The sequence below is a fragment of the Pinus tabuliformis genome, chromosome 8 (genome assembly GCF_031772625.1).
Source record: "Pinus tabuliformis cultivar Carrire ecotype Pingquan chromosome 8, CPIR1, whole genome shotgun sequence".
NCBI classification, from domain to species: domain Eukaryota; kingdom Viridiplantae; phylum Streptophyta; class Pinopsida; order Pinales; family Pinaceae; genus Pinus; species Pinus tabuliformis.
In genome coordinates this window covers 838,291,128-838,363,216 of record NC_142294.1, presented here as the reverse complement: position 1 = coordinate 838,363,216, position 72,089 = coordinate 838,291,128, and the positions used below count along the sequence as shown (strand labels likewise).

Here is a 72,089-nt window from a genome sequence, read left to right as displayed (position 1 = left end):
GTTAGTTCCCCTTGTTGGTATAGTGACAATTCGCCATGTCAACAATACATTAATTGCAAATATAGCAACATGACAATATCTCACAGTGACTTCATAAAGAACCTTACCATATATTGCCCTTTGAATTGTATTGTGTATCATGAAAAATCCCACGTGGGTAGAAGATGAAAATGATGATAATGGGAGTGTTCAACAACTACTTACATTAGAGAAAGTACTTTTCTCTTAAGATGAAATAGAGGATGATGTGATTAATAATTTTATTAGCGACCCTCCTTGTGCCTTCTTAGCCAATCTTTCAATTTTTGGACTCCATAATGATCACATCTACTTAAGAAAATTTTATGAAGACCAATCTGTTAACCTCGTGCTCATGGATATTGGCAATAATTCTAAGCCTATTAACATTTCTATAGAAATTGATATAGGAAAAAACTTTAATATTAATCCATCTTTGTCCCCTTTACAAATAGAATAGTTGGTTCATCCCCTTACAGGGATAAAACATGCAATCACATGAGAGTACTCATACATAAGGGAAATTCACCCTTATCTATGCACATGCCATATCTATATAAAGGATGATATTTTGTCTATCCAAAAATCTCAATGCTACATGAACGCAACTATGAGGGACATAGTCAAGGAGGAGCTACAAAAATTGCTAAATGAAAATTTTATCTACCCTATTTTCAACATCCAATGGGTTTTCATTCTCATAATAGTACCTAAGAAAAATGAAAAATGGAGGATTTTTATTGACTAAAAGGAGATAAACAAATCTACACACAAGGGCCATTTTCCCTTTCCCTTCATTAACTAAGTTCTTGACACCGAAGTAGGGTAGGATTTTTTCTCCTTTCTTGAAGAACTTAGTGGGTACAACCAAATCTAGATTACCTTTGAGGATCAAGACAAGAATACCTTCACCTACCCCCAAGGTATATATTCTTACCAAGTCTTACCTTTTGGGATCTGTAATACACCAACCACCTTCCAACAAGTTATACTCAACATATTTTGTAATGTAATCCATGATTATAATGAAATACATATGGATGATCTTATAGTGTAGAGTAACACACTCAATGAAACTTCAACAAATCAAGAAAAGGTGCCTACATGATTTAAAGCAACTAATCTTTCTCTTACTAATGAAAAATTCCAAATGTTTCTTGTTCAAGGTCTAGTTCTTGGTTATCAAATTTCTTCTACAGGAATCAAAGTGGATCCAACCAAAAAAGAGGTCATCTTAAATTATCCTAGTCTAAAAAAAAATGCATACATGGTTTTCTATGGCATGTAGGTTATTATCATCATTTTATTTTTCTAAGCTAACATCTCCTTTATTTTCTTTGATTTCTAAAAATTTGAAGTTCGTTTGGACTAATAAGTGTAAATATTCTTTTTAAATCCTAAAACAATGTATCTTTAAAACTCTTATTTTGTGTGGACCTAATTGCTCCATACCTTTTGTTGTTTTCCTTATACAATAGAAAAAACATCTAAAGTATGGGTTGTAAATATCCCAACAAACAAGTGTGAGAATTTATTGTTTAAACCCTAGAGTGATGACACATTCATATTTTTTACATATATATTTCTGAAATGGTAGTGAGACAAAAAATAAATACAATACCATATAGCATGTGATAAACTCCAAATGAAACCAAAGAATAGCTTTTTATTAAAATTATCATATGTGAGAAGATCTTGCTAAACAATGAATCTTAGGGCCTCCTCCTTACGAAGGTATGTTAGCAATAATTTCTACATGCAATGGTATCCCTCTCTCCAAAGTTGATCTAGGTTGTATCATTATATTATTGATAATCCATCTCATTTCTTTCAAAGTGGAAAAAGTGGACAGTCTTTTCCCAGTGGGACCTAGTTTGGAAAATTTGGGTTTAAAACCTCTTGGAAGAAGTTTGAGGCATTAAATAAAAAAAATTGGGGTAAAAATTTTCCTCGTAAGTGCCACAAATTCTATGTTATTCTACACATAGATACCTTTCCAACAGTGCAAGAATCACCTTAATTGGATTTCATCTACAAAATTTATGCCACTTGAAATTTGACCTTCTTGTTTTGACCACCATGATTCGAGAGAATGCCAAATTAGCCCCATTTATATAGGGAAAAGGGGATAGCAACATGACCATGAAAAATAATATTCTAGAAGAGTCCATATTTTAACTCTATTTAAGACTTGAGAGAGTCAGACGTAACCACTAGTCGGTTATTGAGTTGTGTTATAAACGAGCCACTAGGAAGAAAAAGGGTTCCATTCTATTCGAGTGCATTTTTTCCATAGATGAGAAAAGTAGCCAAGAGTGGATAGCATAGAGATATATCAAAGATGGTTTGTGCTTTGTAATATCCCATATGCCACATGCCTCACTTCTTTATACCTGCATCCTTTTTCCATTTAAAGAGAGAGATACTCATGTTGTAGCTCCTCATTGCTACACCTCTCCTCAGCATGGTTGCTGAAAATAATACTAGAAGTAGTTGCTGCAACTCTTAGTGATGTAACCATTTCTACAACTTTGGATGGATGTTAAAAACACATAATTTCAACTACATAGATGTCTCCAACAAAGTTCCCAATTGAATCAACCAACCAATCTCCTAATGCAAGAAACTGACAAGGGAAATTGGTTGCTCCATAAGGATAGTGTGACCTAGCTGCCACTTGTCACACAACTGATCAAGTCATCATGTTCCTAATTTTTTATCTTCTAAAGGAAATTCATTTTAACTAGTTGGAATAGACATATTTTCAGGACTACTTATCAAAACCTTAACACAATTAAAACACTTGTATAAGTAGGACAACCAAAGATGAAGAGAGTAGTGAATCGATAACTCTGAATCTGAAATCTAGTTTGTACTTGTAATTTTTGCAATATAAGTTCATGTTCCTTTCCAAAAAGTGTGTTTACTACCTAGCACATTATTTTTTCTTTAACCAGGGCCTTATCTAAGGAGGTTGGGTCCCCTCCCTAGCCAAGTATCATTTGTACATTGTAGTGTAGATGTAGTTTTATTTACATTCATTTATTTCCAATAATTCCTTTATTTCTCATATTGTTGTAATTCTAATTCTATTATTCACATAATGCTACATATATGACATTTAGTCTCGTTATTTACACATTGTTGTAACTCTTGAATGTGTACATAGTTGCAACTCTTATAGATCTAACATGTTGGTTTTCTATTTAGAAAAAGTTTTTTTTTAGAGACCAAAAACACTTTATGTTTTATGCTTTTGAGGAAAACTATTTGGAAAAACATTATTTTTCCTCCTTCCAGTTTTGAGATCGATCCTTTGTTGGATCGAATGTGCATTGAATTTAGACATGATGTTATCCTATGTATGAACTATACAAGATGATGAATACATATGGAAAGGGTTGATGATGGTTTCATTATTGTTAGGGAAACTATTGCAGTTTGTTGTTGTGATCTATGTTAATGCATGTGCTTGAATGTTGAAGAGATCCCAGTGGATTTATAGAGATACTTATGGTATGGATGTTTCAAATTTTGTTTCTTCTTAGTTATATATTATCCTTGTTGTGTTATCTTGTTAAACTGATTTGAAGGTGGATGGAACAGTTACACTTGAATTCATTTCATATGCTCATGTCTAGCTGTGCCAAATATTTCAATTTGAAAATGGAATATGTATGCCTTTGACAATTTTGTGTTTTCTTCTTGATAGTCATTTATCTAAGTTGCAGTAATGAACTGTTAATTATTCTATTATTTCTGATGAATGCCTTGATATCCCCATCTTCACTATACTACAATTTGTCTTTTAATCCGAAAGCCATATTAATTGAACCTCTGTACATGAAATTGGCTGGAGATACATCAACATGTCGGACCATGAAGGTTATGATCACCTTACACCAGTTTTCCTAGAATCCTCTACTACCCCCATACTAAAAATTTAAACATTTTCAGAACTGGTCTCTGTCAAAAATCATATTCAAAGTTTTATCTCTGATTCTGCTCAGTGAGGGAGCCCCCTCGAGGTGAAGAAGACCAATCATTCAACCAAAAGAGGTTTGTGGTTACCTGTGAGTTTTCTGTTTTCATCCTGGAGAAAAATATGAAGTGCTAACACCCCCAAACTTGTATTTCCCACCCTTGCAACTCTCTCAAGGGTGCTAAGGCAAGCCTTGCCTTCTAGTTCATAGAAGGATAAACACTTTACTCAAACTTGAGGAAGAAAGGCTCAAATCCAAAGAGAGGTTCATCGTTCAGCAAAATCGTGTTAAGCGTTAGTTTGAAAAAAAATTGTAGTGGCAAAGAGTTTCGATGTGGGTGACCTAGTACTAAAGTGGGATAAATACCATGAAGAGAAAGGCAAACACACGAAGTTCCAACCTCTATGGATTGGCCCTTTCACCATTGAAGATAAGCTCAATCATAACACCTTCAAGCTGAAATATTTATACGGGAGGATTGACCCCCTTCTCATAAATGGCCAACATTTGAAGCATTATTTTCAATAACAGCTATGAGTTGTGCTTCCTATATAGTTTTTCCTTCTTTTTTTTTATTTTCTTTTCGTTAGTGTGAGTCATATGCATGTCATGTTAGTCATGTCCTATCTTGTTTTGTGTCTTGGTCATTGTGCATAAATAAGACCTCGTGTAAAAAGTGCATGGCTCAAAAGGACTTTGTGGTGGAATGAAAGAGAAATGTGACAACCACAACACTTGGATTTTTGTTTGTTCTTCTTATTTGTTTGGGAAGATGTTATAGGTTGAGATAAGTCTAAATGGAAAATATTATACATTCAAGAGGAAAACCTTGAGGGAACTTATTAGACATGTACCTATGCTAGTATCCAAACTACTCAACTTGGTGTAAGTCTACTTGTGTGTTAATGCTTGTCCAATCTAGTAGAGAAAGGATAATGGGGAAATCTAAAGTGAGAAAACCAATATTAGAGGTTCTAAAAATACTTCTTTGAAGGGAAACCTCCTTTGCCCTCAATAATTCGGGATCCCTCTTTGACCCATTGAAAATAATAAGTGTCTAAGCACAGTCTTATTAAATAAATAAATAAAGGGTGAAAGAAGAGAAAAACTTCTTGCGCATGTAGGTGAAGCAAGCGACATCAATGGGGTACTGTCCAGGCTTGTTGGTAGCAAAGCAACATTTGTGCTCCTGGAGTGACTCCATTAGGGTACTCTCCAGCCCTGCTAGCAACGGAGCAACACCAAAGATGAAAACTCATACTTTGAATATCATAAAATCGCCACACTTATTAACCTTTCTTGGATTGAAACAATTGTGATATGGCATATCCTTGTGTGTTGAACCAAGTGAAATAAGGTGAGCAACTATGTATATAACCAGGTCAAAAGGGGGAAATCAAGGCAACCCGATTGGTGAATCAATACTTCCTAAAGGGTCAACCCTTCTAACTGAAAAGTTATTCCTAGACAAAGAAGTTGAAGCTCGCCCAGTGTGTCTCCAAGTGGTGTCACTATTACAACACCCTCTAAAATTTTCACTACATTCAAATTTTGGAGCCTACTTCACCATCGTATCTAGTGTCATCATGGTAGTCAAGTGTCGTTTCATGTCATTCTATATGTTTCAAGTGTTCTTGAGTATCCTTATGTGTCTTCGCATTGATTGGAACATCTTTAGTGCATATCATGGGCAAAACACCTTTGGTGGTTATAAAACGACACTTTTGGGTTGCAATCACACACACTTCATATGTCATACTTGGGGAATGTATGTAAAGTGGAATTCTAATGTATAATTATCCTTTTTCAAGCTTGTCTAAGTTTTCTCGATGAGTTGGTATGTGTTTCTCAAGGTTTTATGTCTGAACTCATCATGTTCACCCCTTACTCTATATTCCATACTTAAACAAATTTTGGTTGGAAAATGAACCCATTAAAGAAAGGAGCACATGAGCACACCCTTAAGCCTTGATCGGGAATCCTTCGTTGTATGGAAGTGCGCCTTGCACCCTCCAAGAGCGCATAACGCACTCCTTAACCATCTTTCCACTTCCTTGTTCTAAATTACGCCCTTGAAAAAGTCTAAGTCTTCCTTTGAGTGCACTCCTTCAACTTGAAGAAGTGCACCCTCCTTGAGCTCAAGAGTGCATATCGAATACCTGAAGCTCAACCCTTCGTCCTTCAGAAATGTGCCTTGTTCCCTCCTTGACCTTTGAGTGCATGACCACACTCTGAAGCCCTAAAGCTTCACCCTTCGTCCTTCGACATTACACCCTCTTTTTCCTTATTGAGTGCATGGACACACCCTGAAGCCCTAAAACCTATCCCTTCAGCCTTCAGCTATGCACCATGTGCCCTCCTTGTCTCCCTTGAGCGCATAACCCACTTGGGAATCCTGAAGCCTTCTCCTTCATCCTTCGGACTTGCACTAAGCGCCCAACCCTGATTTCCACTCTCTCTTAAGCACATGAGTGCATCCTGAAGCCTTGAAGCTTCTTCCCTTCAACCCTCCAACCTTTCGAAGTGCGCCCTTGTGCCCATAAGATCTCCTTGATCCTTCCCAACACACTGTAAAGGCACGACCAAAAAATATGCATGAAACATATTAGAATCGGATATTTTTAAGCTGATGGTTTCTTGTCATGAGTGATTGTACTTACAGGTATACCAAGAACATCTTGGCGAGCATGCATGAAGAAGATCATGAAAAGAAGGCAGACAAAGGAAGCATTAAGAAAACAAAGAACACATTGAAGTCTTGATGATCGAATCACCTTGAAGACTCCACAAGATCAAAGACCCTTTGGAGGGTAAAGACATTAACAATTAGAAGTTGCATTCAGAACAAATACATGAGTGGCAGCCATGTCACCCATTGAAGAAGATCCATGTCATCAATCACTATGAGTCCTAGTCATCAAGGATAATGACTTTTCATGTCTCATCATATGATGATGTGGAATTTATGATGTAACGATGTAATCATTGTAAAGACAAATAAGTGGAAGTCCAAGAGTCATGTATGGACAAAAGAGCCATGGAATTCCAAAAGACATGTAATACCAAGAGTCATATGTAATTCCAAAAGTCATTTGGAAGTCCAAAGGTTGTATAAGTCCAAAGGTCATTAGGAGTTGGAAAGTCAAGAGTCATGAGGATGTGAAAGGTCATGCCTCAAGTTATAAAAGGATCCTCATTACTCATGCAAAGGACTTTTAACCTTGGATTCTCCCACAAGGCATTAAAGAGATAAAGTTAGTACTTTTGGGGAGCAAATAGTGGCTCTAACGCTCCACTATTGGAGCTAGTGATCTTCATTTTACTCTGTATCTTGGAACTTTTGCTTAATACTTGAAGCCTTTCGGCCACCACATTTTCATACATGGATTGTGGATGTTTTAAGACTATTCTTTGAATGTTTATGATTCATGTTCACTTTCACATGTATTGAAGTAATTGAACTATTTTGGTGACTTTGGTGCTTAACTTATTGGGAATGTTTGTAACGACTGTCGCATCTATGTGAACTATTTCGCTTAATGTTAGGCGAGCATTTTTCATGTATGTGTCTGTCTCCATTAGAGTAGTTATATTACTTCTCTCTTAGAGGCTCACTTTATTTTTCTCTCTGCAATGAAATAACCTTGGTACATTTGCAATCGAACATTCACAAGTCACACTCTCTTGCTCATTCAAAAGCAGATGTGTGCTTCTCTCTTGTGCTAATTTCTAAACCTAGGGCATATCTTTAAGTAAACGGTAGTGGGGTCGTATTATGGATGGGTCTCATACACCAAACAGTGTGAAGTCTAATTGGGACCTCATATCAGGGAGATTCTAACATTTTAATATGAGTTATTGTACATTTTCATAATATTGTTCTTTCATTTATTTCTAATATCTTTTTTAATATTCTTTTAACAATATTTTTTATAATAAAAATTATAAATTTTGTTTAATATTTAGCAAGTATATTCAAATTTTTAATTGCAAATTAGATTTAATAAAAAAGGGTAAGAACTATTATTTTTCAATGTAAAAAATTTGCTAAGGAAAATCGCGCGCACGCTCGTGCTCCTGCCGCCGCCTGAAACCTGCTCTGGTTCGTTCCTCGGCTGCTCGGATGGCCCCTATGGAGGCTCCACCGAAGGAGGCAGCACTTCAGCATGCCTTCTCGGCGTTGATCAACTCATTACCTCCTCAGCGTGCTCGCCCTTCGGTTTCTAAGTTCGTAAAAAAAAATTGAGGGGTTACATGAAGTCTCTCTCCCTCCTACTTTGCCCAGAATGGCTGCTCTTACTTTGGCGGAAAAAGGTCTTATAGGGCAATTTACAGGTCTATGGCCATCCCCAAAAACTGTTCAGAGGTGGGTGGAAAGGAATTGGACAGACAAAATTCAAGGAAAAATTTCTATCAGATTCTGTGGGAAGGGTTACTTCACCTTTCATTTTGAGACAAAGGAAGACAAAGATTTGATCTTCCGCAATGGACCTTACTTCATGGATTCCAGAGGTTTTTACTTAAACAAATGGACACTGGACTTCGACCCGGAGCTTGATATTCCTAATGCAGTCCCTGTTTGGGTTCGTCTTCCTCACCTTCCATTGCATTGCTGGGGAGATGAATCAGTTCATGCTATTGGAAATGCGGTCGGGAAATACATTGACTGGAGTGAGCCAAGAGACAACATGCAAGCTTGTGCCCGTATTTGCGTTGAATTGGATTTGGGTAAAGGTCTTCCAGAAGCCATTAAACTTAAAGTCAACAACTGGTCACACATTCAGCAACTCGACTATGAGCAGATCCCCTTCAAGTGTAAGGTATGTCACGAGTATGGTCATTTTGCTAATCGTTGCACTAAACTCTCTAATGTTGATCGTACTCCGCAAGAGGAACAATGGGAATCTGTTAAAAAGAAAAAAATGGCCCCTAGCCACAAACTTTCCAATGAAGCTGGTCCTTCCTCACAACCCAAACCCATCTCTCCTATCTCTTCTCCCCTATCCTCATTCCCTCTTCCTTCTTCCCCCCATCCGCCTCAATCTTCTACCCGCCAGCTGAATCCCCTGCCATCCTCTCCCTCCTCCAATCCTTTCCATGTTCTCTCCCTTCCTGAGGAATCCCCTGCCTCCTTGATTCAATCTGAGCCCCCCTCTTCTCCCCATCTCCTAATCATTCCCTCTTCCCTCCCATCTGATCCCCCCCACTCAGAATCACCCGAAGCAATTCCAAGGAACATGGGTCCTCTCTAGACAGTAAAAAAAAGCCGGGAAGAAAGTCTTCCAAACAACACAGGGACGAGAATGCGCAAAAAGACATAGCTATAGGACTCCAGAATCCTATAGAGTCATACATTCAAGGATCAGTAGATAAAGAAACAGCGAGCAAAGATAAGGGAGGGAGAGCAACTCCTTGAATCACACTTTTGAAATGATTAAAATTCTTTCATGGAATAGCAGGGGACTAGGGCACCCCTCCAAAACCAACGCCTTAAAGGATCTTATAAATCAAGAGCAGCCATCCATTGTTTTATTGCAGGAAACAAAACAGAGAAAGTCAGAAATTAGTAAGATCATAGAATGCCATAAGCGTTAAAAAGGTTGTACATGTGAATCCAGAGGGGCCTCAGGTGGTATTGCTACTCTTTGGTGTCAGGAGGAGTGTAATAGTGAAGCTGAGGTTATCGAACAGCATTGGGTAAAGACAATTTTGAGGAACACTATGAGCAAACAACAGATTGTAATTTTCAATGTCTACGCCCCTAATCATTATAGGGACAAAGAAGTTTGCTGGGAGTCCCTCAACAAGAATATAACAGAAGAGGATAGCAGCAACATCATCTTAGGGGGCGATTTAAATCGAATATTACATGCCAATGGAAAACGTGGCGCAGTTTCACTCCTGACCCATTTAGAAACCAGCTGGAAAACATAATGCAACAGGGGGATCTGATCGACATCATCCCAAAAAATCGTAAATACACATGGAGTAATCGCAGATTGGGTAGCAACAATATTATGGAAAGACTTGACCGATTTCTGGTAAATATCTCCCTTCTTACCTCTTTTTCAACTGTCAACGCCACCATTCTTCCCTTTGCTATCTCAGATCACTATCCCATTGCTTTAGCTATTGATTTGCACTACCCTCTAGGGCCTCTTCCTTTCAAATATAATCATATTTGGAGTGACTACCAAGAAGTTAAAAGCCTAGTCCAGTAAATCTGGTGTCAACATGTTGAAGGATCTTCGAGCTTGATATGGGAAAGTAAACTCAAAAATGTGAAAAATGCGCTCAAGAATTGGGCAAAAACGTAGTATAAAGAGCCAAAAAAAAAAAAAAAACCAGAGGTGAAAGCCAAAATTGAAGATTTTCACTGTGCAATAGAAAAACAAGAGTATCATCAGGCTGAGAAGATTTAAGAGGAAAATCTTTATAATCAGTGATGTAATATCAGAAGGGAAGAGGAAGAAAAATGGCGTATAAAATCTAGGCAGACTTGGCTGAAAAGCGGAGATAAGAACACTGCATTCTTCCATAAGAAAGCCACCGTCCGGCAAATTAAAAACAACATAACATCCATCATAGACAGCGCAGGGACTCAACACAGTGATCAGATAACCATCAAAAGTGTTGCCTCAGACCACTTCAAGGAGCTCTTAACTAAATCAGGGGAGGAAGAAAATTACGCTGACCTCCTGCAACATTTGCCAACAAAGATTACAGCAGATATAAATGAAAGGTTGACAGAAGAGATAAAAGAGGAAGAAATTAAGGAAGCAATTTGGTGCCTCCAACCAGACAAGGCACCTGGACCAGATGGTTTCTCAATATGTTTTTATAGAGAATATTGGGAATTGATAAAAAAGGATCTCATAAAATATTTCAAATGGATCCAGAGAAAAAGCAAAATAGGAGGCTACACAAATTCCACACATTTGGCCCTCATTCCAAAGGAGAACCACCCTTCTAATTTCTCCCGCTTCAGGCCAATATCATTATGTAACTCTTCCTACAAAATCTTCACAAAAAATCTTGCTTCCCATCTCAAACCTCTCCTGCCGACGCTAATTTCTGAAAACCAAGGAGGCTTTATGGCTAACAGGCAAATCTCAAACTCCATTCTCTTAGTTCAGGAAGCCATTCATTCAAGTTATTCCAGGAATGAAAAGGGCTTCATCCTGAAATTGGACTTGGCTAATGCCTTCGACAGGGTAAGGCATACTTTTCTATTTGTTGTTCTCCAGAAAATGGGCTTTTCCCCCGCCTTTCTTGATACTATAATAGCTTGTATTACTGGGACTTGGATTGCTCCTCTCATCAATGGCAAACCTGGACCCTCCTTTCGCTCCTCAAGAGGTTTAAGGCAAGGCTGCCCCTTATCTCCTTACCTTTTCATCTTAATGGCAGAGTCCTTCAGCTGTGCGCTCGACCATAAGAGGCAGGTTGACCTCATCACTAGTATTAAATTCGAAGATGGAGTGAAAAACATTAATCATTCTTAATTTTCTGATGATACCCTGCTACTTGGAGGGGCGACCACAATCATAGCTCACGGATTCAAATCCTTGCTCGATCAATTCATGAGATACTCAGGGGGACAGATTAACCATCTCAAAAGCTGTATTTACGGATGGAATGCCTCAGCTCAAACGCTCCAAAGCATTGCCAGCATATTTGGTGTTCCTTGCAAGTTAAATTGGGATCACTTCAGCTACCTGGGAATGCCTGTAAGCATAGGGAATGCAAGATTTGGTGTTTGGGAACTAACCTTAGACAAAATGAAAAGAAAAGTTCAGAAGTGGGGAACCTCATGGCTCAATCCAGCTGGACGGTTGGTGCTCCTCAAATCGGGCCTTTCCTCCCTTCCCCTTTACCAATTTTCCCTTGCTCAAGCTCCAGCTTCCTTTCTCCGCAAAATGGATAGTGTTCTCAGATTCTTCCTTTGGCAGGGAGGGAAAAATGAGAGGAAAAAATTCAATTTGGTTGGATGGAAACAAGTCATCCAAAACCAGGAAAAAGGAGGCCTTGGCATTAGATCTCCAACTCTCACGAATTTAGCCTTTGGCGGAAAGTTAGTTTGGAGACTCATTGAAAACCAAACAGCCTGGTGGAAAAAAGTCTTGGAGGCCAAATACCTTAGCCAACCAAGACAGCATCTGCTTGTAGCCGAGATACCCAACAGAAATTGCACAAAAATTTGGAAGCTTTGTAAAAAAACCATTACCTTCATGGCGCAAAACGTTTCCAAGGTCCCTAAAGGAGGCGGGAAAGTCAACATCGGCAAGGACAAAATCATGGGGAACCTGCCAATTAGTAGTCTCTCAGGTATGGATTCAATAATACTCTTCCTTCAAATTAAAGGGATATATAATCTAGACCAAATTTCCCATTGGGATGCATTATCCCATGCTTGGATGCGATGGAGTTTTCCTCCCATCCCTCAACATCTCAAAGGGAATTTTGACAACTTCCGTAAACACCTGCACAACATTTCTCCCACTCTTAAAAACGACAAGGACTCCTTCAGATGGGATCCTACAGGCACCAGCTATTCAATACAAGCAGGCTATGATTATTTATGCAGGAAGGAACACCCAGCGCCAACATGGATACATTGGAAAACGTTGTGGAAAGTAGAAGCAATTCCTAAGGTGAAATTTTTTATGTGGACCCTTTTGAAAGAAAAAATTCTCACTGCAGATAATCTCAAAAAAAGAGGCATTACTGGACCGTCTAGATGTCCCAATTGCCAAGAAGCAGAGGAGTCTATTCAGCATCTTTTCATCTCATGCCCCTTCGCAATTTCTTGTTGGAACAGCATCAATCCTTCAGCGCCTCCCATCTGGAATCCTCAGCAATCCATTGGAGAAGCTCTTAACAATTGGAAAAAAAATTACCCCTGGAAATCCATGAAAAATAATCCTGCTAAGAGAGTGTGGGATGCCCTCCCTTTTGCTCTTTTTTGGAGGATCTGGATAGCCCGGAACAACAATATTTTTAAAGATAAAGAGACCTCAATCAAGCACCTTTGTATCAAGGCAAAAAGTCTGGCGATCGAAACTATCGCTTCTAAGATCACAAAAACAATTGACATAGCCAGTCTTTGGGTTAAGGAAAAAGATTTCATAAGAAACTTAATAGACAAAATTAGCATCCCCCAAGCAGTGAAATCCTACAGCAATCTGGGCAGTGTTAACAGTCATAGATGGAAAATTCGATTGAAGCAGGACGACTTCAACATTTGGCTCCGCTCAAACAACATCCATTCCTTGTTCTTTGATGGTGCCTCCAAATCAAACCTAGGAGCGGCAGGAGTAGGGGGCATCATCTACAATCCTAATGGTGAGCCCTTAGTCACCTTTGAATGGGGATTGGGGATCCTCTCAAACAACAAAGCTGAGGCGTTGGCCCTCTATCAAGGTATACTTCAGCTACAGGCTCAGGGAATCAAAAAAGCTTTCATCTTTGGCGACTCTGCTATCATTATTAATTTAATGACTAGCAAGCGGGAAGCCTCCAATATCTTCTTGCAGTAAACCATTAGAAGATGCAAAGTTTTGCTAAATTATGAACAGGAATTTCAATTCTACCACATTCTTCGTTCCATCAACCGAGAAGCTGACAAAAGGGCCAGCCAAGCTTGCTCTCAGTTCAAAGGAAGTATCCTCTGTAACAACGAGGACCTGCATCAATTTCTTCCTTGATTTCCATGATTTATTCAAATACTTCAAGTCAAATGATCTGTGCCTTTTTCAAGGTGGACCCCGACCAAATCTTCAGTAACCCCAAGGCCCTCTGTCTCAACCTGCCGAAAATCTCCTCATATCTCTTTTCTGACCCCGCTTTATCTCTGAACCCATGCTTCTCCTGTGATTTCCATGACTGCCCAAGCTCCTTCCACGTGAACCGGTACCTCATGGACCTCTACTCGCCGACTATTAAATTCGGAAAGCTCCCCCTTCATCCACAAGCCCCCCTCTCCATGATCGTCGGCCCCGCTGCTCTCGTTTCCTTGGATAGAAGTTGGCTTGTGTTCTATATCACCACCTTCGCTCCACTCCACAGGCTCTTCCCCGCCCGATCCTCCTTATCTGCGTTGGCAAGGATCACCAGTTTGGGTAATCATCCCTCTTTATGCTCAGCATTATCTACTGTCTTTACTTCTGGAATTTCTTTTAGCCCTGCCGCCGAGTTTCTGAGCCCTCCATCAGCACTCTTCCCTGTTTCTCTAACCCTCCATTTGGTTCCCTTAATCGCATATTCAACTTGTGGGAGCCTTTGCTCAGCATTCCTACACGCCAGAGTTGAAATTTTTCGGATGGATCGCAGCGAAGATTGTCTCCACTGTCGAGACTTGCAAGCAGAACTTGAACAAGTCAAAATGCATCAGCGCCTTCTGGATGAGAAAATTGAGGCTGCTACCAGGATCATCTCAGCCAAATATGAAGTCGATATCAACCTTTTCCTTCATCGTATCTCTTCACTGCAGGAGCAATTTAATGCTCTAACAAATACCTGTGCACATATTCAGGAATCTATTGACATTCTCATGTATATGATGGAAAAGATCAACGCCCCAGGCACCAGTTCCTCTAGCATAAAGATTGTAGAAGCTGACAGCCACCCGGAGGAATCCACTTCTAGACAGATCAGTTACATAAGTATAGATTAGATGTTTTGTAAAGTCTGTTTGCTTCTGTTTCAGTTTGTCAGAATTTACACCTGTGTTCGTGCCCTCCAAGTTGATTATGAAAGCATCTCAGTTGAATGCTTCAATGTAATACAGTTGCAAGCTCATCCAATGAGCTCTACACTTGTACTGTTGGAGCTTAGCCTCCCTTTCTTTTTTTGAACACAAATAGCAGCCGAATTTGTTAAAAAAAAAAAGGGGTAAGAACTAATATTTTGAATATTAAAAAAAAGTTATGCTATCATTACATTTTAATATTCATTTATCAATTATATTCATTTGATCAATATCAAGCATACTCATAAAAACTATTGGATATAAAACAAATTAGTTGTAAAAATAACTAAAAATATTAATAAATTATGAAGTATAAACAATTTATTGATAATAAACTAATAACTAACTTAGCATTTGATATCACTAGTGTCACATTTTATCATCAGAGCACCACTAGTTCCTTTTTATCTCGGAGCACCAACATCAATGCTTCACTTTGGTTTGGGTGCATCTTTTTTAGGTATGGGTGCACCAATGCGCCACTTTGGTCTTGGAGCACTAGTAATGTTATGTCCTTGAAGGACTAATGCTTTCTAATAAATAACATGTACTAACGCATATTAATTATTGGCACCATTGAATCTTGATCTTTTACACACACACACAAACAATTTTATAAAAATATTTGGTTGCTCATAATTTTTTGTTATATTGGACATCCATTAAAACATCCACTACTAATAGGGAAGGATTTTTAAAAATATTTTCCAAATCTTGTAACATTAAAATAATTTATAAAAATCCTTTGCTAGGTGGTGTTTTCCTTATAGCAAACGTCCAACGAAGTCTATGGATATTCTTTCTCATTGTGTTGTAGAGACTGAAAGTGGATTATATAATCCATGCTTCCTATTACTAGGTATGCAAATACAACATGAAATATAACATGTGATAAATCTTGCTACTTCTTCCTACATCTTGGGCCCATAAACATATCTCTATAAGTTACACATAGTCTTCCCAACACCAAAATGACTAGCAACCTTGGAGGTGTAATCCTCCCTTATTAGCTGTACTCCTTCTTCCTTTTGTACACAAAGATTCCCCTTCTTGTAATGTAACCCATCTTTGAGATGGTAATCAACATTTATTTCTTCTTTTGGTCCTTATAATTACCATCACACCCCCTTGAAGTCCTCATCTTCCACATACTCTTCCCTACACGCTTATAGGCAAATGCCTCTATGTGCATAATGGCTCCTAAAGATGTAATTGTTGATATTGATGGTATAGATATAAAATCAACCAACTTGTTAGTTGTGCCATTCTTATATTTCATTAATATATGACCTTTTTTTATATAGAAATACCATGTATTTATAGTGTATTTCTTGTTGGAGCTTACTCTAAGCTTATAAATATTGTAGAGGCTAGTGTTCAATATGGATGATGGTCTCCTTACCTAATAAATAGTTCTTCCACTTCTTTATTGCTTGAATAAATGCATCAATATCTTTATCATATATAGGGTAGTTCAATATTGCTACATGGAATAGCTCTAAATGATAGAAAATTTGTCTCCCCTTTACATTAATGTTGCTCCCATAGCATACCCATTAGTGTTAATTTCCATTTCAAAAGACTTATGCAAGTTAGGTCAAGCTAGAACCATGGCTCAACTAATCTTATGTTTTGGTACTTCAAAGGATGTCTTTCGATTTTTACCCCATTGGAAACTCTTACCATTGGTTGTTATAGCATGAGTGGTGGTGCCAAATCTGAAAACGAGAACTTTCTTAAACATTAGACATCTCCCAAAAAATCCTAACTAAATTTATGAAATTAGTAGGAATGGGTCATTTAAGGATGGCCTTTATCTTTATAGGATTAATCTTTAAATCACCTCCACTAATCACATGTCCCAAGTACCCAAAGGACTACTTAGAAAACTTACACTTCATTATGTTTGATAGCAGTTGATGCTTCCTTAATGTCTCTAACGCATGCTTCATCTATAACATGTTCTCCTCCCAAGTATAACTAAAGATCAAAACATTGTCCAAACAAAGTATGAAAAGTGGATCTATGAAAGAACACAACACACCATCCATTAAACACTTAAAAGTAACCAGTACATTACTCAAACTAAAATGAATTACTAACTACTTGTATAGACCATGCTCCATATTGAAGGTGGTATTCCAAGGGTCTTCTTTCTTGATTGTAACTTAAAGATATTTAGATTTCAATCCAACCTGGTGAAGTACTTTACATGTTGCAACTATTCTAACAAGTCATTGATCTAGGGAAAAGAGTCCCAATTCTTGAGAGTGAACTTGTTTAAAGCTTTACAGTTATTCTTCAAGTTCCGTCCTTAAGTGGCACCATAATCACTAGGGAATGACATGGGAAGATCGATAGGGCACAATTCTCCCACATACTTGGATTTTTTGTTTTAAGCAAGCATATACTACACTTAAACCACCAAACACCTAAATAAACCTTGTTTGTTACCAATATGAGTTATAAACCACTATCTAATCCCATTTTTGATCTTTAATTCTTCCTTCTCTTTTCTCAAATCCTCAGGATATTCGAGTTTCTCATGAGACTTGATATTCTCCAAAATGGGGACCAATTCTTTTCTCAAGAGAATCCATGGTGTTATAAATATATATTACTTGATATTATAACTTGAAAATCTTTTTTCCTTTTATCAATGGATCTCTCTCAATTCCCTTATTCCATTTGTGAGAATTGCAACTACATCTTAACCCAAGTCAATATTTGGGTCAACAGGGTACAATTCTCCCACAACTTGGATTTGTTAAGCTGAGTATGCATACACTTTGCTCAAAACATAATAAAAAACCCAAATAAACCTTGTAAATACTAATATTATCTATTAAATGCCATGAATATTCCAATGTTTCACTCGCTAAAACAAATCTAAACTTGAAACAACTACAGTGAGCATAGGCTCTACTGTGTGACTATCTATATTTCATGTTTAACACTTCAATAGAAATCAAAATAGACCATTCAACTTCTTTGACTACTATGGAATATAATGTAGACTACAATGGGAAACTTTACAAAATGGGATGAAAATATTTACTATAAAAATCCATATGAGAAATTCAACATTTGAATGAAGGATCATGCCTTACATCTTCTTATATTTCTAAATATCTCTAAGGTTATTATGAAGCCATGAGACACTGTGGCTTTCCATGGTCCTCTATAATTTCCTTATATGCCTCTACTTTGTTAGCATCCCCCCCATACTCCTGCTCAAACTATGGAACAATTGATAACCAATGAAAACATAAGTGCTTTTCCCTCCTTTTGTTAGGTTTTATATAACTAGAATTAAGGTTAAACATAGGGTTTTGAAACTCCATTGGAACCTCCATGAAGCCTATAGAAGTCTCTTATGGGTTTCCCCATGTTACTAACTTCTAATGATTCAAAATACAATGATCTAAAATGGTTGACACTTATACATTTGGGGGAAATTTGGAACATTACTATGTAGGGGTGATAACTTTCATGTACAATTTTTGTTTCAAGCGCACAATAGCTCATTGGAAATATCTTAATAAGAATAGCTATTTATATCTTGGATAAGAAAATAGTATGACAACCCTCATCCATCATTAAGCCTAAAACAAGTTATATTTAGGGCTTCCAAAATTCACTAGAAGTTGATGACCTGAATTTTGAAAAATCAATGTCATCCATGGGATGTACCAAATTCTAGTCTCCCCCATCTAAAGCATCAATGGATTCATATGGTACTTTTGTAGACTAAATTTGTATTAGCAAGTGAAATATTATGGCTTTGAATATCTTAAGCTTTCCTTTATGGTGAGAAAATTCTTCCACTCCTCCATTGTTGCTTTGACATGGGTATGCTATTTGAGAAGTTCACTCACAAAGTTTGTGGCTTATGAGCAATGGAAATGTATGAAACCATTCCTCTTTGATATTGACTTATGGAAAGGGACTCATGAGCAACCATTTCATATTGACAGACATTTAATTGAAAGCATGCGTGGATTGTTGTTAATGATTTGTGGACAAGGTCAAGGGTGGAGTTAAACTCTTAAACCATGTTGTTGAGAACTCAAAGTTGGGATATGATTGGTGATGGTGTGACATATAAGTTGTTGGCACATAAATTACCTTATCCAATTACTTCTGTTGCATGGTGGAACCCTTAATGGGGGGCATTGACGTGGCCACGATCTTCCCCTTACTTTGAGAACAAAAAAATAAATAAAAAAACCCGGTCTAGAAAATGATCTCACTACATTGCTTGGCAGAGATCAAAGAGATGGCGGTAGGTGAGGCTACCTCCGGTATCCTGTATAACTTATTTTCCAAAGTAATAATAACAATGTGAGGCCTGGACTCATGCACAACATGACGCTTCCACAAGTATGGTTGGCTTAATAACACATCACAAACTTTAAGAGGAGCAACATCACACAATACCTCATCCGTGAAGGGATTGACGCTGTAGGGAAGGCGACACTGCTGGCTGACGTGGAGATCTCATCCTTGGTGAAGTTACTTGATGGTGTACGACTGCGGGTGTGGTGTGGTTGGTAGGACCAATTGCTTCATGAACTTTGCTGAAATGAGGTTCTTTTGACTCCCAATGTCGTCAATGAACTACAACGAAGAACCCTTCACCCACATTTGTGAGTGGAAGAGACGCTCCCCCTCCTCTGGATCTTCAAGCTCAATCTTCAGGACCTTGGTAGTGACAACAATGGCACTAGGTTCTACGTCAATAATCTGCTTCCCCTTGTCGGGTTCTGGCTCAGAATCAGAACATGCATCGGACTCTGAAGTTTTCAACTTGGCCACCAAGGACTGCTTGGCGCAACACTCATTTGTGTTGTGAGTGGGGATCTTGTGGAACTCACACAACTTTCTTGTGTCTTCTTCATCTTCGTGGTGCCATTCTTTGCTTTCGACTTCGATGGGTTGTCCTGGGTTGTTCCACCTTGGACTTGTCCTTTGTTCTGCGGTTTAGGGGTGCTCTTGCCTTGCTTCTGGTTCACAGATCCAAAGTCACGCTTCTTTTGTTTAAATTTTTGTTCAATCTTGATAGCATGTTGGTATGTTGCACTAAGCGAGGAGATGCCCAGGAAATCCATTTCTTCCTTAATGTGTTTGTGTAGAAAGTCGTGGTATTTGAGCACCAAATGTTGCTTAAAGTGTTTGATACCCATTTTTATGTGTAGGGTATGAAAAATATTTATGAACTCATGCACATCTTGGTCCCTCTGTTGTTGTAGTGTGGTCCACTGTATGTACTTGTCCTCATAGCTCCCCACTAGGTAATATTGCTCCTTGACAACATCTCAGAAAGAGTTCCAAGAGGGAGCAACTATAAACAAAGAGGGTTCCATGACCCTTTTCTCACATTAAGTTTCCCACCAATCCTTGACATGGGGGGAAGCCATAAGCAGTGCAAAAGTAATCTTCTCCCTACCAAAGAAACTATGGACTGAAAAATAACTTTCCAACAGATTCAACCATTTATCTACAACCTCTGCATCTATTTTTCTTCGAATATAGGGATATCGAAGTTCACTTGTACCTTGGAGGGTGCAATGCCTCTAAAGTGACCACTGGACGAAGATGTGTCATTGGTGGGCACCCACTGAAGGATCTAGGAAAAGTTGTCCATCATCTCGTCCCTTTGTCGTTGAAGGGCTTATTCGAGCAACAATTTGATAGGATCTCATGCTGCCTCATCTTTCTATTCTTCTACCATGGGAGACTGCTAGTGTCAACAGGGACAACCTTGCAAAGGATCAACCAGTTCAATTCCCAACTCCCTATACCCCGACCTAGTTGGGGTCATGCACAAAAAAATAGAGAAAGAAAATGTCATTCTGATACCACTGATCCAGATTTATGAATGAATGAAATGAAATACAGATATAAGAAAAAAACATAGAGATACAACAAAAACTGAACTTCAATTCATTAATAATAAAGTATTGAAAATTGTTTACATGTAGAATGGAAACAAACTAGCCCAAACAATGGTAGCTTATCTCTAAGAAGAGATGTGGTGGCTACATGCCTTCTAAACTATGTTACAATGAGGCTTGAAGGCCTATTCATTATTGAAAAACAATGGAAAAACCTAAGCATAAAAAAACCTAACCCTAGGAGATGAAACACCAAAAGTATGTGGGCCTTGTTGGGGTAAATTAGTACATCAACTTCCCGGGGTCGTAACTTCGGCATACAATTTTTGTTTGACGCATATGATACCTTGTTAGAAAGATTTGTCTGAGGAATACAACTTTCGACTACAAACCCTTGTCGTATGCTATGGGTTTGTCTGTTTTCCAAAAAAAATGTCGTTGAAGGCCTCAAAACAACTTTGAGAGTTCAGGACCCGAAAAACTACCAATAATAACAAATTGTGCTACAATTAAGGAAACTAAAAGAAACAATCACAAGGTCCAAGTGGAATAGGCAGGTGGCCACCAATATCCACCTGGATCATGATATTCACATTTTAAGCTAATATTATATTTTAGTTCTTGTTGTTAATTTTAAATTGATTATATGAAGTGTAGTTTGTTTCTTGGTGTATCTAAAAAACTACAAAATACAAAATACTAAATTAAGTATCTTTTAATAGTCATAATAATTTTATGTCAACACGCCCATTCAAGTTAAACCTTATAGTATAATTGAATAATTCTTGATTAATTAAAAAACATTATTAAATTAGATGTTCTATAAAGATGAAATGCACTTTGTACCATCAAATAAGCTTCACCAAACATAAAAATAATCACCCTTCTCCATATGAAAAGACATCAATACTAATATTTTTATATTAGAAAGATTAAATGAATAATTCTTTGAGCTTTTTAAATATAACGTCAATTACATCAATAATTTGTAGTACAAATTTAACATTCCGTTAATATTAAAAAATTAAATTAAATATATTTACCTTCACACACACTATATATAAAATTAAATATTTATATAATTCTTTAACTACTTAATTTGTATTTTTTCAATTTTCGACTTCATTTGAAAGGAAATCTACGTTTAGTCAAAAGTTACTTCCAAAACCATGATAAATAACATGTATACAATGATACTTTAACTAAGTACATGGCATTTTGTTATATAGTACGGTATGATTAAGATGTATTATGAACCTTTCCCCGCTTTTTATTGGCTTTAATTTAATAATGAATGCATTCTTCTTATAGATTTATTAGAGATAAAAATGGTATAATATTTTATGGTATTATAAATATGGTTTTAATTTAATAATGAATGCATTTTTCTTATAAATTTATTAGAGATAAAAATAGTATAATACTTTATGGTATTCTAAATGTGTTTTTTATGCTGGCTTGTTTTTATTTTTATTTTTTATTTATTGTTTGCCCCCGTTCATTTTTTATCACTTTTCATTCAAAATAAATTAAATTTAAACTTAGGGAAATTAACCAATGTCAATCACCAACTATACTCTTCACTGTGATAAATATACTTGAATACTCTTACCTATTCGTTAGTTATAACTTTTGATTTAAGTTAATAGAAAGGTACCTCAAGGGAACCTCTTGAGATGAAAAATAAGCTAGACAAACTCTAGCATTAGCATTTGATGTCTGCTTTATTATTATCTTTAGCGCTGAGGTTCATCTTCTGAGTGTGACAACACCTTATTAAATTTTTCCTACACAACTTATTCCTTTGCTTTACTTCAGATTATTTAATTCCCATAAAAGTGCTTGGTTGACAAACATTCCCAATTAATTATATTACATTTGTGGTTGTAGATTTAACAATTTAACTTTACATTATTTATGTTTATTCACGACGTGGATTTTCTGATAATTGTTTATAATTTACATTTGTGGTTGTAGATTTAACAATTTAACTTTACATTATTTATGTTTATTCACAACGTGGATTTTCTGATAATTGTTTATAATTTAAGTGATGGATAATTACTTAAAAAAAAAAATATTTTTATTTTAAAGTTAAAAGAACTCTTACATCAGAGGCATGAGCAAAATTAAATCATGTGATTTGTCACGCATCATTACTTACATTTACTTAAAAGTCTCCCCACGATGGCTACAATTATTAAAAAAACAATCACTACAAAATATATTTTGTCTTTAAATTCGCTAACACTTTCAATACAACCTAGAATTTAAAGCCATTAAGAAATTATTTATAATCATTATCTGACTTAATATAATCCATGTTTACATAAAATGTGAAGTCAAACACATACCTTAAACTTTAACATTTTTTTAGTAATAAACTTTTGTCTACGAGAACTTCAATGTCGATCCAATAGAAAAAGGAGGAATCTCTAACATTTAAATTAAACAAGTTAAATTTAGGAGATTCTAAATGGAAAATTAATTGAAATGCTCCTGAAGATAAATGGGCACTGTGGACATTTTTTTATAAAGATTATTATTATTTTTATATATTTTATGCAGTTGACTTATAGAATCTTAGTTCCTATTAAATTATAAGCAACCATGTAGTAAGCTTGTGCTTCTCATTTATAATTATTATTCTAAATCACTTATGATTACTCTCCATCCATTAGGGTTCCCCACTCAAACTAGTATAAGAACATTCTTTGAGAGCATTTAAATTATCCATGATGCCATCATGTATATATTTGTTATATATATATATATATATATATATATATATATATATTTAATGTAATATAAATAAATATTTAATTATTATTCTCAAGTACTTAGGTTTACTCTCCATTTATGAGGGTTCCCATTCAAACCAATATAAGAACATTCTTTGAGAGTTTTAAATTATCCATGATACCCTATATACATGTATATATTTGTTATAATGTAATATAAATAAATATATCAATATGAATGATATGTAATAGTTAAAGGAAAAAATGGTTTTATTTTTAATTATATATTTGTTTTTATGTAATATAAATAAATATATAAATATTAATAATATGTAATAGTTAAAAGAAAGAAATGGTTTTATTTGTAATTTAATTAATTAACTTTTTTTTTTTTTTTTTTCAGAAGGTGGCAAAACCTATCAAACTCAGGTGTCAAACCAACAGTGAGGACAACCATCTCTGGCTGCTATCCGCGAATGTCGATTTGACTCATCACCGTTATCAAGGAAAACCACGCCACCTGTAATAACCCGCTGGTGGTCCGTAAGGAAGCAGGCTTTCACTCCTGCCAGATGCCTCTGGGTCTTGGGCCGTTAACCTGTTTCCTTACGTCCGAGGAAGACGAGCTCTTAGCCAAGCAGAAGCAGTTTTACGGCATACTCCAGGCCGTAATTAATTAACTTAATAAAGTAGTATTTTTTATAATATATAAATTAAATGGTTTTATAATGTATATATTTTATGCAGTTGACTTATAGAATCTTAGTTCCTATTAAATTATAAGCAACCATGTAGTAAGCTTGTGCTTCTCATTTATAATTATTATTCTAAATCACTTATGATTACTCTCCATCCATTAGGGTTCCCCACTCAAACTAGTATAAGAACATTCTTTGAGAGCATTTAAATTATCCATGATGCCCTACATATATGTATATATTTGTTATATATATATATATTTAATGTAATATAAATAAATATTTAATTATTATTCTCAAGTACTTAGGTTTACTCTCCATTCATGAGGGTTCCCATTCAAACCAATATAAGAACATTCTTTGAGAGTTTTAAATTATCCATGATACCCTATATACATGTATATATTTGTTATAATGTAATATAAATAAATATATCAATATGAATGATATGTAATAGTTAAAGGAAAAAATGGTTTTATTTTTAATTATATATTTGTTTTTATGTAATATAAATAAATATATAAATATTAATAATATGTAATAGTTAAAAGAAAGAAATGGTTTTATTTGTAATTTAATTAATTAACTTAATAAAGTAGTATTTTCTATATTATATAAATTAAATGGTTGGTTATGGAATTTATTTTTAAAGAGATTAAAAAAATTGAATTTGTGATTTTATTAATTCTAAGAAATAAATAGATTTTATGTTTATTTATGATCATTTAAATTAATTTTAAAATTAAATGAATTTGATTTAATATTTTTTTATTTAAATTACGTATTTAATTTTTTTTTTTGTATAAAAGTAGATATTTTGTTGTTTCATATTATTGCTTTTATTTGGTAGTTTTGTTGTTTAGTTGATTTTGGTTTTTAATAATATATACATTACTTTTTTGCATTTTAGTGTCTTATATGACCAATTAACCATGATTATTAACATTTTTAGTATGTAGATGTTACAATTTTTATGCACTTTTATGGTATGGATGTTGACAATCTTCTATCACCTAAAATGTATATTTTTTGATCTTAGAGCACCTAAAAGAGATACCTATAAAATCATTATGAAGGACGTTCATATTTGATATTAATACATAGAATAATTATAGAAGAGGTACATAAAGTATATTGAGGCATATTTAAATTTCATTAAAAGTTTTGCTTTCTCTTAAGTGTCATTATTTTTCATCCTTATCTTTAGATTGTGAATTATTTATAATCATTGAGTGATTTTAAGGTCTAATAGTATCATATCCTTCATTTTATCTTTGGTACTTTAGGGTTTATTCTCACTAACTAAGAATGTGGATTAATCATCTTGTACCTTAGTATGAGGGATTGTTTAAAGTCAACAACAATGCTCAAAGTCATTACAATAATACTTATCATGTCACTTTGAGAGAATTGAACCAAGATGGGGAGGATACAAAAAATTTCCTTCCAACCACCTAAGATAAATCAAATTGACAACTAAATTTTAACATTTAACTAATTTTTTTAAAAATTTCCAAAAATAATTTGTTGTTATAAAATGAATGATCTCTTACATTTGCATAATATATAATTATTTTACTCAGAACTTGTAAAAATTTGTATATTAGATAACATATTTAGAAATTGAATATTTATAACCAACATATTTATAATTAATATTTTAAAAATAATTAAGATTTATTAAGATATTGACAACTAAAAATGAGTATAGATCCTTAAAATTCCCATTGATAAAAACTAGATGAACAATGTCTTTTTCATTAAAATGCTCAAACAATCTAAAATATAATATTGTTATATATTTCTTTATCCAGCTTCATCTTAGAAGTCGTCCTATTACTCTATTATTTAGGGAGCAATTAATAAACACATAAATCTGATAGAAGAACAATCCATTTTAGATTTCTTATATAGTTTAGATCTTGTGTTTTGCCTAAAATATTATTCATTATGATTTATTATTCACCTTTCTTCATTTCAAATAATAATAAAGGGGTTACCCTTTATATCTTTCTTCACAATTTTTTTATTATCAAACTCAATACTACATCTTTATATTATATCTTTTCCTTCTTCTTTCTTTTATTTATTTAATTTTTACGGCATACTCAAATCACTCCATTTTTTAATTAGTCTTATTTTTTCAATAAGTCTAAGTTTCACCTGTTTTTGATCATTTTTGAGAAAAACCAACCATCTTTAACTATCTTAAAATTGGCCCAAACCTCTACCAAAAGGGTTTTATGAACAAAATTTCCATTATAAAAATAGAGTATTAACCTCTGACATAATTCTCTTTAAAATACTTTTACCAAAAACACCACACTTTTTATATCTCCTATTTTCATATTTCTAAAACCAAACTTAAATCCAAACCAGTAAAAAACTCCCTTACTCTTCACGTATGACTTCTTTCACATTGGATCACTTGAAAACATTAAATATTAAATCAAATCAAATCACATTGTACATGGTTACACTGTTTAAATATGGTAACAATAAAATAATTTAATTTAAAAATGCTAGTACTATTTTATGCATAGTAATTAAACACATAGTTTAATGGGGTGTGTATCCATATGGTGGGTAATTATTATAAAGGTGTGAACGGAAGCATTCAATGATTGCATAAGCTCATTATTTATTTCTCTTAAATCACATATTCCTAAGAAAGAAACTATAAATATAAATACATTTCAGGTTTGTTTTGGTTGGTGGTACAGTTTATGGCAAACAATAGAATGCATGATTAAAGAAAAATAAATATAAATTATGATGATGATAGCTTAAGATCTTTTAAAAGATATGATAAACAAACAAAGGTACAAGAAAGTAAATTAAAAAGAACCAACATCAATTCAATTGTTTTGGTCAAATGTTTTAGTTCATATATATTTATTTTATGAAAGTAAATTAAAAAGAACCAACATCAATTCAATTGTTTTGGTCAAATGTTTTAGTTCATATATATTTATTTTATGGGACTTCCTATTTAACAAAGGCCACAAAAAAGGCAAGCATTACAATATAGTTTAAATTTGAGTTAAACTCAATGAATAAAACCTTAATAATATATAAATTAAAAGTATTCATTCTTCTTCTACCGTGCATATTTTTTTAAGATATCAAAATTATATATTTGTATATTAAGGATAATGTGAGGATAGAAATCACATCCCTTATTGGAAAGTTTGATAATATACTCAAAATAATATTAACATATATCTCGTGCATCATACACTTAAATTTTCACATGCTAATTAACAAAATAATCTAGAGTAGGTCATGATGACATGGATGTTTTCACCATATTAAAATGTTGGCAATTTTTTAATTACCTATTTATTTATTTGTGTGTGTGTTTTTTTTAATATTCATTTTATATATACAGTCCTGTACCACTATAATATATTATAAGGAGGAGGTGAGTTTACCTAAAGGATAAGATTAAAATTTCAAGTAAAATTGTACGATTAAATTTTCAAGTAAAATTGTACCTTAGCTTTTTTCTTTAAAGGAAGATATCATGTGATTGTTACATAGTGGATATTTAATTTATTAAAAAATATTTATTTAAAAGTGAAAATAGTGAACAAAGAGTAATAGAATATAATTTTGTTGGTTTTAAAATATGATATTTAATTGGTTAAGAGTTTGTTTTTTTAAATTTAAGGAAATTAATGATTTAGGACGAGATTTGAGATTTAAAGATATTTGGTAATGTTAGAAATCTATTTTTTTACAAACTATCAACCAACTTATTTTTGGTGTTTGGTTTGGTTTGATTCTGATCTTAAAATTAGATTATTATTAATAATACAATTTTAGTGGGCTTAGGGGTTAAGAGTATGTGTTTCTTCCACAGACAAGGGGATCTCATACACTAATTTGGTGTCTAGCTTGGCCATGACCTCAAAACTAGATTATTATTATTATTATTTATTTATTTATACATGGTAATGTAGCAACATATTGAGGTCTTGATATTGCATCTCATACACTAATTGAGTGTCTAGGTTGGCCATGACCTTAAAATTGGATTATTGTTATTTTTATTTTATTTTTTTATACATGGTGATGTAGCAACATATTGAGGTCTTGATATTACATCTCATACACTAAATTGGTGTCTAGCTTGGCCATGACCTTAAAACTAGATTATTATTATTTATTTATTTATACATGGTGATGTAGCAACATATTGAGGTCTTAATATTGCATCAATAAAGACTAACTTGACCTTGAATATTATAATTTTTTTTAGACTATGCCAAAGAAAGAAAATGAGTACAACTTTACAACAAAATTTTCATAACACTAAATAACAACTCTTATATACTAAGCTTCAATTCACAAAATTGGATGTCAAGATATGAAAAGCCTATTCAAGATGTTGAAATATGAAAAATCAATCCAAGACTAATTTAGAACAAAAGTATTTATTTATTTTTAAACCATCTTCTTTTAGAGCATGTCGAATATATATATATATATATATTTTAAGCTGATATATATTTGATTTTTTTTGGACGGGCTAAAGCTTGAACCCAAAACATCTAGGGACTAAAGTCCTCACTATCAAGACAACCACTGATCCAGCAAAACTTATATTAAATAAACATTAAAAGATAAAAGAAAATGTAAATAAATCACTTAAATCAATTTGATAATTCAAATTTAAAATATTTTTAAAGTCTCTATCAAAAAATATCTTATATTTTATTTTTTTTCACACTTCAAACACTAATTTAAAATAAATTATGCTTTAATTTTATACTTTAAATACTAATTTCAAAGTCAAATATTTTCCATTTAACTTTCCATTTAGAAAAACAATAATTACAAAATAAATAAATAAATATTGTTTTACATAATTGGAGGACTTATCTTCTACTCACTATCATGATTAAAGATAAAATATATATTACATATTAAATTTTTCCCAATCATTTAAATTTAAAATTTAATTAAAAAATAAAATACAATCATATATATAAATTATTGAGATTGTATATTTTAAATATAATAATTATAAAAAAATACTAAATCTGTTTTATGATAAATTATTGAGATTATATATTTTAAATATAATAATTATAAAAAAAATACTAAATCTGTTTTATGATTTAAAATGCAAATATAATATTTTTGCATAGCTTAATTTATAGATGAAATAGTTTTTTTTATTGGAATTAGTAATTCAATTTTAAGTAAAATTGTGATTAAACATTTTAAACTCAAGTTTTATAAATCATCACTGGAATTGATTAAATTAACTATAAAAAAAAATAAAAATATTTCATTGATATAAATTAAACTAAGCCTTAAAAAATTTACAATTCCAATAAATAATTTAAAATAATTGCTAAAAATAAACATTTAAACTTCCTCAAACATTATATAAATAATTTAAAATAATTGCTAAAAATAAACATTTAAACTTCCTCAAACATTATATCTTTTATATTAGAGTAACTAAAATTTCCTTTCAAATTTTAATCCACCCCCATAAAAAAATACTAAATTTATTTTATGATTTAAAATGCAAATATAACATTTTTGCATAACTTAACTTATAGATGAGATAGTTTTTTTTATTAAAATTAGTAATTCAATTTTAAGTAAAATTGTGATTAAATATTTTAAACTCAAGTTTTATAAATCATCACTGGAATTGATTAAATTAACTATAAAAAAAATAAAAATATTTCATTGATATAAATTAAACTAAACCTTAAAAAATTTACAATTCCAATAAATAATTTAAAATAATTACTAAAAATAATTAGAGTAACTAAAATTTCCTTTCAAATTTTAATCCACCCCCATTCTTTAGGCTTATGTAAGCATATAATTTGACCTTTATTATTTGCCCTTGAATGCTTCGACCTTGGATGTGGTCAAAGTTGGGATAAGGCAATTCCCATACAAATACATTAAGAGCAAAGTCAAGGGTGGCTTTGAATGCATCCTTCCTTGTGATTTTTTTGAGAAGGGCAACCCAAAAGGTAGTGTGAAAGGCTAAGTTTTGAGCCAATTGATTCTTAAAAGATAATGGCTAAAAATAGGGCAGACCAAAGAGGATATTCAGTCCACCATTCATTTACTTATTGGCTAGGGAAATATTAGCAATGCCATCAGAGAAATACCACTGCCTTAAAAATATATAAATTTCCTTTAAAATGATTACCCCATAATTTTGATAGGGAATGGGGCATGATGGCCATCCATGTGTGATTATTTTGTGGCTAGGCTTGATGTTGTTTTCAAATCAATAATGGAAGTGAAAATTGAAAAAGAAGGGTGTGGAGATAGAATAAAGAGTCAATGGTTAGGAGCCTCCAATCCTGGTCGGTCGAAAAGAGGCCATGGCATCAATTGTACACCCTATAATGCTAGGTAGCCTTAGCCTATCCAGTGGTTAATCTGAAATCTAAAATTAGTAAGAGGCCCACCCATTGGAGGGTGTCTTTTTCCTAGTGAGGAGTGTGGTAACATACCATTAAGAGAGCCACATAACCTTAGCAGACAAAACAAAGAGACAACACTCGAGGCAACGACAATTAGTTACACAGGCTCGAAAATCTATGGAAGTAGGCATGGGATGGGAGAGGGGGCCCCAAGGGGTAGTGATTAAAATTAAGGACATATCCCAATCCCAAAGGCACTCCCCACTCTCCCCACTTGCCAATCATTAAAATAGAAAACAAAGTAAAAGGTAAGGTGACCCCTAGAGAGAGGGGGCCGAGGGCGCCTTCACCCTTAGGAAATACTTTACACTATCCCCTCCTCGCGGACGCCAAAATAATTGGTGAACCGGATTGCAAAATGATGCCCTAACCGGGGGTAAAGGGGAGAGGGGTGGGCGGTGGGCACATGCCCGTTAACTGTGGTCAGGTTGAGTCAACCGTGCGTGCGGGGTGTGTCTGTCGGATGGAGGGATGGGGGTGTGTGTTAGTGTGTGAGAGAGCGCGCGTGAGGATGGCGACAACATCTTTTGGGTATCGGATGCATTGCTCTAGCTATAGCTCTTATTGTTGGTGTCACTGTTGGGGTCTCGGTCTCGGTCGTCTGCTTCTGCAGCTGCCTTTGCCTCTGTCTCCTGCGTTGGTTTACTTCGCTGATGCAAATCTACCCCTCTGGCTCTGCTGTTTCTTCATCATCAATTTGAGCCAGTTGAGCCTCATAGATGCCCTGGGCAGGAAGGAATAGTACTCCTGTCAGGCCACCTCCTGGGAATGAAGAAGGAGGCCTATGCAGCAGGATAGCGGATAAGAGCCACAAGGAGCCTCCCGGGCCCAACGAATCACTCTTCTGCCAGCAAATTGATCTCAAAGACGTGGGTTTTCTTTCGCACTGACAGAAAACCCCCTGTTTTCAATTGGGTCAATGTCTGAAGCTACTTATGTTCTTTCTTGGCTGCTGGTTGTGGTTGTTTTGATTCATTTCTCTGAAAATTTGAGTTAAATTTGAGTTGGGTCATTGCCCGCGATGGGTTTTATGTGTTTACCCATTTCTGACAGTGGGTTAAAAGCACGAATTTTGAAGTGGGCTTTTCCTTGTAGATAGTATCGTGCAGTTTTTGTCTCATTCTTTATTGCTGTAGCGCATAGGTTATGGACTCTGTAAGTTGCATAGAATTGACTTTATCTCTATATAACGTGGTTTTTGAAGTAGGCATTTTGTTGGGTTTGGTTTATGCCTTTTCTGTAGTTATGGGCGATGAATTTTTGATTGGGGTATTGATTTAATGCTTGGAGCGTTCCTGTGGAAGTCAGTATTTTCCAGGGATCAGCTGTATGCATTTTTTCTGTCTGTACAGCTTGCTGTAGATCGTGCCTTTTGAAGTGGGTTTAATTAGATTCTGTGATAGCGGTAGAACAGTATCTTCAGAGCTAGTATTTGCCTGCACGTGAGCCTTTTTCTGCAATAATTATTCTGGACCAGCGCCTTGAATCAAATTGTAGGACATGAATTTTGTCCTGGATCTTAACCACACATTAATTGTTGCGGAGCGTGAATTTTGTACTTTGAAGTCTGTCTGCATTGAATTAGTTTTATCTGTGTTTGTTTGGTTTGCAAGAACATGAATTTACAGGGGATCTTCCCCTGAAATTGTTTTTTCTCGGGTTTTTCCAGTGGTAATGGTTGTAGAGCTTGAACATTTGCTGAAAACCTTGTCATTTTGAAGTAGGTTTTTGGCTATAAGCATTTTTCTCGGTGGGAAGTGGTACATATAGGGTCACCAGGGTGGGTCACTCTCTCGGGTAGGCTTAGTCGTTGTCTCCATGTGAAAAGAATCTGTGAAGGTTAGAGGTATAACTGAAAAAGTTTGAAATGGGTCTTTCCCCCAAAACTAATATTGGACAGATTTTCCATGACAGTTGCTGTATATCATGAACCAACGTTGGAGAGCTCGATGCTGGTTTTTCCTATGGGTTATCGATCTTTATTATTCAAGTGAAGTTATTGGAGACCAGAGGGTTTTGTGAGAAAAGGGATTTCCATGCGTTTCTTCCTGGTCTCCTTTTCTGTGATGATCTTTGCAGAGCACAAATTGCTGTATTAAAAGGTGTTATTATTTCAGGAGCAGCGAACAATTATAGTAAACCTGTTTAGTAGTAATTTCAAGTTCAGAAGAAAACTGGATCAGGTCCAGTTCACAAGACCATAAGACTGGCCTACACACTAAAATTCAGTGGATCTGTCAATACACGGTCATGTTTTGATTGGTTGCATTGGAGCAGATTATACATACCTTCAAGTTTCATAAAAGAACTATTTAGGAAGAGGGTTTTTGTCCATGTGCATGGTTATGAGACAATTGATCATTCTGTCCAGACTCACCTAGGGATTTGCCCTTTGTTTCTATTTGTTACAAGGCCCGAGCAGAAATTTCTGCCTTCTCAGCTCTTCTGGGATTCGTCACCTGGCTCTCATTTCCTTAATTATTTGGTATTGCCTTCTCAAAGCCATTATTTTGAAGTGGTAGTTGTCGGTGGTCGCTATTCTATGTATGTGTATGTTTGATATGGGTCTAAACTTGCAAATATACTGATGCACCTGTTTTCTATATGATTGTTGTAGAGCTTAAAAAGTATATGGAGATCCCAAAAATATGAGGTTCCACAGAGGCACGGAGAACAGGAAAAAATGCAGCAGTTTACATATAAGAAAAAAATGTAAAATCTGAAGTGATCAGATAAAAGAGAATGGAAAAACGAGAAATTTTTATGTTAGGGGCTACCATGAGAAAAAACCCACTGAATAAAATTCATATATTAAAGCAGAATGGTGGCATGCCCTCCATATTTTGAATACCAGGGCTTGTCAATCTAATATGGGGTCAACAAAATGCAAGGAAACTATAAAACATTATATAGATTGAGTTGTATTTTGTTACTGCGTTCTAGAGCATGGATTATTGTTAAATCACTCTTTAATTTGAAGTGTTGCCTTGTCTGGATGTTACAGGCATACCTTTCTGTTGAGTGTTACAAAGCAACAATTTTTTATAAGTTATTTTTTGGTAAAAGATTTGTATTTAGTTTTGTTACTGGGGTGATTTAATATCATACGATTTATACCTTTCTGATAATTTTTTGCAGACCATGAATCATTGTGTTCCCAATTGGGATATGGAAAATGGGATTATTCAATCTTCTGATTTCCCGCCTATGGCAAAGGTGAATTGGGATTATGTGCAACCGCAGAAGAGATCCACGATGTGAGTATATTAATATTTTTAATGGCTTCCCAAATGATTTAACAACAATTACCGGCTGGGGAATTGGATACATCAAACTCTGCAATTTCTCATTATTTTTGGTTTTTTATTCTGGTCTCGATGTATTTTTTAGGCTAGAGCATGATATCGAAGAACTTCTATGGGAAAATGGTCAGGTTGTGAACAAAGTGGTCAAGCGTCCTTTTCCAACTCAACTGTCAAAAACATTACAAAATGATGATGCTGTGTTACCTGGGAAGCCTTCCCCTGTGGGAAAGGATAACACTCTGGAATCGGTTGTACATGCCATGTCATCAGCCAATGCTAGTTCCATCCATGAAGATGTAATGGATTCGTGGTTGCACTACCCTCTTGATGATTCATTGGAAAAGGAATACTGCTCTGACTTCTTTGTAGGGATTCCTGGTACAAACGTTCACATGCTCAGAGATTCACTCTCAGGACAGATGAATAATGTACCTGCTGAAAAGGTTTCCAATCTTCCTGCACAGAAAGAATCTTCTATATCAAGTGAGAACAATTCTGCCCCTTGGACAGGAGTATTTGCAGGTATGGTAAATGGTACAAACGCTGCAGTTCCAAGTAAAACAGGCAAGGAATCTCCACCAAAATCAATTAGTTCAGACAAGGCCATGGCTTTGGGTGCGGGAAGAGCATCTGGGATAATTTCCCAATCTGGTACAGACGCATTTGCCAAAGTCAGGACTACAACTCAATTACCAGTCTCCAAATGGCATACTGATGTTCAGGGTTCCAGTAGTTCAAATGATGATCAGCCTCCTTGTAAAAAGACTGCTACCCAGTTATCTAGTTCTCCATTGTCAATGCCACCACCCAAAATGCAGGCAACTGATTTAGCGTCCATGAAGCCTAGCAGGACAAAATTAGTGAACTTTTCCCATTTCTCTAGGCCAGCAGCTACAATGAAAGCGAATCTGCAAAGCATAGGTTCAGCTAGTGGGCTATCAACAACAGGAATACAGAATAGACTGGACAAAATAAGAATGGATGGAAATGCGGCTGCTGAACCCTCCATAATTGAGTCAAACTCTACTGGCGTGACTACGATTGGGTCCAGCAGTGGTGCCAACAGTCGAGCACAAGATATTGGCTCTTGTCAAACTCATCAAAATCCACCCTTTGGGAAAAATTTGGATGTAGCAACATGTTCAGAAGATGTAACAGATTCCAGTGCTAAAGTTTCGGAGCAGGTATTATGCCAAAATTCAGATGCTGGCAGAAGTTTGGTCTCCTGTGGGACAGAGAAATGTGGTGATGCTGGGGATGGTCCAGAGCCAACAATTACTTCCTCTTCTGGAGGTTCAGGTAATAGTGCAGGAAGGGCAGGAAAGGAGGCTACCAATACCAGCAAGAGGAAGAGTAGAGACGTGGAGGACTCTGAGTGCCAAAGTGAGGTAAGCACTATTTTCGTCAAAAGTGCTATCATGTACCTATTTTAGAGAATGACTTTTCAAGACGGAGAACTTGTCATTTTGCAAGTGTTAAGAAATCTTTCTAAGCTAAAAAAAATTATATAATCAAATTTAATGAGATTTTGCCACTACACAATATCTTAAAACATTATAAACAATTTATTGGCCTTTTTTCCATAATTTTATTGCAGAAGAAAACAGTTATCCCATTATAATCTTTTGTGTCTCTCAATTTTGTGCAAGTCATTTTAGTTAATGTTAGCTCTGTTTCTGAATGTTAGTAGGTGAATAGAGCTTTATGGTTTACCGAGTACTTTCTTTTGTACTTGCTAAGCAAGGGCTTATTATCATAGTCAAGTTTTTTTTTTTCAAACAGAAGCGGATAGATTTGTATTACTTAAAAGGCCGCAGCCATGCTGGACAGCAGGATAATACGAAATGGAAAGTCAACAAAAATACTTGCGCTTCTTCAAAAATGACCAACAATTAAAAAATGCTGCCCTAGATACAAAACTATATATTCTACTTGAATATATTCTTACATATTGAGAAAGCAAAAATACTGCTTTGCAGTGCATTTAGAAAACCCGGGCATAATTATAATCCTGTTCTCTGGGAGCTTTCTACTTGATACTAGTCCTCTTCAGAGGATCAATTTCTTCAGTCTTCATTTCGACATCTCCACAAGGCTGTTGAACAGTTGCTTCCTCCTGCACATGAAGCTGAATCATAGAATGTGAGGAGTTTTCTCTAATCCGTGAGCCTCAAGCTCAAGCCTAAAGCCAATTCATATAGCATTTTTCAATGAGCCTCCAGACGTCTAATTGGAGACTTTGCCTTGCCAAAGTTTCCATAATCTCTGAATTCTGGGAGGCCACTTGATCTTTGCAAAAGGGGAGTTCTTCTTGCAACTACTTTGCATTCTTTTCATAATGATGCTGGGCCCTTCAAACTTCACATGAACAATGGCAATTGCACCCTTCCCTTGCCATTTACCAGATAATTCCCCCAAATACAATGAAGCAGAGCAAGATCCAAAATTTCACCCTCAAACAGAGATGGGGAGGTATCCAAGGATGCCCAAAATCTCTTTACTCCTAGTGCAATTGCAGGCCAACAAATCTACCAGTTAAACACACTGATTCCCTAAACAAGCAATGACCAACCAGAGTCATGGTTCTCACCACCAATGACTGCCAATTGGAGGATGGAACCCTGAATACCATAAGAAGCTTGCCCCAAAAAATATATGGAGAGCTTCCAGATACACCAGCAGACAAGTACATCACCGCAAATAGGAGATTCAAAACCCACATTCTGTCATCCGAACCATCTCCTCTGACATAAATTTCGTTTCTCAACTGGTTAAATGTGAATGTATCAGAGATTTGGGGGGATTTATTTCAAATACTGTGGACACTATGAAGTGCCATCAGTTACCATCCTTAAAATGGGCACTATCCATCCCTTGGGTTGTATGTAAAGAAATTCTATCAATTCAAGGGAGGTGGGAAGTATATAGAACAACCTCTCCCCTCCACCCAGTCTGCCTCCAACCTCCCATCTACACATATTTTCCACACTTCTAACGATATGGCTTCATTGCTCTTTTTGTCTACAGACTTTTTATGCTTCTGGAGAACTTGATAAATTCAATTTTTACAAATAGTTGTTCTATGCTTTGCGTTCTGTGAATGATCCTCTGCAATCAAGGGTGTGACAGATCCATTTGTGTATGCTTGAAAAGGATTATAAGTGTTGAGTCCCCAATCACAGTTTAGCCTCTGGATTCCTCTTGCCTTTAGAAGCATTAACCCTTGCCACAGTGCCATCCTACTGCATGGTTATTAGTAGCATTTCCAATATCCCATCGGAAAGTGGTTTCTTGGTTTCCACCAGGATCATAGCCAATACCCCCCACACCTGCCGCCCCTTATACTTGTAGTGATGCTATCAAGCACAATCAATTCGTATATGTTGAACTACAAGTCATGATTGCTTACATGCTTGGACTACAATAATATATGCTTGTACATTTGTGGTCCTTTGTTCTGTAAAGAATTTGAGGTTGACAATTCCATATGCTTGTGCTTTCTGGGTCTGGGGTTTGTTCTGTAATGAATTTAATCTTGACAGTGTTAAATGATAAATCTGCTGTACTTTATGTCAGATCCCCGAAATGTTTAATGTTTTGAATCTTTTAGTGATTGATGTCAGGTGACTATTTCTGTAATAATTGTGCAGTAGAGATATGTGTATTGTTAATCTATTTCGATTATTTTTGAGACTTGGGAGGCATGAAGCATTTGATTTGGTTGTTTGCAAGATGTTGAATATGAATCTGCAGAAGCAAAGAAGCCAACTCCGTCACGCACTACAACCTCCAAAAGAAGTCGTGCTGCAGAAGTTCATAATTTGTCAGAAAGGGCAAGCCTTTAAACCATATGAAATGTCTACTGTGCCTTCTATGTTTCTTCTCATAATGCATGCAATTATCTAATTTGAGTTTCTCTTTATTCTTGCAAACAGAGGCGAAGGGACAGGATAAATGAGAAAATGAGGGCTTTACAAGAGCTTATACCTCACTGTAACAAGGTTTTCACTCCAAGCCATGTTGCAATAATCTGAAGAATGCCTCAGGCATAAGCCTGCATCATAATCCACTGCCAAGAATTAGATCTTTTTAATTATGAACCTTTAATTTACTTAAGTCTCATGCCTGTTAGAGGATTTGTTTCTTTTGCTGATACTTGTTATGTGTGATTCCAGTCTGACAAAGCTTCGATGCTGGATGAAGCTATTGAGTACTTGAAAACACTTCAATTGCAAGTACAGGTAGAATCTTTATATATAATCAAAGAGATCTCTTGTCATTTCAAAGTATATTAGTTATTATATTGCATATTTTTCTTCCTCTTCTGATGATGTCCAATTTGCTTTCTTTTACATCACAGATAATGTCAATGGGAGGTGGAATGGGTATGCCTCCATTTGTGTTTCCTGGAGGTATGCAGCATTTTCAGGTACCACAGATGGCACATCTGTCTCCTATGGGTATGGGCATAGGTATGGGATACGGCATGGGAATGCTAGATATGGCTGCCACTTCAGGTCGACCTGTTATGTCATTGCCTTCCATGCATGTATCAACACTTCCTGGTTCCACAATTCATTGCCAAGCTGCATTGCCCTTGTCTGGAATGCCTGGACCAAGCCTTCCAATGTCCAGGCTTCCTGGACCGGGATTACAAGTATCAGGGCTGCCTGTATCAACTCTTCCGGTGTCTGGCTTACCTGGAACAACTCAGCCTGGATTAGTCTCAACCTCAGCTTCAGGCTCCACTGATTTGCAGGATATGCAGAACGCAAATGTGATGGGTCATTATAAACATTATATGAATCATCATCAGATGCAAGGGCTGCCCCAGGTTGGTGTTGTGAGTGAGAAATGTATTTTATTGTTCATCTACTAAGATCTAGATATGAGTCCAGCAAAATATGATCTGGTTTCTACTCTTCTTCAGCAGGAGAGGTCTAAATTATTTAAAAGATTATTTTAGTGTTATTGGTCCAGACGCTGACTGATCTAAACTTTTTCTTCTCATCATTTGCTAGGTACTAAATGGAAACTTGTATAATTCTTCAATGGCACAACCTGCTCCTCAAAATCCAGTTCAGTCAGATGGTAGGGGAGCCCACAATACAGTTAGTGCATCTGGAAAGGCCGGCACCACTGGTAAGCATTATGACTTATTCTTTTATTTTTATTTTTTCTCTTTGTTGAGAAAATGAATTTTTACATTACATTATTGATAAGGAATAAATTTACATCGTTTGCAACATCAGAGAACTAAGGCTGACTATAGAGGCCTCCTTGTCCAACAAAAACAAGAGGGCCAACATTTAATCAGCCTAGAATGATTGTCATCTTCACATTGATGTTCTTATTTTTTTTAGAAGTAGTTTTATGGGTTCTCAATGGCTGCATATCATGAATGGGCTTTCAGCTGCAATCCTTTTTCCTTGTGGGTTTTGTGGCCATTTTTTTTTGCTTGCTGTCACAGGGACCATCTTGTTGTTTGATATTATTCACTGTGCCTTTTGAATATATTGCAGGCTAGAAATGGCACCAATGAATCATTTCATCAATTTTTTTTTTTTTCTGGGAATGCCCAAAGCGGATACGAGGCTGGGATTGATCCCTTTCTGCGAATGGATTCTTGAGTCTCCTGGGAACAAGTCACAGTAACAAAGCTGCCCTGACTTGGAGGCTTCTGGGGTGTTTTGCAGTTTGTATATTAGTTTTGGAAAAGCATTGGTCTTATATTTAGTTACATCTTCCAAAGGTTTTTAGTGGCCCCAAATATGTATCACAAAAGATCTAGCTGCCACATGGTGGTAGTGTCAATTAAGCGATGCAAATTGCATATTTTGCATCGAGTATGTCTATCGAGATCCCCTCTAACATGCCAGTGCTACCTTATACATGGTCAAGTTTTCTGTAATTATTCTTACAATGTTCATCATGCCGGGAGCTTAAAGGATGTTTAAAAGCTCCGAGGCATTTCAACCCATTCATTTTTGATAGATGTTTGTTTTCTTTCTAGATGTGAGAAAATAGTCTCATTTCTATTTGTTTAGGAGCATTTCCTAAGGTGGTCTGTTCTCTCAAGGCTGAAGGTGTATGCTATAAGCTTAATGAAGTTGGAAATGACATCAACAAACTCCTACTTTCAGCGATTGGGTTCTGGAATCTGGAAGGAGTTATTCCTGGTCATTCGTATAGGGCCAATTTGAATTTGTGATTGAAATATTAACTACACTTCATTATGACTCTACAGTTATCAGTCTTGCTGTTATTGTTGTTACACAGTTTCACTCCTAAATAACAAAAAATTCTGCTCGATAATGTTGTGCATGCTTTTGAAGCATCTATTCATCTGTCTCAGCATTTGGTCAATTAAATTTTCTGCCGTACTTCCCAGGAACTGTTTGAAATATGCACCTGTAAGAGCCCTTTTACTTTCCCTTTTCTGATCTGCAGTTCTTTAGAGGTCCAGTATACGTCGGTAGTCTTTTATGGTATATTTACTTCATTTGAGAAAATTTGCAGCATAAAATAACAACTTAAACCCTGTTGGTTTTCCCTCAAAATCTGTATATTTTCATCACAAACGTGGATTAAAATAAATATTCTTTAATCAACTACAACATTTTTTATAGATACTGGAATTTTTTGCTTGTCCACCTAAGGAATATTTATAACAGCAATTTAATGCTGACATCTATTGACAAATAAGAAGATCACTCTGCGGTATCTATTTTGAGTAAGATTTAATTGTGTTTTTAGAACTTTCTTGATTATGTACCATTTCAATTCCTTGGAATTTAATCCGTTTTGAGCAAATTTGTATTATTCTTACTGAGCAAACTTGGTGGCCGTACTCCCTTTACAAAGCCATTTAACTCGTCGCAATACTAAATAACAAGGACCAAACCAGACCAAACCAAGGCTGGAATTGCAGAAGCTGCTATAACAAAGCTTAAGTACATTTTTTTTCAAACTAGGTGAAAAAGATTCTGCTCGAAAGTATATGACAAGCAGCTTTGCGACATTTTAACAAGGTACAGGAGTCTAGACAATACCACTACAAAATTTTCTCATAGTTGATTTTGTATACAAATGACCTTAAATCAGCTAAAGAACAGTAGATGGGGAAGGTTTGTGTTATTGCTTTTAGGATTAGATGGGAAGGTTTATGTTATTGTTCTTGGGATTAAATAGCCCTTGGTCATTAGGACTTTTGTTCACTAAGGAGGAAATTTGAGATTGTATAATCAATTATAGCAGCATCGTGAAGAATCTATTTTGAACCTCAAATAGTAGTAGAGTATACTATTTTCTTTAGTATGAATGATATGCTGGCTTGATACAAAACTGGCAATGTAGATAGAAATATGGGAAATTATTCGAAAGGAATCGTAAGAGATGGCCTGTAAGAGTCTTGAATTTCAAGCCAAACAGTTGATGATTTTGGGGGTGGGGGGATATTGTATGAGGTGCTACCCTCTTTTTCTGGTTTTAGCTCTGCAAAGCGTAGTTGGAAAAACATGGAGAAGTTGTCGTTAACTCAATACTTTCTGCAGAGACTTCTTTCAAAGTATATCACGTTTTTTGCTCCTCCAAAATAGAGCATTCGAATTCAGAAAGGTTTCCCAGTGAATGATAAATTGTGCCTTGGCTTTCAGTGATTCGAAAGGGTTAAAAAGGGCCGGGCAGATGGTGGGTGCCTGTCCAGCAAGTCAAATTCCTGTTTTTCATTTTTCGACTGTAACACCCTTTATTTTTTGATTAAGTTGAGGTTTTAATCTCACCAAATCCCCCCATTCCAGTACTGAGTCTATTCACATCTACTACCAGGATCAGGCTTTGAGATTTGGAGAATATCAGGATTCCCAGTTTTGGATGCCAAAGGCACCCTCCCTTTCAGAATCAAACCCGGGCCAGTGATTGAAAACTCCCCACCGATTTACTAGTGGATCACCACAAAGCGAACAAGTCAAATTCTTATTGCTTGAACTTGATGGACTGGACTAATAACTATGCCGAAAAAAAAAACCCTTGTTAAAACTAACCATGGTAATAACATCAAGCTTAGGTTCTAACATATGTTCACCGTGTTTACCACTGGAACATCTCTGACAAACAATTTTTTGTGGATCAAGGGTGAGAGACCACTGAATGACTCCGCGCTGTTCCATATGATTGGGTCCTGATTATAATCAGTATAATCATATCCTTTTCAAACATGCATTTTCCTTGCCACCCGTTTTTCTTTGAAATATTAAATATAACAATAATAATAGTTTAGTTTAATTTTAAGAAGACAACTTTTTAATTTGTAGCAAAAAGGATATTTTTCCACACAAGGATTTAGCAATTTGATTGCTAAAGTCTACAGACGTGTACAAACTCTACCCCTCAGGATTTGAATCTGTAACCTTCTACAAGAAAATATATGTTATTTATCATTAGAACCACTCAGGTTGTAATGTTTTCATGAAATCAGGGTAGATGAACTGAGAATTATATCAGGGTTTGTCCTTGTAGGTTTTAAATATTTTTGCACTATTTGACATCTAATGTAAATAGTGACCATTCAGGGGAAATTTGTATTAGAAATATTTTCCATTTCATGTAAGATTACTTTCCAGGTTATTCATACCCATGAGATGTAGATTAGTTGATTTGATTTGTGTGGGGTTTATTTTCCATTAACTCGTTCAAATCTCATGGGAGGGGTTGAAGGTGGTCACCTATTTGGAATCCATATTATATGCAAGGAGACATTCTTTTCGGCAATTCTAAAGTAATATGGAAATCTTGCATTTTGAACGCGTCTTATTCTTGTAGATCCCATCGATTGTCTCTTCACTTCTTTGGAAGAGAATCAATTCTCTCTTCAATGAATCTCTATATTGTAATATAGAACTCATTGTTGAACTCATCGTGATCTTTATTTAAAAAAAAATTGCCCCAACTCGAAATGCCTTTACAGTATTTTCGGGAGAGATGGGTATCTATGAGATCATTTACTGTTTCTTGAAGCTCATCTTTCCCCTGGATCGACCATAGAGCCAGAAAGACCTCAGATATTAAACCAACTTTTCCAAGATGGTAATCTTAATTTGTTCGATCGATCTTCTTTTGTGATCAGTTCTGCTGGGATAAACACTGTACAATGGAACATTTAGGGGTCAATCGAGTTACTGGCCCCGGCTGTCTCCTTGGAAGAAGGAAAAAAAAACAGCATCAAATTATTCAAATAATTTATAAAATATGTAATGCAGAAAAAAAAAACAGCTATCAAATTATTCAAATAATTTATAAAATATGTAATGCATGAAATATGAAATTTTGGCCTTTCCTCCTCGTCTTGCTAAATGGTTTACTGTTCACTATGTTAATCAGTACTTTTCATTTGTCATCGATTTTGATGGCTTCAATTATCAAGTTGGTCCAAAGCGTCGTTCTCACTGATTTGAAAAATGATAGGACCTTCTAACTGTTTGGGCTTATCACAAGTCTCCAATTATTTTTAGATATTTACTTTTAGATGTTGGGAAGATTAATAATTAAGCCAACTTTTTAATGAACAGCAAACTTATTTAAGTTTTTGCGCCGAGTCTCATTCTACAGCCCAGTATGATGTGTAACTGTGTTCGGCCATTATCAAAGTTGAAATTTTACTCGTCAGCATAAATAAAAATAAAAAAAAATAAAAAAATAAATTAAATAACTATACAATGTTATTTCATAAAAAAAATTTACACGTGAAGAAATTGGATCCCTTGAAATTGGATCTCTCTCGGCTCATGTTAGATCCGTATTTAAGATGTATCTACGCTGGTTTATTTAGTTTGAATCTCAGTACAAAATGATATTGTATGTGTCGCTTGGTCGGCATTACAATTCCATTGGAATATATATTTTTCATACAATTTTTGGATTGCAAAATTTTTTTTTTGTGTTCTAATTACCATTTTAATACTAGAAATGGAATTAGCATCATAAAAAACTTTTGGGGCACCCCAAATTCCACAACGTGATAACTATAATCTTTTTTTTTATTGGTTGTTAATTGTTTCTAATTAAAATTTTGATCGAATACCAAAAATCTGCCAGAAAGTCAACATTTCTTGAGCAAAAATGTTGGCTGTTTAGCCTACTGCTATTTTGTTGTACGATTTGAACCTTGATGCTGTTGCGAAATGACATTAGTTTTGTGACCAAATATCTATGTTGTATGAGTTTCATGTGGGAATGTTGGGAACTTGGGTATGGGTGTCCAGAACAGACAGGTTTCCCCAAAATTTTGATAAAATGGCTAATTGGGAGCAGTAATATTATATAATAAAAAAACAAAAATATTTTTTATTTTTAATTATATAATATATATAATAATCAAAATATTCAAATATTCCAATCAATTTAAAATTTTAATTCATTATATGGAAGAAATGAGCAAAAATGTTGGCTGTTTAGCCTACTGCTATTTTGTTGTACGATTTGAACCTCGATGCTGTTGCGAAATGACATTAGTTTTGTGACCAAATATCTATGTTGTATGAGTTTCATGTGGGAATGTTGGGAACTTGGGTATGGGTGTCTGGAACAGCCAGAGGTTTTCCAGGAGCAATAATATCATAGAATAAAAAAACGAAAAATAAAAAATATTTTTTTAATTATATAATATATATAATAATCAAAATATTCAAATATTCCAATCAATTTAAAATTTTAATTCATTATATGGATATCAAATTCAAAAATGAAAATTTGAAGAGGTAAATGATTGAAGAGACATTTTTGAATTTCAGAAACATAGTGAAAATCAAAGAACTCATCATATTAATTTTCATATTGCTAGCATGCCCAATGTTGTACATAGTAAAAAATGATAAATGCCCAAAACGGAAAAGTAATACATGGTCCAAAAATGTTCAAATGCCAAAACATAACATTAAAGACTAAAGTTGAAGATGACCATAAAGTGCAATTTTCAGCATCATGACCATCCAAATAAATTTGAGCCTCGCTAAGCACTCCAATTTCATCATCACCATCATCAATATCAAGATCACTTGTAATGTTACCTAAAGATATGCCAGTTAAACTTGCATTTGGTGAAAGATTATCTTCATCATCATCACTTTGATAAGCCTCTTCAACATCAACATCCTATTTGCTGTAGGGCCCTCTAAATACTCAAGTAGCTTCCTTGAGCGAAGTTGAAGACTACTATGCATATAAACCAATTTCTTTGTTCTTTTAATAGAGTGAATAAAACTTAAGTACATTGATTCCTTTCAGCGGCTAATGAACTAGAAAGCCGAGATAGCAAGCGTGAGGCAAGATTTCGAAGACCTTGGGCTATACCCCCATACATTCTCTACCATCCAATGAGATTCCTTTGTGCATAAATGTTGATGTCCACCCTTATATCTTGGGAGAATTTAGAAGGGTTTAAGGTAGCAAAATCAATAAATTGTTTCCGCATTACAGTTGTGTCATTAGGGGTATAGATTTTGCATATGGCATCAAGAAAGCTTTGTTTCACTTCTTCATCATCAATGGGTAGAACTTTATTTGGTCTCTCCATATACCACTTTGGATTAAGGGCATAAGTAGCCATGTGAAGAGAGGCACTTGATCCATTTCTTCCCTATTATCTTATGAATTTAATTGAAAAACTCCAAAGAGGGGTTTTTATCCCAAATGATGTGCTTTATACTACCTTACCATGTTATCAATACACTCATAAACTTCTCCGGGGGTGGGGGGAATCAAAATCTACATATCTAATCAACTCCACAATTGGAGCTGTGAAAGAAACAACATATTTACAATCAGACCACTAATCATCATTGAGACGCTGTTTTCTTATCTTCTTTTCCTTCTTCGATTTAGATTTAGACCATGCATTCCACTCTTGGGAAACAACAGTGGCTTGTAAGGATGCATGCATCTCAACCATACATTGAAGAAGAATGAAGTATGTAGCATATTTTGTTTCTGCAAGTTTCTAAAACCTCTTCCTTGAATACATCCTATAGAGTGCTAAAGAGGCACACTGGTTGCAAATGTACATTTGTGCATCTCCAACATTTAAAATGACAAGCATAGATTGAAGAAGAATGGAGTATGTAGCGTATCTTGTTTCTGCAAGTTTCGAAAACCTATTCCTTGAATTCATTCTATAAATTGCTAAAGAGGCATAGTGGTTGCAAATGTACATTTGTGCATCTCTTGCATTTAAGTTGAGTTTTGCAATCCAAGATATTTTGTAGATGTTTTTGAGGACATTATTCAAGGCATGTATACAACAAGGAGTCCAAAAGATATGCCTATATCAACTTTGAACCATCCAACATGATGCTTTACAAACATGGTCTGCATCTGTGATTACATGTACTATATTTAAAGGATCAAGCTTATCAATTGCTTCTTTCAATACTTCAAACACGAAGGTAGCATCTTTTAGTTTCCCACTACAATCAATTGCTCTTAAAAAATAAGGCTCAGTTAGAAATGTAACAATAATATTCAACAATGGCCTTCATTGAATGTTTGTCCAACTATCCATAACTATTGAACATCTTGAATAAATCCAAGATTGTTTATGAGGGCTCATAAGCCCCTCCATTCTTGTCACCCTGTTATCTAACAATGATGTTTCATTTTGTTGTAATTTGGAGATGCATATCCTGGCCCATCAACTATGATTTTTCGCACCATATCTTTGTAATGTGGAGAACGGGTAGCATTAAATGAAATTCCACTTGACATAAAAAAATCCACAATGGAATCATTAGCTTCATCTCTATGTATTACATTGTAGATTTTAGAATTTTGTTCCTGAGCACAACTAGTGGGCCTTTACTCCTCTCAGAAGTAGACCCCACATAGAGTTAAATTAATTTGATGCATTTTTATTCACTGAATTTTCCATATCACGGGAAGAAGATCCAGGTACTTTAAAATTACAATTATTGTTTAAGTTCATTACATTGGATCTTAGGGAAGCCATATGAAGCTTTGTCAACTCCATCCTTTTCTCAATAGTACATGTACAACCCTTTACACCATCACCAGATAGGGATAGAAGATGATGCCACACCCTAGTGTAAATTCTTTTAAACACATAGTCACACAATGTGCACATCCATTATTCACAACCACTATTTTTTCTTTCTTTCTTGTTTTTAGTAATTTTATTCATAAGGGTTTTTTGGGGTTTGTGCTTTATTGACTTGATACTTGGAATTGGAGGAAGAGAAGAATTTTCATACCCACTTGGTATTGAATTACCACTCTCCATGATTTCCCTGATTAATATAAGAGATAAAAGAACAAATTACAAGAGATAAAAAAAACAAATTATAAGCAAAATGTACAATGAAAAATAAAAAAAAATGAACTAACATGTACTTGTATACAAAATTTAAATGTGATTTTTCTTAAATTTTCAATTGAAACGAAACGAATTATTTTGTACTTGTGATTCAAGGAATGTTATGAGAATACTTTGTAAGTATGATTCAAAAAATGATATGAGAATTTATTTTTTCTGACTCCATAATGAAATATTTTTTCCATAACATTGTGCTTCTAAAATCAACATTTCTTACATTTCTTTTACTGGTATATAAAGATAAGAACTATGAAACATATAAGATATCTAAAGGTAGAGTGGCATTAGAAAATAATATTTAGAAGATAGCGAATAACACTCTTACACACTCATATGAACTTATTCATACTCTTAGATTCTAAATTTCTTCTACTTGGTTTAGCGTTTTATGTTTTATGATCCTACTTTCTTTATAGGCAAATTGTATACCTAAATTTAATCTTTGAACTTTTTTATATATTTAAAATTGTATACCTAAATCTATATGTTTAAAATTTTTAATAAACTTTTATATGATATAAACTAATAATATAATTTCTCATTACAAAAGAAAAGCTATAATTACCTATTATTAAATTAAAATTAAACTCAAATACTTTTTTAACATCTATCACTCAAATTATATTTTATAAATAAAATTACAAATTAAATAAAAGTTAAAAAGCATATAAAAATATTGAAGTTTGTTAGATTAACCATAGTCACTCTAAAGAATATATAGGTTTATAAAATTACTAAAGTCAAAATTAAAACATAAGTCAAACCATTTGAAAAATTTCCAAAGTGATTAGATATTAGTTGTTGGAATATCGTGAAAAATATTTATTAGTTTCATCTAATTTTTAACCAAAAAAAATTATAATTATTTTACGAATTTGCATTTTTTGATAATAATTAGATAAATTATAAAAAATATTAAAAAAGCTCATAATTAAAAAAAAAACAATAATATTGAGACAATATTATAGAGACACAGTGTAATATCGAAAATTTATTTCACAAAATTCCTAAAGAAAAACTTTAAAACCTCAAATAATGAGAAAAAAAAATGTTTTTACTATTCAAAATGAGAAAATATACGTTTAATAAACAAGACATTGCAAGTAAGAAACAAATTTAAAACCTAAATTTTAGTTTTTTGGTGGTTTCAAAGTGTTTTCTAGGTTGTTTTGAATGATTTTCTAGGTTGGTTTTGTGTTTTTATAAGTTGTTTTGAAACATTTTTTTATAATAATGGTTTTCTTGGTTGGTTTTGTGATTTTTTAAGTTCGTTTGAAGGGTTTTTTTTGTGGTTTTTGTATAGTTGTTGTTTTTGTTTGTTTGTTTGTAAATCAATTGGTTTTCATGGCTTTTGTACATTATTATTATTATTATTATTTAAAATTAATTTATTTAATTTTGCAAAAAAATTTATATAAGAAAGACAAAAGATAGAATACCTACCTTCGTTTGAGCCACTAGGACGTTGGTGGGGTGGTTGGAAAGATTGATTTGAACGCTCCATGCTCCAATTGCTCAATCGAGCTCTAATATTCTCGGTTGAGCTACTCACACTCTTAGTTGAGCTATTAGTTTACCCACGATATGTGCAAATGACGTGCGCAGATCGCTGGAGCAATATTTATAAAAAAGGGCTCGTTCAAGGGTTTGTTTTTAATTCTCGATCGAGCTACCTTTTTAGCTCCTAAGGAGCTTGACCGAGCCATTGTTTTTTCCATCCAAGAGCACCCTCTTTCGCCAAAAAGTGTAACCCAACTCCATGCTTTCACCTTGACACATTTTCTATTTATACATAATTTAATCCAATACATTCCATGGGTCAAAACAAAGGTATTACAATCCATCCTAATAATGTTTTCGATTTGATCCTTTTTAAGGTCATCTTGTCAAAAGTTAAGGGCCATAGTTTGATCACTTTGCTTTTATGTTGAAAGGACATACAAATTTCATTCTCATTTATGATACATCCATCCAAGGTTTAAACCGCTGCATTACTTGGTCCACATGATTCCCATTAATTAATGAAGAGGAAGTGTGAAAATATGTACCCAATCACCTACATACATGAGGGATGAATGAACTAGGCCTTCAAGTTCAAAAAAGTGTTGGGTTTGACATAAGAGTTTAATTTTTGAAAGTTTATTGAAAAATGGATGTTACGCACATCCAACACGATGATAAATTATCACTCGTGGATGAACACCATAAATTTTTAGGATTTGGATATTTTTACTAGTTGAAATGAGAACCCTTATTTGATGGTTCCTAGTAGGGGTGCTTCCTCTCGCTTGGGGGAACACTTCAACACCTTGAGTTTCTTCTTTATATGCCCTTTTTCTTGGATAAATTTCTTTTCATTTATCTTTCATAAATGATGATCATCAAGTTCATATATGTCGTTACAATTACATCATAGGCCGCTTCTTTGTTGTTAATAGTGTGCATTGCAATTGTCTTTTTAGGGGCATCGATGTTGTAAAGAATTCATTCATGAAGAAAGAGGTAGTGAGATTTCATTGCTATATATTTTTTCTTTTTGTGTGTTGTGCATGAACCCTTGTTCCCAAGTTTGAGGATTTATAGGCTTAACAACTTCTTAGACTTCCGCGCAAATGTTTTCCACATATATTGCAACTTTATGTGGTGTATCCAAGTAATATCCTAGGCCCAAAATTATCTCAAAATTATTAGTTTACATTCTTATGGTATTGTTTCCTCGTCAACGTTGGGCTAGATGCGCTAAAGGTGGATCTCCACCCTTGTTGGTGCACTTTAGAATTGATGCATAACATAACTTTTCTTAGTCACTCCTTGGATTCCTTTGTTTCTAGTTATGCTCTCATTCTAATTGACGCACTAAAGGTGGATCTCCACCTTTCTTAGTGCACTTTAGAATTGATGCCTCACATATGTTTTTTTAGTTACCCATTGAATTCCTTTGTTTCCACCTATGCTCATATTCTAGTTGATTAATGAAAAATTTGTTGACATTCACTTCAAATGTGATGTCAAAATTGATATTTTTACACTTTCTATTAGTTCTTCATTCTTTGGGAAGAACTTGGACATCAAAGGTTTAGTGGGAAAAATAGGCATATTTTTTTATATGCGATGCTAAAATAAAGATATCCTTGATATAGATTAATGATAGATTGGACACCGACTCTTCCATGTGGTAAATGTGAATGTTCTAGAAGTGGTTTGAGATATTTCAAAAAGTAACTCTATTTTGTAATTCACTTTAGGATTTTTGTTTGTTTGTTTTTTTTTTTTTAACATTTAGTTGTTGAATCTATTAAAGTGTATTTTATGAATTAATGTCTTAGACTAAGATTAATATCATTCATACTTCTCATCAAGAGATTAGGGTTTCAATTAAAAGTATACAGATAGGCCAAGATAGAGAGTTTTGACATAGTTTTTGTTGCACTAGGACAACTCTTTTGAGTAAAGTTGAAGAATAGTAGAGGAGTCAGAGCATCCATTTGTACAATAGCTATACAACATATTTGTACATTCATATTGAGCCATACAATAAATCCTATGGTTATGCAATTCCATACAACAAATCCGTATAGTCATATAAGTACATGTAAGTCTTACAATGTATCTCTCATTTTGTGTATATCTATTTCTGAGGTGATTTTGATAACTATGTAGTCTTTGCTTTATCAACTTGTTGAAGCTTCCTTGTGAGATTTTCTTAAGGAATGGAAAAATACTTTTAAAGGATAAATTACCTATGTATGTGTGACACCATTTTATGTTTCCACTATTTCCATTTTTAGCTATTGTGTGTGTTATGATCTGAAATCAATTTCTGCATTAACTTAAGTTTAACATTTATCCATTTAATTAAGTTCACAAGGACAACAATCACCTAGTGTTAGGGATTTTTATATGGTATGAGAGATATTTCTCTGATTGACATTCTCAAAGGTTTTCACATGCATGCATCACAATGTACATGTAAGAAAAAAGGAAAAAGTAAGCAAAATTAGAAGTACGTAGCATAAGCTCAGATGAAGAAGTTTGTTTCCAAGTTTGATAAATATTTCTCAATGTTATATTTCCTTTTCACTCGCATAGTTTCAAAGTATTTGTGGTGTGTGGACAATGGGACATCTCATGATATGACATCAACTTGATAGTTTTTTAGTCTAGCAGAGAACGACTCAAGGGTTTAGATTGAACTTGGTGATGATGCCAATTACCTAATAGTAGAAATTTGTTAGGTCCCTATAATACTATTGTAACCCATTATTGTCTAGTGCAACCCCCTTACTGTCTTATTGTGCCCCATAGAAGCCCACCATTGTTATTGTTGTGCCCCTACAATATTATTGTTCTGCAGGCTCTGATTGTATTGAGACCCCTTAGACTCCTATATATAGAAAGGAGGTATTTTCATTTGTATCATCCAAGAATTGTTCATTTGTGTAATGTAAAGGAGGTTTCCCCCTCTAAGAGGTTGATTTTTAAGTCATTGATCTATCTTTTCTTCTATTTGTGCGCTGTTTGCATAACATTTGATATCAGAGCTTTGGATTTTAGGATTTTGCTGCTTAAAACATGTCATCGTGGAATTTTCGCTATAACCTTTTTTCTACAAAGTTTTAGAAGTTGAAATTAAAACCTATTTGAGTCGAAATCTTGATGAACCTCGGGTCCGAATTTCAGATATTTTCTTGCTATAGTTTCAGAGATATGATCCAAGGAAGTTAGGTTTTTTTGTAGGTTCTCGAATTATATCTCAAACATGTGACCTGGGGAAAATCGTCATAACTTTCTCTCTGAGCATCAGATTGAAATTTCGTAAAAATTTACAGAAAGAAGACAGACTGTAGTTTTTTGTGCATCATTTCCAGGTCCAAAGGTCGAAACAATGACACATGATACTTCGTACAAGTTCGCTCCATTGAACCAGTGTTTAATCAGACCATTATGGGATATTTGGAATAAAGTTTTCTTGGAGAATCCAATCTTGATCAGAGTTGTGGGGTTGGAAATAGGACTTAGAGGGCTACCGCAAGACGAAATTTCAGACCTTAGAGATCCGAAATCACAAAGATACAACAGATTCAATATCGAGATCCTATAAAGCGAAAAAGGGTGTGTAGTTTTTCTAAAATTTTGCATAAGTTTTGTTTGAAAAATTAGTTTGAAGTAATTCAAAAGGCATAGTGAAGCATAATTATCATTAATTGATGCCTCGAAGAAAAAAAATGGAAACACATAGTAAGCAACTTGAAATCTCTACCATGATTCATGAAGAAGATGAATAAATGCAACATGATATATCAAAATTACGAGACCAAGTGCAACAAATTTCACTCTCACAAAAAGTAGCAGAAGCTAAGATGGATGGTTTAAAGAAAGACGTGGAAGCTAATATGAATGGCATGGAAGCTAAGATTGATGGCGTGGAATATAAGATGGATGGTTTAGAAGTAAACATTGAAGATTTGAAGAGATACATGGAAGGTTTGAAAAGAGGTTTGGAAAAGTTGCTTCAAGAAATGCTTTCTAATGGTGAAAAGGTAGTAGAGGAAACTCATGATGATAACAAAATAAATGTTAATCATGATTCCATAGAATCTAATGTTGGATTGAAGACCCAAAATGTTCCAAATATCGTTATGAGGAATTTTGGTGGCAATGATTCGTAACATTGATACCACAGATGGAGCAATATTTCAATCTCCATAATGTGCAAAACACAAAAAAGGTACGCATTGCAACTTTATATTTAGAACCCAATCAGTTTGTATGGTATCGATGGCTTTTCTCTCGTAAACAAATTGTCACTTGGTCAATTTTTATGGAGGAAATGATAACACATTATGAGGATACAAAAAGCAACACCTTCTTTAGCCAATTGATAAATCTCAAACAAAAGGGTTCAATGGTGGAGCACAATGAGGAATTCCAAAAATTGAATATAAGGGTAAAAGATATTCCAGAGGAGCATAAAATTGATGTGTTCATAAGGACTTTAAATGATAACATCCAACATGAGGTTCACCTTTGGGAACTTTTGATCCATTGGAGAAGGCATTCAGGTTGACAAGAAAAATTGAAAGCAAAATTATGGCAACAAGGAAGCCTACCACTCACAAATATAAAGATGGAAGTGTTTCTTCTCCTAGCCTTCCACAACCTACAAGGTTGACACCACAACAATTGGAAGAAAAAAGAGGAAAAGAGCTTTGTTACAATTGTGATAGCAAATACACTAAAGTCATAAGTGTGTTGGGAAGAAATTATTTTACATAGACTGTGAAGAGGAGGAATAAAATGAACAAGAAACGTCAAAAGAAGAGGATATACACCAAGAACCAATCATAGAGAAAGAAGAAATGAATCCGACCATATATTGTAATGCATTGGCAGGAATTACCACTCCTCAAACTCTCAAGATAGAAGGACATATCAAGAAGAAAAATGTAATAGTGTTGTTTGATTCAGTAGTACCCATAATTTTATTCATTGTAAGATAGCCAAGGAATTGAATTGCTTCCTATATCCAGCACCATAGTGTCAAGTGATAGTTGCAAATGGAGGAAACATATATTTCTTTGGAAAGTGCCATAATATCAAGCTATCCATGGGAGAATATGTATTGGATATTTCAATGCTTTCCATTCCAATGGGTGTTGTTGATGTTGTACTAGCAGTCCAATGGCTACAATCTTTGGGTATGATAGATTTTAATTTTCAAGAACTTTTCTTGAAATTTTTTTGGGAAGGAAAGGAAGTTGAATTAAGGGGTATCACAAGGAATCTAGGAAATATAATTAGCTCTAACAACATGACAAATCTTCTAAATAAAGAACAATAGGGTGTAATTGCACAATTATGTTCACTAGAGGTTCCCACATCGAAATCATCTATTTCTCCAGATCTCCAAAAGTTTTGGACAATCATTCCAAGGTATTTGAGACTCTCAAAGGCCTCCCACCTATTCGTGATCATGATCATGCTATTCATTTTATTCTAGGAATTTTTCCTCCAAACATCAGGCCTTACAGATATCCATATGCCCAAAAGAGTGAAATTGAACGTATGGTTACAAAAATGCTAGAGGTTGGTATAATTCAACCTAGTCAAAGTTCTGTCTCTGCTCTAGTGGTATTGGTACACAAGAAGGATGGATCATGGCGCATGTATCCGGATTATAGGGAGCTCAACAAGCTTACTATTAAATATAAATTTCCCATTCCTGTCATTGGTGAATTATTGGATGAATTACATGGAGCAATTTACTTCACAAAGTTGGATCTTCGTTCAGGATATCATCAAATCAGAATGAAGATTGAAGACATTCCAAAAACAACATTTATAACTCACGAGGGTCATTATGAATTTTTGGTCATGCCTTTTGGCCTTACCAATGCACCTTCTACATTTCAAGGTTTGATGAATTCCATTTTCAAACCCTTAGAAAATTTTTGTTAGTATTTTTTTATGATATATTAATCAACATCAAGTTGGAAGGATCATGTTCAACATGTTGACAGGGTGCTCAAACTATTGGACAAGAAACAATTATATGCAAAAAGCTCCAAATGTTTCTTTGGAGTACAAGAGGTTGAATATTTGGGTCATATTGTATCTCATGAAGGTGTTAAGGTAGATCCTAGCAAAATTAAAGCCATTAAGGAATGGAAAATTCCCACATCCATAAAGAATATGCGAGGATTTCTCAGGTTGACAGGGTATTATCGCAAGGTTAAGAATTATGGGAGAATAGCAGCACCTCTAACAACATTACTAAACAAAGATGCATTTTCTTGGACTCCAGAAGCAACGAAGGCCTTTGAACATCCTAAAGAGTTAATGTGCCAAGCACTGGTCTTAGCTACACCAGACTTCACAAAAGCCTTGATTGTAGAATGTGATGCCTCAGGAAATGGAATTGGTGTTGTTTTAATGCAAGAGGAAAGTCCCATTGCTTTCGAAAGTCATCCAATCAAAGACAAGTGTTTACACAAAGCTATTTATGAGAAGGAAATGTTGGCAATACTACATGCACTTAAGAAATGACGACTTTACCTAATAGGAAGACACTTCAAGGTAAAAACGGATCATGATAGTATTAAATAATTTTTAGAACAAAGATTATCTTCATAAGAACAACAAAAATGGGTCGCAAAGATGTTGGGTTATGAATTTGAAATCATCTACAAAAAAGGGAAGCAAAATGTTGTTGCAAATGCACTCTCAAGAAAGGATAAGGATGTGGAAGCATTGTTTTGTGCCATTTCTATTATCCAACTAGACTGGATAAAAGAAGCAAGGGATGAATGGAAGAATGATGAAGAAGTGTGTGCACTCATTCAAAAATTGTAGCAAGATCCTAGTACATCTGATACATTTAGCTAGAAATATGATTCATTATGGTACAAAAATCGCTTATACCTCTATAAAAAGTCCCAACTCAAACAAAATATTATAAGTGAGAAGATCCCAGTTCAAACAATATTGTCAGAACTTGACAAGGAAGGAAAAATCACATTGGAACCTGAAGCAGTCACAGAAACAAGAAATCGACAACTACGAAATCGATCAATTTCAAAGTATCTCATCAAGTGGAGGAACTTACCCGCTGAAGAATCCACATGGGAGGATGAGAATTTTATACAGAAGCATACATAACTACTCAAGCATTGAGGACAACACTTTTTGAAGGAGAGGGGCGTGTTAGGTCCTGATACTACTAGTGTAACCCCTTATTGTTATTAGTGCAGCCCCCTTATTGTATTATTGTGCCCATATAGTCCCCATGTTTTTATTATTGTGCCCCATAGAAGCCCACTATTGTTATTGTTGTGCCCCTACAATATTATTGTTATGTAGGCTCTGAGTGTATTAGGACCCCTTAGAATCTTATATATAGAAAGGAGGCCTTGTCATTTGTATCATCAAAGAATTGCTCATTTGGGTAATGTAAAGGAGGTTTCCCCCTCGAAGACGCTGATTTTGAAGTCGTTGATCCATATTTTCTTCTATTTGTGAGCTGGTTGCATAACATAATTGGTAACATTCCATTCTAGTGCTAGTCAAACAACTCTTTGGACTTTGATGATGTTTTTTTTGTTCTAAGGCTCAAAAATAATTTTCTTTCAATTTTTGTTATGAAGGGAAAGGGCTATGAAATGGAGTTGAAGTAATAAGTCCTAACTAGGTCAAAGGAATCTAGCTTAGAGAAAACTCAGGTAATGGGGGCAGAGAAGGTAATATTTATAGGTTGTAGGGTGAACCTATTGAAGCCCTACCTCATAATAGTGATGTCTTATGCGAGTTGTGGCACAAGAAGATTCACAAGGTATTGCCTATTTTGAGGGAGATAGTCATAGATCTAAAGTTTAACATTAAGCAACAATGAGTATGCAGAGGGTGCAAGCTTGGAAAACATGGAAATATTTCCTTCCCATGTAAGGAACATAAAGGTATGATGAGATTATAGATCTAGTGCATTCAAATGTTTTTGTACCAATGTCAATAGAATCAACTTTAAGAAGCATGTATTATGTTTCCTTTATTGATGACCTCTCTTGTAAGACTCGAATATACTTCTTAAGAACAAGGACGAGTTTCAAATCTTTAGTTGAAAACCATACAATGAAGAAGATCCAAGTGTTGGGATCGAACAAAGAGGGTGATTATACCTCCAAGGAGTTCAATGGTTTTTGCAAGGAGGAAGGGATCAAGAGGGAGCTAACTATTCCTTACAACCCATAGTAGAATGTGATTGTAGAGTGGAATAATCAATCCATCAAAGGGACTACTAAGGCCATGATTCATGATCAAGACTTGTTGATATTTCTTTGGGTTGAGGAATGCAACAAAAAAATAAACAACTAGAATATTGTCATCATAGTGTTTTCGAACTCAAGGCACTAGAGGAAGCATTCACTAGTGTGAAGCTTTCCGTGTTCGAAGAGGACCAAGTTTCCCTCCAACAAGAAGGGTTTATTTATGGATTATAATGAGACTTCAAAGGTCCACAAGGTCTATATTCCTAAGTGAAGGAAGAAGATAGTGAGAAGAGATATAAAACCTTCGAGGAAGACTTCACATCCAAGAAGTTCCATGAGCGTAATCTAGTGACAAAGGAAGAGGAATAGGAAGCTCCAAAGTCCGAGCTAAGGTCACAAACAACTTCAAACACATGAAATTAGCCTTTAGGTGAAGAGAAGGAGACATCAACACTTTCCATCTCTATTAGGAGACCTTGATAGTTATCTCATACATTGAGGTATGCTTATAGTATATTGAGACTCCTAGGAGCACATTTAGGGAGTGCAAATCTCTAAATAAGTTTCCAAACTACATGGCATTGATGAGAAACATCATAGATTTCGAGTCTTTCAATGTTTATGAGGTAGAAGACTGAAAAGTATGGCGAGATGCCATTGTGGAGGAGTACACCTTCATCATGAAGAATGATGTTTGTGACATACCACCAAGACCAAAGGGGAAGTCAATATTGAAGTTTAGGGTATTCTACAAGATCAAACATGTAGTAGATGAAAACGATGAGAAGTTCAAGGTGAGGTTCATGGTGAGAGGGTTCTCTAGAAATAGGTATTGGATTATGAGAAAACATTTACTCCAATTTCTAGGTAAAATTCCATTAGAGTATTTGTGCCTTCCATCTCATTTATGGGATGGAGGATACATCACATGGATGTAAAGTCAACTTTACTTAATGGGATAATCAAGGAACAAATTTACATACAATAGCCTTACGACTTTAAGGTAAATGGGAAGGAGTTCCATGTTTGCAGGCTTAAGAAAGCCTTATATGGACTCAAGAATGCATTGAGAGCATGATATTCTAAGATAGATGGATATTTGTAGAGTACAAGCTTAACAAAAAGTGAAGCAGATCCTAATTTATATTTTTTAGGAAACAAAGTTACCAACTTAATGAGAACTCTACAAAGTTCTTGTTTTTTTAGAGGTCACATTTAATGACTAATTTTATCTCCATTTAAAAAAAAAGTGGTGTTTTTGGGAGTTAGATAAAATTGTTACTTGAGTGCGATTTGCTTGACATCATGGCCTTGCCATTTTCCACAATTGACTCCTAAATTAAAAAGTGATTCTACCAATAATACCACATTTATTTTTTGGATCTAAAATTACGATTCGATTGAAATCATGTCCTTGACAACTGCTACCATTGTAAATAAAAAATTGAAAATCAACTCCTAAAACTAGAAGTTTTTTTTTGTGTAAGCTTGGTAGTTCCTTTTTGTATTAATATTTCATGAAAATGTCTTTAACAAAAATTGTAGGTGGCCTCAACCTGCCTGCAGGAAACTAGGTCTGTTGGCCACCTGTCTGCATCGAACGTTGTCCAGAATTTGAAAAGAGTTTTCCTTACCATCAAAACTACATTGGAAACTTTATCTATTATATAATTCTTATTAAAACAATAAATGCTACCCGTCATATAAACAAAATTCTACTGATAGGGCTACTTCAATCATCTAATGAGTCCATTGGCGCTGGGGCTTTCGCGCTTGAACTCGGGATTTCACTTCTCTTCATATCTTGAAGGCTCTATTCAATCCTGTTCATCGTGAGGTTGTTGTGATACAACTGCAGTTGGACAAATTGGATCTCCCTTTGCAAATCCTTCATGCTTGGCTCAACTGGTCTATCTTCCTTCGGTTCTTCTCTTTCCTTATAGGTTGTCATTGTGCGGGCCAGGATGTTCTTCATGACCCAATACTGCTAAATTGTTTGGCGGAACAACATTTGGCGTCATCTAGTATTCCCGAGGTATTTAACCATTGTTTCCCATTCCTCTGCCTCAATCTCTTGATTTTCTATGTTGTTGTTTAGCTCTCTTTTCCATTCGGATATTACTGCTTTCACCTCTAGCGGTGTTCCTACGACGTATGCATTGATAATGTTCTGCATACTCTCCTTCCCAGTTTTCCTTCCTATTTTTCTCGGTCCTCTCCTAGAAGTCGGTTCCAATCCTTTCGTCTTTTTTAGGGCCTTTCCTATCCCTCTATTTACTTTCTTGCCCGGTTGGTCACCTTCCTTTTCCATCCTAACGTCCTTCCGGATTTATTCCTCCTTTTCCGAGCGACGCACCTGTTCCTAGGCTGGAGCACAGACAGAGTTCTGAGACTCCAAAATTATCTGCACTCTGCTTGCTATATTACCTAAAACAGAAACCAGGAAAATAACCTTGTACGTCAGCATTATTTTAAACAGAGTAACCTCAGGCTTCCCCTCTCTCGAGTGGGGCTTCTCTGGCGCGAGCTTGTTCAGTCGCTCCCTGCTTGAAGAACTATTGTAACCCCCATTAACACTCAGATTCCCCCCTCCCTCCTCAGAGAATTGGAGATTTCTGACCTCTTCATCGTTCTGGTGGTTTCCCATTAAAATTTGAAGAACCCAGTTACCGAGCGCCCACAAGGTTTCTCTGATTCTCCACCCGATTGCACTTGCAGCGCTACCCTATGTGTCACCACCCCAGCGGCCAAGGGAATTATTCTTAGGATGGATGGATGTAATTGCTACCCTACCCTGGGTCCTGACAAAGGAGCTAGACATAGAATTTCTCAGAGCTACATACCTACCTCGAATGCTACCCCAATTATCGCCTTTGTTCTTGCGCCCCTTATCCAGGTCCAGGCTCGGCTCAGGATGGAGGTTTATCAGCCTTGTCGCCAAATCAAATGCAACTTATAACCCTCCGCTCTTAACTAGGACCCCTTCCTTCCCAGGCCACCCACTCCACTAATACGACTAGATAGGCTTTTTCCTACCGCCACTTTGGAAACCCCATAGGATGTCCCAACAAGATGCAATACACCAGGACCTATCTACCTTCTGACCAAGACTAGAGATCCTGAACCCCCTTCCCTAGATGACAATCCTGACAAATTCTGTCTAGGGTACCAAGTTAGAACCCCAAGAGAAACACAAGGTCTCGATAGAGGTCTCATTTGGGGGTATCATTTCCATTAACCAGCATTCCTCTTCTAAAAACATGTTTTCCAGATAGTCGTGCATGAGAGTCGAGAGAACATACCAGTTCTTGCAGACGAAAACTGGTCGCAACTCGACGTCCTCCAGCCCTCCACTTCCACCACCTTTAGCTTCACGTCCATACTTAACTCTCTGCATGTAAATGCCTCTTAGCCTAATTGTCTTACCATTTTGTTTTCCTAACCACTAGCCTCACCTACTGCCCGAAGGACTCACCACGTGCCTTCGTCCGTTGCCCATTCTCCTACTTGATTTTCTTGGGATGGGGTTTCCCTGACATCTCCATTATTTCCCTTCCTTACTCCTCTCCTACCACCGGTTGCTCTTGCCGCGAGCTTATTCAAACTACATTGCCACTTGCCAACTGCCATTGCCTTCCTCCCTTTGCTACACTTAACACCTGGCCTTCTTCTCTCCCCTTTGTCCTCTTGCACATCTGTCACTTCCCTGTACTGCTTGTTGCCCCACTACCCTTTACCTGCTCTCATGGCCTCATGCCGACCTCTTCTCCCTCTACCCTCCAAGCCAGTTGGGCGACTGATCCCCCCTCGACCCACCATGTCCTATGGCCCACCTCTCCTTTGTTTACTTCATCATTCATTTCACACCCCGATTGGGGGTAAACCTCGAAGTATTACTTGAGAATTTTTCTATTAATTATTATTATTTAAAAAAAATTATGATTAAAAAAATGAATCAATTGATAGTCTCAAGTAATCATGAATTGAAATTTATTTTCTCAAATTACATATAATAAAATAAACTTGTTAAAAACAAAAAATAAATTTGAATATTTGGGGGGCTTTCCCTGCTTCGTCACCTTCCCTCCTCTTTTACCCTCCTAACCACTTGAATAATTTATTATTATTATTATTATTTTTTGTAACATATAATAAAATAAATTTATAAAAAAATACAAAGATATTTGAATATTTGGGAACCTTTGCATTGCTTGCATTCATCATCATCGCTCCCTAACCCTCCCTCCCTCATGCCCCACCTCGTCACACTTCCTCCCTCTTTTGCCCTCTTTCCACCCTCCCTCATCACGTGATTATGGAAACCACTAAGCAAGTAATGAGTTTGGTGTGGGTAAGGGCCTTGCGTCAAAAATTTGAATTTTCTTTGTTTATTTAATGAAGTTTTTTTGTTTTTTGTTTTTTTTTGCTAGTGTGTTTTGATTTGCAGGAATAGTTTGTAATTTAAAAAATTGTGACCTAAGGGCATCTAAGTCCTCAAAATCACTTGGGGATTTCACCTAGTTTGCACCACTCCAACCCTTAGTATGGTTGGATTTTTTTGGTATCTCTTTATGACTACCATAAGTTTCAAACTGTGGCCACCTTACAAAATGGATTGCTCAAAATCTAATCGTGCTAGTAAAATACAATTTCAAAATGTGTGTATGTGTGTGTGCACACATATAATTTTTATCTTTTTTAATACTTAGATTTTTCAAATATTTTTTATATGGTATTTTTAATTGATTTTTAGTATTTCTTTTTTTAATTTTTTTTTTTTTTTGTTCTTTTAAATTTATGTTATCATGGTGTTTATTTATTTATTTTTTTTCATTTAAGAAAAAATATTGTACAAAGGCGGATCACAATGGAGCATCATGTCACAATGAGACTTGAAGCTAGGTGGGGAGGTTATCATTAAACCCTCCCAACCACCCAAGCTACACTCAATTGACAATGTTTTCCTTTATTTATTTATTTGAAGAAGGGCCATTTTTTCCTTTTTTAAAATTAGTGTTGGCCAATTTTTTTGTTTTTGTTTTAAGGGACTTTCTTTTCCATTTGATTGATTAATTTATAAAAAAAATTAAATAAAATAATAAATATTTGTTCAATTAATATGACTTTTAGGTTTATGAGTTGTTTTTCATATGTTTTTTGTAATGATACTCGTTGTTAATCCAATGATTTCAATCGAGTCGTAATTTTAGTTTTAAAAGTAAAAGTGATGGTACTGGTAGAATCAATTTTTGGTTTGGCGGTCAATTTTAATGTTTTTTCTACAATGGTGAGGCCAAGATGTGAAAAAAATTGTGACAAAGTTGTAATTTTACCCATTTCCCAAAAGAGGGGTGCTATTGGTATCACTACTTTTTGATTTAGGGGTTTTATTATGATACTTTTGATAGAGAAATATGGGGGCCATGGTTCTTGTTTTGAGGTCACGGTTTTAGTTAAGTTGATAACTATGTTAAGATTGATTTGCTTGTTTTGGTGTTGTATGTAGACGACTTGTTTCTTACAAGTTCATGAAAGCTCATTACAAGGTGCAGTGTATATATGGGAGTGTAGTTTAAGATATGAGACAATGCATGATGCATTATTTCTTGGGCTTGGAGGTTTGGTAGAGATTGGAGGGATTTCATTTTGGGCAAGATAAATATGTTTTTGAGATTTTAAGGAGGTTTTAATAGAGGACTGCAAGCCTATGACCACACCCATGATCACTAATATGAAGAAGGTGACATCTTTAACATTCGGAGTTGGTAGATCCCATGTTGTATAAGTAGTTAATAGGCTCTTTGAAGTATGGTTAACATTGGATTAGATATATGTTTTATACTGAACACCTTAAATCAATTCATGTTGGAGTCGAGGCAAGAGAATTAGGTGGCAACAAGATATATGCTCAAGTATTTGAGGGGTACAATGGAGTATGATTTGATATATCTCAGAGATTGTGAAGTGAAGTTGTAGGGTATACAAATTCCAATTGGGAAAGAAATATAACAAAGAGGAAAAGAACCTCATGGTGCTTCTTTAGTTTGGGTTCAATGATGATATCTTGGTTTAATAGAAAGTAGAATTATGTGGCACTTAGCTCAATGGAGGCAAAGTGCATGGTAGCCAACACTGCTATTTGTGTGGCCATTTGGCTTTGTAACTTACCTACAAGATTGTTTGATTAGGAGTGATCCCATAATCATTCACTGTGATAATAAGAGTTGCATGTAACTCTTTGAGAATATAGTATTTCATGTTAGGTCCAAGCACAAAGAGATCATATATCACTTCATTTTGAGACATGATTAGGAATAAAGCAGTGAAGTTATAATATATCCCCATAGAATAATAGATAGTTGATATTCTTACTAAGGCCTTAAAAAATGGAAGTTTGAAGCATATAGAGACAAACATGGATTGGTGCAAAATTCTTTGTTGAAAATGCAATAAGAACAATATTAATTTGATTTTTTCTTTAATTAAATTGAGGAATTTCGAAATTCCATATCAACAGACAACTTGGAGGAGTTAACTGAGGTGACATGGCACTTGTCACTTAGTTAAGAACACTCAATTCGAGTTAATGAGTTGAGGTTCAGTTTACTTGTGTTGATTCCTAAAAAATAGGAGTCTAGCTCAGTTAATTTGAGTTAGGGGCATGAAGTTTAGTTGTGTGCAGTGGGTTCCTAAATTTTAGGAGCCTAGGTTGACTTAATTTTAGTTGTAGCAATTTAATTAAGTTAAAGTGAATTATGGTTACTTAAACTAGTTCTAACTGTTGGAGGAACTAGTGGAAGGTCAAGTTGTGGAAGTGGAACTTCAATCACATTGAGTGATTGTCCAGATAATTAATCAACCAACCTAAATAAACTCACTCATGCATAGAATTTGAGTTACCCATTTGAGAATGGAGTTCAAGGGCAGTGTAATATCAGTTGTAAACTATTCCAATGTGTACGAATGGTGCATGTAGTTAGAGAGAGGACCTAGAAGTATTGTACCATCCAGATGAGGGGATTTCCTAATTAATAGGGGCCTAATTCCGAGAGGAACAACGCAAGGAATTAAGGGATTGGAGGACTTGAAAATTGGCTAAGTGTTGGCCAAAGTTAGTCAGTCAGGTAGAGGGATAGACTATACACTTGCAGGGTGTGCTCAGGCTTGAGTCAACATTGCATTTATTCTCTATTATCTAATTAATGCAATACATATAGTAAGGGGTTTTGACCAGTTACTTTCCATTAGATAAATATCTATGCATGTGTGATGTTTTCTTTTGCATGTCTATCATTCTTGTTTTAGATGGTGAATTAACTTTCGCAGATGAGTAGAGTAGCTTCAAGTCTTGTGATTTAGTAAATTTCATGAGAAATATTGAATCTACACATTAATTTCTACATTGTATCAGAGCTGGAATCACTGTAGAGTAAAGATTTCGAGGTTGTCAGTACAGGAGATTCGAATTTGAAGATTAGTGTTGCAGGTTTTATTCAGGGCTAAGAAGATGGATTTCAATCTACTCAAGCTCGAGTATGCATTGGAAGGCACCTCAAACTTCGTTGCATGGAAGGACTACATGGATGTAGTGTTAGATGATAATGGACTGCTAGAATACACCAAGATAGATGTAACAAAACCCTAAGCTTTTGATGCCCAAAATGTTGCTCAATGGAAGAAGGATGTGGCAAAAGCGAGGAGATTCATATTGGAGGGAGTTCAAGATCTTATTGTTTCGAATATTCACGGAAAAGAGAATCCATTCACGATGTGTAAAACAATGACCGAGTTGTTCGAGAACAATAGTGACCACAAGAAGATAGAACTCAAGGAAAAATTCAAAGTATTAAGATGTAGAAGAATGACACAATTATGTAGTACCTGAGCAAGTTTACACAATGTTGTGATGAAATTGGCGGGGTCAGTGTTAAAGTCCCCGAAGAAGACTTGGTAGCTATAACTCTTTTGGGCCTTGCCAAGAGCTGGCATAGTTATCAAGATTCAATAAATGGTAGGGAGAAACTACTAAGATGGGAGCACTTATGGTTCGACTTAACACAGGAGGAAATAGGACGAAATACCAAAGATGGGACCTCATCCAAAGAAGAGGAAAAGGAATTTGCGTTAGTCAACAAAGTAATGAAGGCCAAGGGAAATAAGTCCCAAGGTGTGGCTGATTCTAGTAAAGGGGGCAAGAAGAAAGACTTGTCCAAAATCCAGTTCTTTCATTGTCATGAATTCAGGGACTATGCCACGAAGTGTCCACTGAATAAGGCAAGAAAGAAGGAGCTTGCAGTAGCAGCATCAAGTGAAGCTTTGTCTTCACAGTTCGAGCTTGATTTTAATCTCATTGCATGCATGGACAACACATTGATGGAAAGTGTGTGGTATCTTGACAGTGATGCCTCGTTCCACATGAAGAGGAATAGATAATTTTTCAGTGACTTGGAGGAGAAAGATCTCTACATGAGCATTGAGTTTGGAGATGATGGAAGGTACAACGCGACTGAGATTGGTACAGTCACCTTTCAGAGGGAGTCAAGATCCCCTCTCAGACTCAAGGATGTGGTGTTTGTTCCGGGTCTAAATAAGAATCTTGTCTCCATTATAGTTTTGGAAGACCATGGTTACAATGTGATCTTCAACAAAGGAAAGGTATTCCTGGGACACATAGCCATGGGATAGGTGAAGCAGATTGGGGTTCAAGTTAAGAAATTGTATGCACTTGAGGTAGAAGATGCATGCAAAACCTTGAGGAGTAAGGCAAAGACTAGATATTTGGTGGTTGAGAGGGAGCATGTTAGACCTCTCAACATGCAGCATCAGAAGAAGCCTCAGGAAGTTGTGAAGCAGCCAAAAATGGAGAAGTAGACAAGAGGCAGAGTGGATACATCCACTCAAGCATATACCTCTAACAGGGAGAGAGTTTGAACCAAGTGGGCAAAGGGAGCACATGGAGCCATACCTCTAGGTGTGAGGTGGCGCAATGTGAAGCCCTAGTCCAAGAGTTGCATAAATTTGGGTAGGGTTCATTGAGGTGTTCTCCTAATTGATCATTACCTTTCTACAGGGGCCCACAATATTCAATAGTAGGAGGATCAATGTTAGTAAGATACTGAGGAGTGCATAGGAGTGTTGACAACAAAGCATGAAGCTTAGTAACAAAGTCAGTAGAAACACAATTTTCCCTGCAGACATTTGTAGATACAGTTGATTCAATTTTTTTTTTTATGCTTCTCAGTTGCTGGAGTAGCAAAAACAATGAGAGGTGCTTCATGTAGTACATTCCAAAGGTGCTAGATCATGGTAATTGAGAATCCCTTTCTTGCTGAGAGGTAGTGTTGAAAATGCAACAAGAAAACTCCCAATTTTATTTTTGCCTTAATTAAATTATAGAAATTCAAAATTCCATATCAGAAGACAACTTAGAGGAGTTAATTGAGATGACATGGCACTTGTCACTCAGTTAAGAACACTCAATTCGAGTTAATGAGTCAAGGTTCAATTTAATTGTGTTGATTCCTAAAAAATAGGAGTCTAGCTCAGTTAATTCGAGTTAGGGGCATGGAGTTCAGTGGTGTGCAATGGGTTCCTGAATTTTAAGAGCCTAGGTTGAGTTAATTCCAGTTGTAGCAATTTAATTCAATTAAATTGAGTTAGGGTTAGTCAAACTAGTTCTAACTGTTGGAGGAACTAGTGGAAGGTCAAGTTGTGGAAGTGGAACTTCAACCACACTGAGTGATAATCCATATAACTAATCAATTAGTCTAAATTAACTCATGAATATAGAGAATTCGAGTTAGCCAGCTAAGATTGGAGTTCAAGGGCAGTGTACCATCAATTGTAAACTGTTCCAATTTGTACAGATGGTGCATGCAGTTAGAGGAAGGACCTAGAAGAATTGCACAATCTAGATGAGGAAATTTCCTAATTAATAGGGGCATAATTCCCAGAGGAAAATTGCAAGGAATTAGGGGCTTGGAGCACTTGAAAATTGGCTAAGTGTTGGCCAAAGTCAGTCAGTCAGGCAGAGGGAGAGACTATACACTTCCGGGGTGTGCTCAAGCTTGAGAAAGCATTGTATTTCTTCTCTATTCTCTGTTTAATGCAATACAAATAGTAAGGAGTTTTGAGCAGTTCCTTTCCCCTAGATCTGTGCATGTGATCCAAATGGATCTAAGAACACTCTCTAAGTCTTGAAACCTCTTAAAATCATGCCGAAGATCAAAACAATCGCACATGAAGAACCATTAGAATGGCGGAAAAACACTATCGGCAGGCCAAAAACACTTGAAAATAGAGAAAAATAGAGTATCGGAGGTATAAACAAATGAATGCACAGTAGCCATCAGATCTGGCTGATCAATGATTCAGATTTGATCAACGAATTGCAATCGGCGGTAGCAATCAATGGATATCGGCGCAGACTATATAACACTTGCGACGACGATTGGCGGAGTTAACTAGGACCGTCGATCAAGCATGCAGATCGACGACCCATGTTGCATCGTAGGATCGCTGTTGGAGATTACAAAGAGCGCTTGCAATGGCCTAGGGCGTGAGCGATATGCGATTGCAATCGATCACATTGCGATATCACAATCGGGGCTACACAGATGAGCGGGCATATACACATACACATCTGCAATCCGATGAATCGGACCTGATGGCTATATAAATATTATTTCATAAGATTTGAGATCCGCGGAAAAGGCATTTTTAATGTATTTTGTGTATTTCATTCATTAAACGAAATACAAGGGGTGAAGCGCCGATGCAATAAGCCGGACTCGAAAGGGTTCCTTAAGGCTATTATATATTATTTCAGATCGACCATGAGCCATTTCTTACGTTATTTTCATGATTTTAATGTATTTCAAAAATACAAAGGGGAACCTTGGAGCAAGGCTGAAGCGACTTGCGATAGCGATTGAAGACGGACCCAATAGAGGAATAGACCGTATTTAAGGACTTTTGAAGTCCGAAATGAACTGTGTTTTGGCGGAATTTCACAGTCGTGAATGCATTTTCCTGTGTTAGCAAAAAACGACTGCGTTTTGGATTCCGAAGGATTTCAAGGAATCGAGGCACTCTTACATTGCAGAATACGTGGCCACCTCCCCTTTAGGTGTTATGCAATGATTTTATAACGCTAGAAGAGGGATTCGAGCAGACATAGGCCTGGGGACAGAAAGCCAAGAAGGAGAAACAAACAGGCAGCCCAGATTGGCTTTAAAGCCACAGGCAGAGAGCAAACAAAAAAAGCAGTATTGAAGGCAGTGCCAAGATAGAGCTAAGACAGAGACAGAGAGTGATTCAGAGAGTCTGTGTACTCAGAGAAAGCTTGAGAGGTTCAAGCAAACTCTTACTGTTATATCTGTTGTGTATTGAGTCTCAAATTGAGCTCATACTGTTGTAAAAACTCTGCTTGAAGACATAATAGAGAGGCCACCACTGAAGGCTGGACTAGGAGATGTAGCCCAGGAGTATTGGGTGAACTCCTTATTAAACTTGCTGTGTTTTTATGTGTTTGTCTATTATAGTCTTTTACTGCTTCATAGTCTATGTATTTCGCAATTTGATCGATCCATTGCATAAAATAACATAGGCAAATCCATGCACATGAGTCTGTAATACCTTATTAATTGTCTTAGATCTCATTATCAGATCAAGTGGTATCAGAGCTTTAGGTTTACTAAGGTTAGACAAGCTTGTGCTGGATTGGTGAATGATAACTAGGTCAAAGCTCAAAGTAGGAGAAGGAGAACTGGTTGAAACTAACCCAGAAATTGGTAGAGTCTATCCTAGGAGGAAAATGGCAGAAGAAAATCCCTTGGAATTAGACTCTCAGTTCATGGACAGTTTCATGACCATGAGAGCCATGGTAGAAGAAATGTATCGAGAATTTAAGAAAGGTCAAAGTGAAGATTCTTCAACCTCCAAACAAGACAAAGGAACAGAAGAATCTCTTCTAGATGGCCATTTTGAAGGCAAAGGGAAAGGAAAAGAGGCTCCTCTGTCCACACCTCCTGATAGCCCTGAAAATAAAAAGAAGAAAACATCTTTGATTAAATTAGATGTTAAATTTGATTTGCCAATATATGATGGAGAATTAAATGCAGAGAAGCTAGATAACTGGATTAGACAGATTGATGTGTATTGCAGGGTGCAGAGCATTGATTCAGACAGGAGTAAAATTCAGCTGGCCAACCTACACCTTGGAGGAATTGCCTTGGTATGGTGGGAAGGCAGGACACAAGATGACTTGAAGAAGCATGGTAAAATTCTTTCTGTCTGGAGTGAATTTGTTTCTGCAATTAAAAAACAATTCTATCCACTAGCTTATATGCAGCAAGCTATGATGAGTTGGCAAACTCTTCGCCAATTAAAGGGGCAAAGTGTACAAAGCTACACCCAAGAATTTAGAAAAGGAGCTTTGATTCTAGGCATTTCTTTAGACTCACCTAAAACTTTGCTGAAGTATATAGGTGGTCTACACAGCTATTTGAGGCACACCATTCTCATGTTTAACCCTACTAGCATAGATGAGGTATCTGTTCAGGCTACCCATCTAGAGGCTAGAGGCAAGAATGTGAACCCAAAGATTGGGGGATCATCAAAACCCACTGCAAGCAAGAACAAGGAAAAGAGGAAGTAGAAATGGAAAGAGAGAAAGGCAAATGCTGTACAAAAGGCAAAACCTTCATGCACTCACTGCAAGAAGGATGGACATGATGATGAACATTGTTGGTCTTTGCATTCGGAGCTGAAACCCAAGAAGTTCGATGGAAAGAAGAAGAAGACTGCTGCTGCTATACAAAAAGATTTGGGGTCAGACTCAGGTGATGAAACAACAATCGCAGCCACAGGTATAAAAGGTAAAAATTCTGAAGCATCTACTAGTAATTCTACACAAACTATTGATAGTGAAGAAAATGAGAGGAAAAGACATGAGCTTTTTCATATTAGAGTTATTTCCAAGCATCAAAAGATTGATACTTTGTTTGATAGTGGCTCACAAGTAAACTTAATTTTTGAAGCAATTGTAAAGAAATTGGGACTACTAACCACACCTCACAAGAAGCCATATCCATTAGGTTGGGTATGTGATAAAACAAAGCTACAAGTGACTAGACAATGTAAAATTAGGTTTTTTTTTGGGTCAGTATTTGTAGATGAGGTTGAATTAGATATCGTTCCCTTGGATATATGTGGAATTGTTTTATGAAGTCCTTACTTGTATGATAGAAAAGCCATTTTCTATAGAGCTGAAAATAAGTATCAACTCATTAAAGATGGAATCAAATATATTGTAAGAGCTCATAAACTCAAGAATAATTATACTCTCATAAACTCAGGGTAGATGAAAAGAATTGTAAATTCATGCAAGCAATTTTTACTGATGGTTGTAAAGGAAAAGAAACTTGATAAAACCAATGTATTTGAAGGCTGTGACGCTTGTTATCACCTCAAGAAACTCTCATAGGTTGTAGCTCGGAGATGCTCAAGAACATACGAGTTCAACCTATTGTTGCAAATGGATGAATGGAGGGATGATGCTTGTTCAAGCCAGATAACCACTTCTACTTTGCTTAACTCCAGACATGCGTGAACACCCCGAGACTACAAGGCTTTAGATCACCGATTACTCACAATTTAAGGATTAGGTGAATATGGAGAACACTGACCACACCAGCAGATGCACAAGACCATGTGATGGCCGGTTGCAACCACTAAAGAAGTCTGCAAATCTAATTCCCTATGCACAGACATGATAACAGCTCTCTGGCACTAGGTGAAGAGAAACCTGAATAGCTCAATCACTGATACATACAAGACTTTAACACAGAGATAGGATGACAACTTCTCTAATGCTAAACATCAAGAGCTCAGAAATACAACATATCAGGCACAACTTAGAACAGAAGAAGGATGAAAAGTGAGCAATTAACAGCAAAAGAAGCTTGTATTAGTTGCAAATGAAGACGAGACGCTGCAAGTATCAAAGTAGTTACAGTCTCCAGAAGTTGAACCTTACATCAAAACATCAACCATCAACCCTGATTACATCTTGTTTCTGGGTATATATAGAGTTTCAATACAAAGAAACTCGACCATTCTAAATATGGAGGGGCCATAATTGGCCACCAATCGCATTTAATTGCTTGATGGAGTCTTTGGTGCATTTGCTTGCTTCAGTGGATAAACCTGATCCTTTCCTGCACTCTGTTGTCCTCTCGAGCAGGTGGAGTATCGTATAGGATGAAGTTCCATAACTGTGAAATGCAGTTATCTGCTCATGCTTCATCATTTTCCTTCTCAACCATACTATTTGTTGAATGCAGTTGTTGAGGAAAAAAATGTATTGGGTACTGATAGGTAGTTGTCTTCATCCTTTGGGTGCACGGAATGGTCGGGGCAAGTGGACTGCATGGCGAATGTACGAGCTAGATGGAGGAGAGAGACTGGCCGTCGGATTAAGGGGACAGACGGTGGGGATTGCTTGGCTGAGGGTATTGGGAGATATGGAAGCAGAGTGAGCGCGGGCCATTGGATCTCGGGCGGATAGATCCAACGTTTATCGGGCGGGAATGGAGGTTTTGGCGGTGGGCAGTATTGATCGCACCGCCTCAGGGCATAAGGTGGTAAAAGTACAACGGCGCGCGATCTCCTCAGGGCGTGACGCGTGGCAGCTAAAACCACTCTCCATCTCACATTAACGTCCTAGCAGTTTAAAGGCGCGGGGAGAGCGACTACTGTTGGATTGGTCATGCGGTAATCAACGGCTGAGATTAAAGGTGGTGATGGATTATGGGAGCGCAGGGTCACGTGAATACGGACTTATGGGGCTTAAGCTTTGCGCTCGGGGCTCGGAGAAACAAGGGTTTATGCTGGGTTTTGAAGGAAAAACAGAGATAGCGGGGTTAAGAGAGAGTAAGCGGAACGAAGGAGAAAAAGGAAGGTGACTGCCATGAGCTTCTTTTGAGCACATTCAATACGACCAGGATTTTATTCGGCCTTTAAAATATCATAATTATAGCAGAGCTAACACTGGCTCCTTCTGGGGATGAGATCCTCCCTGTGA

The 72,089-nt window shown here is 35.7% G+C and overlaps 1 protein-coding gene across 1 annotated transcript; it reads left to right on the top strand.

Annotated features, from left to right (window-relative positions):
• The first annotated feature begins 31,034 nt into the window (after window positions 1-31,034).
• On the top strand, window positions 31,035-40,108 carry LOC149238189 (uncharacterized). Its single transcript, XM_089372937.1, has 9 exons — window positions 31,035-31,426; window positions 33,696-33,814; window positions 33,948-35,251; window positions 37,595-37,695; window positions 37,798-37,863; window positions 38,038-38,103; window positions 38,223-38,696; window positions 38,884-39,004; window positions 39,385-40,108. The coding sequence occupies exons 1-9, from the start codon at window positions 31,277-31,279 to the stop codon at window positions 39,387-39,389; spliced, it is 2,406 nt and encodes an 801-aa protein (XP_089229063.1). The 5' UTR covers window positions 31,035-31,276; the 3' UTR covers window positions 39,390-40,108.
• The last annotated feature ends 31,981 nt before the right edge of the window (window positions 40,109-72,089 follow it).

What these genes read in the sequence shown, in the direction of transcription:
- LOC149238189 (XM_089372937.1), top strand. Translation starts at nt 31,277, where the DNA reads ATGCCCTGGGCAGGAAGGAATAGTACTCCTGTCAGGCCACCTCCTGGG. An exon ending in TTCATAATTTGTCAGAAAGG is followed by an intron (nt 37,696 to 37,797) that starts GCAAGCCTTTAA and finishes TCTTGCAAACAG; the next exon opens with AGGCGAAGGGACAGGATAAA. An exon ending in TTATACCTCACTGTAACAAG is followed by an intron (nt 37,864 to 38,037) that starts GTTTTCACTCCA and finishes GTGTGATTCCAG; the next exon opens with TCTGACAAAGCTTCGATGCT.